This window comes from Onychomys torridus, chromosome X, assembly GCF_903995425.1.
Source record: "Onychomys torridus chromosome X, mOncTor1.1, whole genome shotgun sequence".
NCBI classification, from domain to species: Eukaryota; Metazoa; Chordata; class Mammalia; order Rodentia; family Cricetidae; genus Onychomys; species Onychomys torridus.
Window position 1 is genome coordinate 30,169,679 of NC_050466.1, and position 72,089 is coordinate 30,241,767.

A 72,089-nucleotide genomic window follows, 5' to 3' on the forward strand; every position below is an offset into this window, starting at 1 on the left:
TCCGTTTACCTGGAGGTGTGCAAGAATAGACTGTGTGTCTACACATCAGTATGGCTATAAAGGAAACATCCTGTATTGGACCATCTTCATACCTTCGGGAGGTTGGAGCCAAAGGTGTATAATCTCAGTGATCAGCAGGTATTTGTATTTATTTTCTCATACCTGGGAGAGGCATTTGGATTTTCTTTTTGAAGAGACAAATTCTCCTGTAAAGGTTCGTTCCCTAATTGAGATTCCACTTCCCAGAAATTACCTGATGCTGGGTGATGATTAGAGGCCAGCCAGGGGTAAAGGGACTGATTCCCATGGCAACCAGGTTGAAAAAACAGACCATGAGGAGACTTGTCAGAAACAAGCTACATTGGCATTATAAATAGATACTTAATTCATTGAGATCGTTTGTGACGACTTCTGCATTATAAATAGATACTTAATTCATTGACATAGCTTTGACAGGGAGTAGCAAAGTTAAATTCCTGAGCGACTCTTCGTCTTTAAGTATTTCACAGTTAACTGACAACTATTTTCTCTCCTAATTCTTGCAGAACTGGGTTCTCTCAGTGAAAGAACTGTGTGTGTGAGTGTTTTAAGAAAGCCAGCTGAGAGGCCAGTGTCACAATATTTCTCACTGTTTGTTTCTCAGGGCAAGGTTTCTGGGGCTTTTTTTTTCCTGATTGCACGTGAGTACCTCTCTTTGAACCTTGGTGACACAAGAGACCCCAGGTCCAATGTGGACATTTCATAAGAGTCTCTGGCATGTTTTTGTTTGTTTGTTTGTTTGTTTGTTTGTGGTTTTTTTTTTTTTTTGGTCCTGCAGTTCTAATTTGGAGGCTTCTCTAAATTTCAGCCTATGTCTCTCTGAGGTTTTCCTCTTTCTGTCTCTCCCCACCAAACTTCCCCATCTCTCCCCCCTCTCTCAACAGCTAGAACAATCAAATGATTCCTTGATAACTTGTACAGCTCTGTCACTGACCTTCACAACATACACTTTGAAAGATCTAAAGATCAGAAAACATAACCAGGCCCCATCAAAGGATTTTTTTATCCTAAAACCAAGGACTAAGGACAGGCCTCCTTCCAGTTTCAAAAGGCACAGCTTGACTGAGGGTTAAGGATGTAGAGTATGAGTGCAGAGAGTAATGTTCAGCACAAAGCAACAATTAGGTTTGGCTGGATTCAAATGTAAAAGCACTTTTCAAATGTAAATGCAATTTTTAGAAACAATATAAGAAATTAGTGTAAGCAACTAATAGAATCTCATCAAATGGAAATCAGAGTGGGACTGTGTACTTCTACATTCCACAGAGCTTAATACAAATTAGTCTATAATACTCAGCATGTTTCATTTTTAAGGATTAAGGGGAAAGGATGCATTCTTTTTCATTAACTTCTAGGATAAATAAGCTTCCTAATGCAAGGATATAGGAGTTACTTTCTAAACTATCATACCCAGGGTTAGATAACTCACTGTGTGCTCAACCCTTGTGTATTGTTCTATTGAACAGTGTTTACTTAGAATTGCACAGTCCTGGGGGCCAAGGAACTTTAGGGCCATGTGTGAAGGGGTTGTGACCTCCTCTAGGACCCACAAATCAATTTTCTGAGGTTTTAAACGAAGTTCAAGGAATTAGGTAACTCTCCCTCCCCAGTCAAACACACTAATGTGTACTAAATTTCCATCCATAAAGCAAAGTGTGTCTTGATGCAGGAAAAAAGATCATAGGTTAAATGTAAGCCAGTTGTAATTAGAGTCCCGGGAGTAGACACTAAGAGGTCCCCTGCATGCTCACTGCTTTCTCACTTCCAGAAATTCCACCACTAGAGACCCACACCTTTGGAGAAATGAACTTTCTTTATAGGGGGTGAAATATCAGGTTTTATTAATTATTCATAATTACTGTTGAATTAGTTAATACTCCATGGTTGTTATTAAGTGTCACAGGACATTCTTTGCCAATTTCAAAGTTCTATAGAGGGCCAGACCTGCTGTTTGAAAGCCTATGAATCGAAAAACAACATAGTGAAAAAAATTAGTGTAACTTCAGTGTTTGTTCTTCTCATGTTTGACTTGAACAGAACATTGTCATGCAGGGACAGGATGGAAGGGCAGAACACCATGTTCAGTGCACACATCTAAAACTAAGTTGCAAAGCGCTATTTGGGAGCCCTCCTGCCCTCCTCCACCACCAAATCCTTGAACTCCTTTCTCTGGTAATAGCAGCCTCATGTCCTCTTATCATTTCTGCTGAGTTGTAAGTGAGACACAGACCGAAAGAAGACCACTACCATGGTTTTTGCAGTTAAATAGTGAATATTCTCTTTATTCAGAAGAATATGTTTGAATAAAATTCCATGCACCAGTAAATCAGTACAGTGAGGAGTAATAGGGGTAAGGGAAACAGCTTGACCTAGTAGAGCTTGCCACTCCAAGAATCCTCTTGACCCAACTCAGGGGCTCGACTCAAAAAGCAGTAAATGCTGCTGAATTCCAGGGTAAGCAAATTGGATTTCCAGGTCTCTGCAGGTAAAGATAGGAGAGAAAAGCTCTTGTAAAGGAGAGGAGAGTTATATTGGGACTGTCAGTTCTGCTGAGATTCTCTGGGAGGCAGATGAAGGAGAACTGGTGGTGGTTCCTGGTTCTCCTTCTTGGTTACACTCTTCAAGGACTATGGTCTGGTCTCTTCCATCTGTCTCGGAGCCCCTGTATAAGGAAAAAAGATAGAAAACTAATGGAGAGCAGGTCCTGAAAACATATTGTAGGGTATAGCTCAGATGCCAGAAAAGTAACTGGCTCATGGATTTTCTAGCAGCACTCCATTTCTGGAATTGAGCTGAGCTGAGTATTTACCTAGTCCGAAGGCGAGGCCACTTCTTCCACTCTACGGCTAGCACTATCCCCAAGGCTACCACAACCACCACAATCAGGGTACTTCGGACAATGTTACCTACAGTGCACTCTTGAGCAACAGGCCCTGTGGTATATAAATAAATGGAATCAGAACTTAGCATAGCAATGTTCCTTTTAATATTATGTTGTCCCCTTACCTCCTCAGAGTCACTATGCAAGCCATGTACTGAGCTGTTGAAGGAATTCAGTTGAGGTGCATATGCAGAGATACTCAGACCTCCTTTCTGACAAGTAGGGAGGCCTTAGATGAATCTATTTAGTATCTCTGAGTGCACCTGAAGTCCTACCTTTGCTTCATCTTTACAAAAGGTATGATATACTTAAGGGTTCCAACTTCCTGTCTCCTAATTTCACCTATCTCTGTGTGGGCTGTCCTTGAAATCTCAGGAACATCATGACAGGAACTTTCATGAAGGGATTATCCACTCACCTGCTGCTCCAACTAGCTCCAGGGAATCACTGGGCTCTGACCAGATGTCAGGGTAGGCCTGCAGACGGTAGCTGCAGCTGTAGTTTCCAATGCCTTTCCCTTCCACATTGTTGATGACAAAGTCACCATCTTCTGAGAACTGTTGGGGTGCCTCTTCTCCATCATGTTCCAGCACAAACTCAACTCCTGGTAGGGGTCCTCGGCACTGAAGGGTTATGTCCTTCCCTACCTTGAAGACAGTGCTGGGCCAGGCTGACAGAGAAGGTTTAGGGGGCTTGTCTGCAACCAAAACAAGAGCACAGAGTTAAACAAAGTGGCCCTTACCCCAGCCATCTCTTGTATTATTCTTAGCCCTTAAAAGGCCTAAAACTACAAAATCTAAATGCTCCCTGGGTTTCAAAACCTTACCGGTCACCCAGATCTCTAGAGGGTTGCTGTGATTCGAAGCCGCAAGGGGAGCAGAATCCAGATAATAAACACAGCTGTAGACACCAGAATCCTGATCCCTCACCACTGGCATCCAGAAGTCAGCTCTGTACCCACTTGGCCTCTGTTGCTCTAAAGGCTGTTGAGTCCCCTCCTTCAAAAGGACAAATGTTGAATCTGGCAGTTCCCCTTGACATTGAAGAGTCATATTTTCTCCAGGGGCCACCATGGGACCAGGTTGAACTAACAGGCTGGGCTTAGGAAGTAAACCTGCAAGAAACGAACTACTCATCAAAGAGAAGCCATTTTAGAGTCTATTCCTCCTTGACCTACCCTAGTCTCTCATGAGCCAGTCAATCATATCCTTTCTACACTATAATGCCCACTTCACAGTTTCATCCCCTTACCTGTGACTATGAGTTCCAGAGTGTTGCTAGGCTGTATCTTGATAGGGCTGATCCAGTCAGGGTGGTAACAGCAGCTATAACGACCTATGCTAGCACCAGATATATTGGTAATAGGGAATGCTCCTTCATTGCTGGTGGACCCCCAAAGCTGCATTGAAGTGGCTTCTCCTTCTTTGTGCAAAATGTACCCAACTCCATGAACTGGTCCTTGGCACCAGAGAGTAACATTCTGTCCCATAGTGACCACAGAACTGGGCTCAGCAGACAACCATGGTCTGGGGAATGTGTCTAGAAAGAAAATAAGATGTAAGTATGATGAATAAGGTGAAAGTATACAACCTTGCTACTCCCACACCATGATAATTGATTTTCCTTGAATCCCCTCCATAGTTTGGCCTGCCCTCCTAGAAGAAATCAACCCCCTTAGTCCATACTCCAACTGATCACATGCTAACCCCTTGTTTTGTCTGTCCTTACCAGTCACCCAGATCATAAGGGGCACACTACGGTATGAGCCTCTGTTCGACATGGTTGTCTCATAGTAGATACAGCTGTAGTTTCCAGAGTCCTCTGCTCCAACAGTGTGGAGGAGGAAGTCAACTGAGGTCCCTGAAGTACTCTGGAACTGTAAGGGAGCATGAGTACCCTCCTGTAAGAGGGCAAACCTCATGCCCTGAAAAGTTCCTTGGCAGCGTAGTGTCACATTCTTCCCAGGAAGCACCACTGGGCCTGGCTGTGCCAGGAGAGTGGGTTCCGGGTAGTATTCTAAAAGGAAAAAGATTGTAATATAAGAAAAGACTGCTCCCCACATTTTGCAAGTAGCCTTTATAATGTTGTTATAGGAGATGATATATGTTTATTGTAGAAAATTAGAAAATGTAATAAAAAACTAATGAAGAAAACATAATTTTACCAGCTCAAATATAACTATTTTCCCACTTATATTTTAGCACATGACTATGTCCTTGGAGCTGAGACTATTTATGTAATTGAGACCCACTGTACTCAGAGGTGGAGAATCTGATATGTTTATATTGTAAACACTTTCCTATGACGTTAAACACCCTTTGAAACAATCATTTGTAATTGCTGTCTAACATGCATCTGACATTTCAAGGTTTTCTCCGATTCTCTGAGGCTCATCCAGCCCACCAATCTCTGACAGCTCAGTTCAGGCAAAAGTGGACCTTGAACTCAAAGCGCAAGGCCAAGCCTAAAAGGGTTATTTTAGAAAGCAGGCAACTTAAGTTTGGTTCTTAGATTGGCCACGCCTATCTTCCTCACTACTTTTTTTCAGTGGTGAATTTCTGGCCTCCCCTACTTCTTTGTCTTCTCTTCTTGTGATGATAACATAAACAGCTGTCTTCCTTGGACAGTTCATCACGTGCTGAGCACTACCCTAAGAATGTTCCTGTGTCCTTTACAGAACACATGTCTTCCCCTCCCACTGGCAGCCCCGCCAATCACTCTCCTAGGGTCAATACTATCTCCACCAAGACTTTCCCTCTCCCTAACCTGTCACAATGAGCTCCACAGGGTCACTGGGCTCCGACCAGATGGAAAAGTCATAATAACGACAGCTATAGTTTCCCCCATCACCACCGGCCACTGAAATGACCAGAAAGTGAGCTGCACTAGACCCTGGAGTTCCCCAGGCGGGGTCACTTGATGCAATTTCATTGTCATCCTTGTAAAGAATGAAGCTCATGTGCTCATGGGAGGTGGAGCAAGTGAAAGTCACTCGGGCACCAGGAGTGACCACAGGACTGGCCCACGTCTTAAAGAAAGGCTTGGGGTACATTTCTGGAAGAGAAAAACAAAACATTACAAAACCAAATCAAGAAAACCGGAAGCAAATATAGGAAATGTTGGTTTGGGGAAGCTGTTCTCTATATGCATATTCATAAATAGTTGCATTAATGTTTTTATTTGGTTTTACAAGTATCCCTCATCAAGTCTCTCCTTGCCTTTAGAGGAATCCAAATCCTCACTGTCACTGCAACAGGCAAGGGAGGCTGTTAAAGGGAGTAAACTTGCCTTGGAACTCTATTAGTTAGTTCTCTGAACCTGAGTTTGCCCACGTGAATAAGAGAAGGAAATAGTACCCACTTCACCTCTCTTCAGGATTTCCTCTATAGTTAAATGAGGTAATCAATGGGAAAATAATCAGAAAAATTAAATCACCCTCCACAAACCCAAGCTATTAATAACAATTATGTCTATTAATATCATGCAGCCAGAGGCCCTGGCACTCCCAGCGCCTGCCTGGCTCTAAGATTGGACACAGGCTCCTAGTACCAGCAGCAAAATTTGTGGGGGTGATAGGAGTGTCCAACAGGCACTTTCTGCCCCTCCTCCCTCACATACTCTTTCGGCTCTACCTTTTATGACAAGCTCCAGGGGCTCACTGGGTTCAGACCACTTGAAGGGCTGCATTTCAGTGTGTGTACGGCAGCTGTAATTGCCCTCTTCTTTATCCCCCATTCTTTGAATTGTAAAGAAGGCTTCTCTACCAACGGCACCACGGAGTTGCTGGACAGGTTCCTGCTCTCCCTTCTTATACAGAGCAAAGCCCAAACCCTCCAGCCATCCTTTGCATCGGATCTGCAGTTCCTGGCCCCGGATTGGGAGGGAAGCCGAAATGACAGGTTTGGGAAGGATGTCTAGAAAACCAAATTGGAATGACAAGGGAGTCAAAAGTTTGCAAGTGCCCCCGAGATGGGACGCTCAGAGTTACTTTACAAACAAAAGAAATGCATCATGACGAGCTCTAAGTTTCCAAATCTGTCTCCTCTCACGCTTTTCCTCACCCCTCCCCCACCCTCTCCTCCTAGAAGCACAGAGGTCCCAGGGGTACTGGGAATCACTCCGGGGAAGACCCTCTGTCTTTGCTTACCTGTTCCTACTAGTTCAAGTGCTTCACTAGGCTCCGACACAGCCATCTCCTCCCATGAATGGCAATGGTAACTCCCAGTGTGGCTGTGGGTCAGGACGCCAAGGGGGAAGGCAGCCCGGACCTGCTCTGAGGCCGGGCGAGTTGCAATCCACCCGGTCCCGTCCTTCAGTAACACAAACTCCTTGGTTGAGCTAGAAGGGCTTCTGCACCAGAGGGTTAAGTTCTTCCATGGGGCCAGAGGGAAGTTCGTCTCTGCCCACAGTTCAGGCTTAGGAGTTGGCATTATTATTTCTAGAAACAGCAGAGTTAATGAAGCCTTCCTCCTGGCATTCTCCTTCCCTCCTTTCCTTTCTGTTGAAGCCCTTACCCAGATCCTCACAGCCCTCCACCCCCTTTCAATCAAAATCTTTTCTTTGCTATCTTGTGTCTTTCTTCAGGTGCTGGGGAAAGGGGAAGCTGATGTCTCAGCTGAGCCTCACAAAAATGCAGGAGCCAGAAGGAAATTTTTACAGGCAGGATAGAGTTGGAGGCTTAATTTTGCCAGTAGCTTTAACAAGTGCCCCTTCCTGGCTGTCCTTCTCTCCCAACCAGTCACTCCCTGGCCACTGACACTGACACTCTGTAGTTATTTCGGATCTCCAGAGAGGAATGTCCCAGTCTGGAGCAGGAAAAAACTCACCAATCTCTTCTACCAGTGCCCCACTGCACAGTCCTGCAAAAGAAAGCTTTGTCAGCCTCTGCCCCCTCCTCACCAAGACCACCCTCAAGCCTGTTGCCAGGCTCCTGGCCCGACACTTTGTACTCACCACAGCAAAGAAGGGCCATGAGTATGAAGAGCATGGCGACCCCTTGAGCTGTTCCCAACAACCAGGCTTCTCTAGGGAGACCAGAAAAGAGATGAGAGGAGTTGCTGGGATTAGGGGGAGGGCGGAGAGAAGGGGGCGGCAATTTATGTCATTGGCTTATTCACTACCCAATAGGGACTAGGTAAGCCAGGATAATGGGATCTGATCTTTTCTGACACGGATGACTTTTCTTTTTGAGGCACTAGCCACTTACAAACCCCTTGCGCTTTCAAGGACCTGCATGCTCCTCATCCCTGCCCCTCCCACAGTATATATAGTTTTTATCAGTTTCCCATGGCCCCTGATTAGGTTGCAAATGAGATGTCAGATGGGGAAATGCTTTTGTATCTCCAGTTCTCAGAACCCCTGGAGCTCAGCAGCTCTGGGTGGTTGGGTGTGGGGGTGGAAGGATCAACCTTGAGTGTTTCTCAGTCATCAAGTTTAAGTTTGGAAGCAGTTGTTCCTATGGCAGGACTGGTCTTCAGACTGACCTGCCTCACCTGCCTTTGTTATGGAAGGGTTGCCTAGGCAGCCTTGATGAATTACCAGAAGACTGCCTGTCAGTGCAGAGCTAAGCCTGTCAGAGAGTGGTATCTCTCTCCCACTACCTAGATTGTGACCACAAATATGGAGCACTGTTGTTGGGCTCTGGTTGCTGTACAATTAGGAGGTATAAAGCCAAAGTTCAATTGGCAGTTTATTCTTAGGAAACAGTGGCCAATCTCAGCCTTTCCTGGTCAGGAAAACAACTTTTCAAGCTGCTAGGAAATCTGGATTCCAATCTTTTCCTTTGCTGCAATGGTCTTGGAGTAGGGTGAGACACATGAAGTTATATCTTTTTAAATCCTACTAAGAGGTTAGTCTAAAGCATATGGAATTTAGGGAAGAATCTATAGAACAGTAAAATTAGATCTCACTGAAACTGTTTGAAAACTCCAAGGGTGGTTTTTTTTTTTTTTGGTCTTGTTTTTTGTTTTTGTTTTGTTTTGTTTTCCAGAAACCATAAGTGGCTCTCCACTTGTTGCCCTGGCACTCTATCCCTCAGATCTCAGCAGAAACACAGACACACATAGTCATAGTGATCATCCATTGTGTACTAAATTTCTCAGAAACACAAAGGTGGCCAAAAGGGACACCCAGAAGTAGAGGGTGGAAAGGCCTCACCGGTTAAGATCTGTCATTTCTGTTTACATTGCCAACTGGAATAGCCTTAGAAAACCATGGGGACTGAGAGAAATCAATGGTCCAAAGGACACTGGAGAGTCGAATAGCAGGAGGGTCTTTTGGGCAGTTTTCAGGCCAGAGGAAAGAGTCTGATTCTCAGGCTCTATATCTTGTCTTATCAAATGCCTATCCATGTTAAAACTATATTCTAAGTATGCTCTCCACAGACAATAGGAGTCTAAAGTAACAGAAAAAACTGGTTTCTAAGGAACCTTGAATGGGCCAAAATATTTGCTCTAGCCCTTGAAAGTGTGTGGGGAAAGGGGGTAAAGTGGAAAAAATGAGATGGGAATTAGATAACCTGAAATACAGAAGAGCATAGATCCTTACAAGAGAGCATGTACACACCATATCTATTGGGGAAGACATCTATAATGTCTTGTGGACAGAGTTGTTTAAGGGGAGATTTGGGGCATTGTAGGAGGTATAGAGGTCAGGGAACATGGTTCTGATTATTTCTGTAGCCTCTGAAAACTATACTTGACTCCACTTTCCAGCTTGGAAAATGACCCCTTTGCGAGGTGAAAGAGAAACAAATGGAATGAGAATGCCTTGACCTGTAAAGCCTTGAGGCTGGAGAGAAACCTAAGAGTGCATCCCTGTGGCCTACTGCCCGGGGGGAGTGGGGGAGGGGGGCATTCTGGAGACTAGGTGAGCACACAATCAGCTCCTTCTGAAACAACAGGCAGAGAGAAGACAGTTACCTGAATCTCAATCTCCGACATTTCCACCGTATCCACAGCACTAGCAGCAGCAAAGAAACAATCTGGACAGATAAGGACATCCTGAAAGCTTCATTCGGAATGGAATTCCAGGTGAGGAAGCCTGTGACCAGAGAAGACCAGAAGCGAAAGTGTTGATGGGAATAGGTCAGACAGATAAATTCATGGAGGGGGGGAGAGGAGCTGGTTACTTGAAAATCTTCTCTTTAAAAGCTTGGGATAGATGTGCTCTTTCTTTTCACGGAGTCTTCAGAATATCTTGATCACTGCTTTGAATTATTGTAGAACACCCAATGTAGTGGATAGCCATCCCAGCATTGGCTTGGAATTTCCACCCCCATTGAGGCTTTGGTAATGGTCACGCCCACAAGGCAGGGCGGAGGAGGAAGCGGAAGACCAAGGATCAGGAAGAGGTCTCTCTCTTGGTTCCGGACCCTGGACGCTGGAGGTAGACTGAGCAGAGTTCTCCAGAGAACACCGCCAGACTGTGTTATACCTTTGCCAGACCCTGCAACCTACCCCTTCATTTGTAAGTTAGTCCACAAAATAAACCTCCCTTTTAACTACGTGGAGTGGCCTTATTAATTTCACCAATAACCCAAGGGAAGTATGCCTAGACACATGGGTCCTGACTTCCAAGCTCTCACTCCCCTTCCTGTATATTTCTGGGCACTACTTTAGGATCCTAAGATATGGAAGGATATTCCTACGAGAAGTTACCCTCTCACCTGCTGGCCCCAGCAACTTCAGAGGCTCACTGCGATGTGACCACATGTTAGTATGTGCCTCAATATAATAGCTGCAACTGTAGGTCCCTGTGCCTTGTCCTTCAATGTCAGTGATGATGAAGTCTCCATCTACTGAGAATTTTTGGAATGTTGTTCTTTCTTCCCATTCCAAAGAAAATTCAAGTACTGGATGAGACACTCGGCACTGAAAGGTGATGGTCTTTCCTACTTTGAACACGGAACTGGGCCAAGCTGAAAGGGAGGGTTTGGGGGGCTTATCTGAAACCAATCCAGAGACCACAGTTAGAGTGACATTGAGCTAAGCACCCTCTCCCCTGCCAAATGTTTTTGAGCTTCCCACTTGGGCTTCTCTGTCTTTTCACTTACATTTGATAAATGACTTCAAGCCTGTGTGGTTAGAGTTCTTCCCCCCCTCTCCTTGGTTCTCTAAACACTACTGGTTCCTACTTTCAATCAGGAAGACCTCATACCTGTAAGATCTCCCTGGCTTGAAGGAAAATATTTTTTTCATGAGTCACAGTGAGTCTGAGTCATGCAGAGAGGTAAGGCTTAAGGTGAATCCTGAGAGAAGGTCCCTGAAGGATGTAAAAAGTCCTAAACCACCCTCCTAGTGTTTTCTTTTTAGCTCATAGCTTTAAGAAAGTGCAAGAGCCACTAGGACCCCCTTAAAGCACAGCAATAATGACAAAAGCAAACAGGTGACAATAACATTAAAGCCAGTTTGGATAACTTGCCTACAACCATCAGCTCCACAGTGTTGTATGTTTCCATCTTAATGGACGTCTTCCAGGTAAGAAAATACTGACAGCTATAAATGCCAGCATCCTTGTAGGTCACATTCTTGAGGAAGAATGATTTGTTGCCAGTGTTGCTGGTGACATCCAGAAACTGAAGGGGTCTCTCTTCTCCCTTCTTATAGAGTGCAAGCCCCACTCCATCCATCAGTCCTTGACATCTCAGGCTTACGTTTTGGCCCATTTGAACGACAGGACTGGGCTGAACAAGTAGCCAGGTCTTGGGGAAAGTGTCTAGGATGAGACCCAAAACACAAATAGCCAATGGTAGAACTTTCCCCTCCTTCCAATACTTAGGGCTATTTTCCTTCTCTGTTTTCCCATTTGTGCTTTGCAAATTCCCCACTAAGCTGAACAAAGTCTGCTCCTTCCCCCTACTGTTAACCCTGGCCAAGTGACTAGGTGCAAAGAGGGAGAGGGAATCAGATGAGGATTTATGACCTGTTCTATAGCATACCCCTGTCTTACCAGTCACCCAGACTTTCAGGATATCACTAAACAGTGAGCCTCTGTATGACCCATCATAGTAAAAACAGAGATAGTGCCCTGTATCCTGGATCTTCAGAGCCCGGAAGTAGAAATATGCCTCATTTTTTATTGGCTTCTTGTGGTAAAAAGATTTCTTCAAGTCTTCCAACCTCATTAAAGCAAACGTCATTCCATATATTGGCCCTTGGCACCTGAGACTCAGGCTTTCTCCGGGTGCCAGGATGGGCCCAGGATGGGCTGTCAGAGTTGGTTTGGGGTAGAGACCTAGAAGGGAAGAGACCCTTAAGTTACAGTTTGGCCAATTCTTCCCTAGTCTATTTTTAGTCTCCTAGTTTCTTCACACAAAAGTGGTAACTGGAATGTAGCCTTCCTTAGATTTATGCCTCCTTGCGTATGTAATCAAGGGTAAGTTCACTTATAGTCTTTACCTCTCATCTGACTTTATTAGCTCCACTGTGAGCTCAGCCAGGTATAGGTGCTTGCCTCAGGGGACTGTCTACACTCATAATGCCCTGTATCTTTGGGTCTCTGAAATGACAAGTATAGTTTTTCCCACAGCCAGAAAATCTATACATCTAAAAATTACTGATTCCATCTTATTGAGCAAAACTTTCACTGAAATATTAATGAGAACATCTGAACACATTAACCTCACCTTAAAACCCCACTTCCAACCTCAAAACATGAGGCTGGGGGAGGCCAATAGGGAGGTAGATTTGGGGCAATAACTCAGTAAGCCAATGAGATCTGGTAATGGGGCCCACCCTCATTTCCATGGGTTGTTTTACTAAGGTAGTTGTACTAATAAACTTCAGCTCTACAAGACTCCATCTTCTCCCCCACTCAAATCCCAGGCACACCAATTCATCCACTATGGTAAGATCAGCCCCATCACATACTCATGGAAGCTTTTTGGATGTGTCAAGATTCATGCCGGTCTAAGGGTACTGATTGTAAAGAATATTAAATCCCTGCCAGCATAACACTAATAGACAAGTTGGAAATACTGGTGAACACTAATTACAAAAATATGTGTTAGTGGGATCTACATTGGAAGGGTATGTGTACAACAAGTATCCATATACACCAGTTAAACAGTCCTTTGTAATTTGATCCTCAATAAAAAGCTATATTAATAAAATTATTGTCTATCATTTATTGAGAACTTATATGCCAGGCACTGTACATGTTATGTAGGTAAATCCTCACAACAACCCTGTGAGGTAGGCATTACTCTTATACCAATTTTGCAGATGACGAAGCTGAAGCGCAGGGTGGCATTACACAATAGATGGGACAGATATTGTTATCCTGGGTTAGAATAGAGAAAACAGAAGCACAGAGAAGTGACATGACGTGCTCAACATCACACGGGGAAGCAGCGTCACAGGTTGAACTAGGAAATCCGGGTACTTTCTGTATCATCACAATTCCCTGGATCTATGTTGCTTGCTGTGGAAATTACATAAATGTAGACAATTCCATCTGGAATCATCCAGGACATGGGATAGAGGAGTTGAAGCTAGAGTGTGTGACTAGTATTTGGACCTTTGGAGGAGTTTCCTTCTGTGTTTGGAGCTTGGTGCTGCCTTTACTGGCTCTATTGATATGGGACAACGTAATCTTTCAAGCCATTTCTAAAATATAAACTATCACTTTCTTTGTCATTTGTTTATTTTTCATCAGTGAGAATGATTCATTCTACTTCACAAACTTAAATATAATCATCACAAATACACTAAACTTTTAAGGAATCAATTTTAAGACTACACTGGCAATGCCTGGCACATATTAGGTGCTCAATAAATACTGAATGAATGAGTGAATGAATAATAACCTAAAAGTAAAAGACAATAACCTGTGATAAGATGAAGTTACTGAATGGATGGCTAGGCTCACAATCAGGCCAAAGGGTTATCTGCTTTAAAGCATGTGTGATTCTAATTTGGAGCTCAGGAACATGTCAAATGACTGCCTCACCATTCTTGCAAGGCCTAGAAACTGGCTGAGGCAAGTAATACCAAAAACTTTTGCTCAACCAGCCATGATCCCTGGGATAACAATTGTCAGATGCCAGCAGCCATATCCACACCCACCTGCCACCACCAGCTTCAGGGGATTGCTGGGCTCTGACCACAGAGTGGGGAGCATCTGGATATGAGTGCGGCAGATGTAAACCCCTTCATTCTCAGGTGCCAAGTTGTCAATGGAGAATATGGCCATTGTCCCAGTTGGGACTTGGTAATCTACGGGCTCTGTGTATCCTTCTTTAAACAGCATAAATACCAAATCCTGAAGCCATCCATGGCAGAGGATGTTAACGTTGCATCCAGGAAGAGGGGGGGTCTCTGCCTGGATCCAGAAGATGGGTTTAGGAAGTTGGCCTGTAAAGAAAGAATGAACTGATTTGAGTTAGAACTTTTACTTCAGGACAGGAGACTTTGGCTTTATAAGAACCTTCCCAGAACCACTCTTCTTTGCCCCAGCCTTCCAGAGCTGCATCCTCTACATGCATTGTCTTATAGAAAGTAGGCAATCAGGTGCCACATGTGGAGGACATACATGCATGCATTTGAAGTAATTCAAAAAACCCTCCTCTGGGGTGGTGATTTTGAGTCCCAAGCCTGGGAAAGGATTCTTAAGTATCTAGCTTTGTCATCTCACCTGGTGCTTCTAACTCTAGAATTCTACTGGGTTTCGACCAGCCTTTATCCTTCCAGTAGCAGCACCGATAAAGACCTGTATTGGACTCAGTAAGGGCACCTATGAAGAATGAAACTTGGAAGGTCTTGTAAGGAGGACGGATCCAGATCATCTGTGTGTTATCCTTCAGCAGCAGGAACTTGCTGGATACCCGAGAGGGGCTTCTGCACCAAAGTGTGATGTTCTCCCAAGGGGCCTCGGGGTAGTTGGATTCTATCCAAAGCTCTGGTTGAGACTCCACTGCTGTTTTTCCCCAAAATCACAAACATACCAGCAGTCAGTCCTCTCCCTCCCATGAAGTGCCTCACAGCATGCTTAAAAATTGTCTCTAACCCACCCAAATTCTGACTTTTGCCTTGCTGTGGGGGTGGAAGTGTCTGTTCATATAAGGGTTTGGGACAGAGATGTTAGGGCATTTGTTCAAGGAAACCAAATGAACAGGGGGATAAGCTGCCTTCTAATGAGAGATAAAGCAATGCTTCATAGTTCTTGGGAAAGCAAGTCATGATGGAAGAGGCTCTGATTTCCAAGCAGCCCAATCTTGCTTGGGTATCTCAAGGCCATGCAGACAGGCTAGTTCCTTATTATCTCAGGAAGGAAGGCACTTACCCATTGAGGTCATACCCAGACTGAGCCCTGGAAAGAGACAATGGTAAAGGAGAGACTCAGTAATCTCTTCCACCTCCCCCAGGAGCCTGCTCACAAGAACTTCTCTTAACAGGGTCACTTGCTTCTCACTCCTTCCTTGTACTTACAAATGCAACCAAGCAAGAGAGTGAAGGTCCGAAGCATCATGGCCCCCTGCTCTGGCCTGTCCAGGGCTGTGGGGCCTCTGGTGCAGGATGTGTACTCGAGTCTTGAAGGCTTGATTCTTAAAAGATAGAATCTGAAAGAAGAAATTTTCTTGCTCAGGGACTAGTAGTTCTGCTCTTTCATGTTGAGAGATCACTCTTGACAACCTTACATTCCACTGGTTCACAGGAACCTAGCTCGTTAAGAAGGCCACTTGTTGCTTTCCTCACCTTGATACTTTTCTTCACTTCCCCATCTCTCCACTCAAGATCTTTTCCTGGGATTCAAGACATTATTTTTGTTGAAAAGTTTATTTGTCCCTGAGATTCCAAAGGCACAGAAAATGACCTTAATCAAGCCAGAAGAACCCCTACTGAGTGGGGAAACTGGAACATGCTAAGACTCACCTTTTAAGATCCTTTAATCAGATATCAGCACACAAGCAAGCACACACGTGTACACACACACACACACACACACACACACACACACACACACACACACCTGAGTCATCCAACGACTTAGTCAAGAAAGAATTATTGCTGTCCCCATTTTGTTGCTGAGGCAAATGGAGTTTAGGAAGGATATATAATTTGCTGAAAGTCAAAATATTAAATAAAAATTAAAGTTCATGTTTAACTCCAAGGCTGACACTCATATATCCAGAGGCAGCACCTTCTCTCATCCCATCTTCATCTTCCTCCATCCTCCCCATTTCCTTAGAAGGACTGTTTCTTCTCAGGAATGCTTCTGATGCACTCTTGTAGCTTAACCCCAAAACCTATTAATACCCTATTTTGAGCAGGTGTTGGTTAATCCAGCTGCCTCCAGATAGTAAATAAAAGTGTAATTATTATTATTCTTTAGAACTTGCCCTTAGCATCTAAGCAGCTTTGTTCACTACCTCTGAAGAAAATGGGATTGTTTAAATTTTAAGGAACATAACAACAAAGATACTTGAGTTCTGAGAGGTCTTCTCATTTTCCCAGAAGTCATTACCAACCATACATATTCCATATGAGTGAAGTGGATCTTCTCCCCTCTCGCTGCAAAGTAAGCTTTTGCTAAGGGAAGGTGTATCCTCACAGCACAAACTCCGGTGAGTTCTCCTTCATGAAATCTCTACTCATAGTACGAAACCTTGCCTGATCTGAGCTGTTTGACCTTAGCTCAGTGGAATGAGGGACAGGCAGCTTCCACAAGCGAGAAAGAGAATGACTTTGTTTCTCTAAACTTATGTAGACTGACAGCCTCTAATATGGTGTAGCACTAAGAGTGAACAAAATGGAGGAGTGGAAAGATACATTTTCAAAACACCTTGGCGGTAGACAACAAGTGGACACAGAGAGATTCAAGAAGAGCCAGGCCCTGTTTTTCATTTATTTGTATTGAAGGATGCTTAATTTAATTTCTATACTTTTCTTATGTTAAGTGGGGAAATAATATGTGCTAGCCTTGTTGTTTGGATTACTAAAACCTGTGTACAGTGCCAGGCATGCTGTGTACATTTCATGTAAACAGGTGTATTTTATCCCATTTTTCAAAGAGTGGTATACGTATGAAATAGCACCCTAATGTGACTATTCCCATCTCAATTTCTAGAACCCCTTGTCCCCAATTTTCTCAGCGCCAGGCCAAAGCTTGGATACTACCCTGTTGCACTGTTTCCCCTTGGGCCACTGGGCCAGGATCTAGTAGGGGAATCTAGGTTCTTTGTACTAGGGGAGTTCAACCTGGGATTGTACCCAGGAAATGCCATCTGAGGATTCAGCCTTACCACATAGACATCAGGGTCTTGCCTATTGGCAACTGGAGTGAGTCAGAAAAGCTGAATTTCTCAGCATGGCTGACCACTCCTCAATCATTTGGAGATTTTTTTTTTTAAAGGTCCCTTATCACTTCAGCCAAGATGATGAATCTTTATGCCCAGGGAACTTGGAAACAACCCTGAGGTTCAAAATTGACCACGCCCATTTTGCCCTTTCACCTTACCCCCAACTTAGGCAGTTGAGGCCGTTTTCTTTATAAGGGTCCCCTTGTACTCTACCTCTGGCACTTTCCCCACCATTAGGCAGCGTCGCAGTGTTTTCGAGGGTGATATATCCGAAATATCTAATAGCTAGCCCCCTTCATAGCTTTAAGGGCTCCAGAAATCAAAGAGGTTGGGCTCCGCAGGGTGCCGGTTACAAACAAGCTTTGCTTAGGGTTTGGAGGGAAGACTGAGAAAGGAAAGAAGATACATTTCCCAGAGATTCTCATCGAGGCGGGGCTGCGATCGGGGTAGAGAAGGAGAAAGGCAGGGAGGAAGGGGGGGGGGGGAAAGACTGGGGAGCAGTTTGATTCACGGCAATTAATCACAGCAGGGGGACTCTTTCGGGGTTTTGTTTAGGATTCTGTGGCCAGTAATTAATCTTCAGCCTCTGGACTATGCGCTCATTTGCAGGTACTTACGGTAGTTGAAGGCCCGCTCCGAGGTTGGAGATTCTCCAGAGAGCTCCTCCAGATGCAGCAAACTGCCGGGCATAGGAAGAGCTGTCTAAGGACTGCCTCTCCGGCCCTGAGCCCCGCCTCCCTCTCTCCCCCACCCACCTACCATCCCGCCCTAGCCTCCTCCCCCTCCCTCGCTTGGCTCCCAAACCCACCTACACCAACTCTGCCTAGCACCTGCAGTCCTCTGACGACCAGGATTGGAACGCCCCTCCCAGCTCCCCGCCTCTCTCCCTACTCCCTGCAGAGGTTGCCTGTGCCAGTCAGGCCCCTGCCCCCCTGCCTGTCGCTCAGAGCTTCATTTGGTCACTGTATCCTGGAGGGGAGAGGGCCAGCTCCCAAGACAGCTGAAGCTGTAGATCCACCTCACCAGCTCTCCAGTGTTTTTAAAGCGAACTCGGGTCTTCATCTGCTACTTAATTGCCCTCATGCATTCATAAATGTCTCCACAATAGTTGAAACGCCTATTGTGTGCACTTTTGACCCAGGCCCTGGGCATTTCTAACCTTCACAGCAATCACTAATATCTTCTGATGAGGAAACTGGCACTTTCAGAGGGTTAGTAACTTGGACAGTCTTCAAAGTCCAGTTTGGGATAAAAGCCCAGGCTTTAAAGACATGTCCTTTCAGATTTCATTTCAGGGTCCACATTTACTAGCTGTGTGAGTGACCCCAAGCAAGTGAGTTAAATTCTCTGAGGCTCACTTCCCCTGTATTTTAAATAAAATAGAAGAGCCTGCTTTCCAGGGCTTTAATGGGTAACTCAAGTAAATCTCTAAGTACCCACAGGCCTGGCACACAATAGGTTCTCAGCATGTGCTCTCCGTGGCCACTGCCACTTCGACCTACCTTTGGTAATCTGTAAATTCCTCCTTAACTGCCTTAGAGTAGTATGGTTTTGAGGATATAGAGCAGTGTTTTGAAAATTTTGTTGATTATAAAAGATTTTTCAAATTTTATTTTATGCGTGAATGTGTGAGGGGCAGAGATGGAGAGCTACCAGGCCATGGCACTTGTCACAGAACATGTGTGGAGGGTGGAGGACTTCAGGGCTCTGTTCATAACTTTTGAATTGCTGAATTGGGATCTCTCTTATTGTGTCCATCATTACACAGCTTATTCCAGCCCAGCTGGTCTTCAAGCTTCTGGATAATTCTCCTATCTCCACCTCCCATCTCACTGTGGGAACACTGGGATTACAAAGTTCCACCATCCATATAGTTTTTAACGTGGATTCTGAGGACTGAAGTCAAGTCATTAGACTCAAGCAGAAAGAACTTTTACCCACTGAGCCATCCATGTGGCCTCACGAGGGGATTAAAAAATGATAATGTATGGGTGAGACACTGACTCTAGCTGTTGACATATAATTGTAATGAGATTAAAGTATGACAACCAATGGGCCAGTGAAAAATTGGTAAGAAATAGCCAAAATTTCCTTCACCTGCCTTTTACCTTCATAAGATATTTCAAATAATCTAATGGAAACCAGTTTATTTCAAAAAGAAAGTATGTGAAAACCAGACACTGCTTTTAATGAAGCCATTCGAATAGCATCGCTTCATGAAACAGGAGATGACAGTTTCAGGTTCCTGGCATTCGTAGATCCTACATGGCATTTCAAATTGCAGATTGTTGTGGAATGATTAACCATACAAATATAAATACGGATTTCTAGAACAATCATTTAACTTCTCTGAACATCATTTTTCTTACCTGAAAAGTGGAGATAATAATCGAACCCACTACCATACAAACTTTTGTGTAGGATTAAATAAAATCTCCCCTGTCAACCATTACCTAGGTACAGGGACATAGCAACCAGCCTTTATTTAACTGAGCGCACACTTGTTAAGTAGCTCTTTGTGGCAGGCATTGTTCTGGTCTCTGAAGATCCAGAGACGTGTTCCTCTTACAGAGCCTGTAGTGGAAGCATGACTCGTGGTAGAGAATGAGTAGGAAGCAACAGAGGAGTGTTGAGAATCTGAGTGCATCACAACTGAGAAGAGCAGCAAGTTGGGCATGCTAGCCGTGCTCTGAGAAGTGCAAGCAGGTCACTGGTACTTTGTGCCTCAACTAGGGCACTTGTTTCAGGGAAGACAAAGAGCAAGGGTTTTGAACACTTGAAGAGACAAACCTAGACAAATATGGTGTTGTTTGGAGCATGAAAATAACCATTACTATCTGTGAGACTGGAAACATCATATCAATAGTTTTTAGAGACAATTATCCTTGGCTGGTTTGGAACTCACTGTATAGACTATTTTGGCTTGGAACTCTCAGTGATCTGAGCCCTTCTGCCTCCCAAGTGCTGAAATTAAAAATCTGGGCCAACCACATTCAGTCCTACCACATACATTTTTCAAATACCATGATAGTACCAGGCACTGAGTCTATCAGTTTCACCTCATTTAATTCCCACAGCTACCCAAGGAAGTAACTATCATTAAGAAGCCCATTTTACAGACTAAGAAACTAAAAACAGATACTAAGCAAACTGTCTAATGTTCTGTAACAGAGCTAGAATTCAAATCAAGGCAAACTGTACACAGAGTTCCACATTCTCAACCATTACCTTATGGCACTTCTGCATCAAACAACTAGAATGACAAAAACACACAGGTGGGGAAGTGCAGTGTACCTTATAAAATCACCAATCAAATGCACTGTTAATAATGTGAGAAGAAGGTAACGTGCTGTTCCCCAGCTCTCTGCAAGGCCCTGGGCAGAATCTTGTACTCTTGGACCAGCATCCTGAATCTAGAGCCCAGAATCAACCCATCTGGCTGTGGAAGCCTGAGAAGGTCCTGGAGCTGCATGCATGCGAATAGCACTCACTCTAGCCTTTTACTCTGGGACACGATGGAGTCTTGAAAACACTTGTTATTCAGGTTTCATAGAAGCCCCTCATTCAGACCATGGCTGGCAATTGAGATGCCAGAAACTTGTCTCTAGGCTACCTCATAGGTTTTGAATCCTGCAGCCTGCAGAAAGAGAAGCATTCTCTGACCTACATCCCTGAAGAAGCTCAAGTGGCTCAGCATTATAAAGCTAGCAGGAGAAGCCAACAGGGTCTGAGGGTGGGAGGGTAGGGCTCCATCGAGAGAGATGAAGTTACCTTAACATTGACTCTGCTGGGCCTTTTCTATCAGGAATCATCTAATCTATGGTTTGGTGCTGGTGAATCTCTCTCTCTCTCTCTCTCTCTCTCTCTCTCTCTCTCTCTCTCTCTCCCTCCCTCTCCCTCCCTCCCTCCCTCCCTCTCTCTCTCTCCCTCCCTCCCTCCCTCCCTCCCTCCCTCTCTCTCTCTCCCTCTCTCTCTCCTTCTGTTTCCCTTTCCCTAAGAATCTCAGTACTTTTTTCTCCTGGTTTATTACTCTGGAATTAGCAGGGTTTATTTTGAGAATGACTAACCTGGTGGCTAATGTCTAGGCACCATCTTGCTCTCTGCACTACTTAGATCTGGTAGTCTGGATGGGAGCTCTCACCCAGTTTTTCTTCTCAGAAGTGGTGAAACTAGAAAGTATTTTTGACCCATACTCCTTCTCATTTCCAGACCTTAGGCACTGGCACTAGAAGAGAGATCTGTCTACAAAAACTTCCAAGTCCTTTCTCAGGAGTTCCTAGGGATTCCAAGGTACCCGAGAAACACCAGACTGTATTGAGCCCATCTTAAGCATGTTAAAGTAGGGAGTATAATGTGCAGAAGCAGGTTTGAGAGACACTGTTTCTGAGCTACAGAGGCTGAGGGGTTAGAACAAAGAAAACAGACTATTTCACACAGAGGTGCTGAGGGGTGGACAAGAAGCTCTATATGAGCTTTAAGGAGAAAAAGTCATAATAAAGGGTCATAGAATGGCTTTGCAGGGATTCTGCATAATCAAGTTTTGGATAAAGTGATGATGTCTTTTTGTTGCTTTTTCTTCTTGAACAAATTGCTGTTTGATTTACTGTCCCAAATAGAAGAGACTCATAGGGCAAAATACCTCTTCACAGGGATACACTTAAGCTTGCCAACACACACGAACAAAAAGTGTGCCCATTTCATCTCAGCCCTGCCCTCAGTGGCCTGGTACAATAGCTTTAAATGTGTCACAGTCAGAGGATTTTAAACACAGAAGATGGAAGTGCAGAGGAGAGACCCCATCCTATTCCACCCCACTCCACCTCACTTTACCCCACCCCACCTCACCTCACCCCACCCCATCCCACCACACCCCACTCCACCCCATCCCAACCTACTCCGCCCCACCCCACCCAACTCCACCCCATCCCACCCTACTCCACCCCACCCCATCTCACCCAGTGAACTCTTCTTAAATATTTACTACAAAAAATCAGCTTCTTCCAGGTTTATGGTTTAGGACAGTGAATTCCACTTTCAAACAAGAACTTTTCCACCCCCCCACCCCCTCCACACACTGATAGTTTTTACACATTTCCAGGAGAGTGAAAAGCATTTTGCTTCTCTCTCCCTGTTCCACTTCATTGTGGTGGTAAGCCACCTGAAGAATGTATAAGATCAATGGGATTTCCCTCATATTCAAAGGTTGAAAATACATTTTAGCCACCACCCTCCTGACTTCTCAGACAATCAGAGCTGCCATCCTTTTCTGCAGTGGAGAGGAAGTGCAGTGTAGATGAGGCCATCAGGGGGGAATTTCAGAACAGAAAGGGCACCCAATCAGAAAGGGTAGTCTCCAGCAGTAAGGCCAGATGGGGGGCTAGGCTTTGAAGTTGAGGAGAGTGAGTTGCAGAGGGGTGTTGGGGTAAACTAACAGAGCACAGGTTTCAACATATCCTTTGTCAAATATTTTCATTATTAAGGGTAAAGTTTAGGGCACAGAGTCAACAGAGGAAGCTGTAACTAAGGGTGTTTCCAGGACTGTGCAAGAAACCTTATAGGATAAATAAAATGCAAGCAATAACTCCAAACTGAAACTTGTCTAATCCAAGATCTCATTGCAAGCCATGTGGCTTTAGATAGAAGCTTGCATGATCAGACCATTGGGTAGTGCATACCAGGCTCCATGTTAGTATGATTGCCTGGGTGAACTTAGCTGAAGGTTTAACGGTAAGGTAAATAAAAGGACAATATATAAAAGATCAATTCGCTCAAAGGTTGCAAAGAACAAATGACATTTGGTTGTGTTCCAATATCACTGGCCACAAGGTTCTGCTTGATCCACTTACCATTCCCCACAATATAGCCTCTTGGCATCATCCAATGCCTTTTTGTATATTTGAGGAACAGTATACATCTGCATCTGAGTACATCAGGGTTGGGAGAGCATTGATGCAAACACAGACATAAAATACAGGAGTGTTTTAAGGCTGGGCTGGAAGTGTTTTCATAGCTGCCTTTTTCTGGATTGAATGAAGTTAATGGTCCAGAAGACAAAGAGCCCCCCACCCCTCTGTGGGCAGACAGACACAAAGGGTTCTAGAAGATGTTTATGTCTGACCCAGGCAGGATTCTTGGTAATGCTGTTGCCAGGGAAGCAGCTTTTCTGCTCCAGAGTAAGCCTTGCCTTCAGTGTGTCAAAATGATTGGTATTTTCATGAGGGTGGCTAGGGAATGAGAAGGGGATGCCACTTAGGAATTCGCGACTGGGTTTTTCTATTTCCTTCTAATCACTTGTCCAGAGGAAAGTGTAGAAGCTAATAATTAGGTTCTTTTATCCCATTTATTGTATGATTAACCAATTATACAACTGAAGCTAAATAGAGATGTCTAAATTGCAAGAGCAATGCAAATTAACAATTTAAAAACATCACTGCAACATAACCCACTGTTTATATTTTGTTTCTGAAAATGCCATTTTATAGGCAATATTTCAATGTCCATTTTTCCCCCAGAAAATCATCAATTTTCCTCTTTCTTCCTCTAATTCGCCTCCTTCCCTCTCCTCTTCTTCTGCCCTCTGAGGTCTTACTATATTGTACAGCCTGATCTTGAACTCAAGATCTTCCACCTTGGTATCACAAGTGCTACTATTACATGTATCTGTCACTGTTCCAGGCTCAAATGTGAGCAAATTTTCTAAAATATTCATGTTACCTTGACAGAACATAAGAAAAGACTTTCTGTAAAATAAATAAATAAATCTATGAATTTCATATAGTAGATGGCATTTAAATTGACAACAAAATAATTCATTTTTATCTAATCTATAACATTTTTACTGTCTCATGTCACCCACCCTGAATTATCTTACTATATCTTTCTATATTCACTCATCCATCCCTATCCCTTCCTATGTTCTTTTAATTTGTTCTGTTCCTATGCAGTATATACATATACATGTCTACACATTTATGCACACATGTGTACATTGATATAGGTACATACACAAAACAATAACCACTCACTGTAATTGAGAGAAATGTAAAATTTGTAAATGTCAATATTGTATATTTTTACGTTCTTTCTCCCAATCACCATAAGTAAAATGTTATTAATCATAATAACAATATTCAAAATTCTATTAAAACATGTGCTTTTATAGGCAAATTTAGTCACTTAGCTCCTGACGCATCTTCTCCTTAGGCATGAACTACTTTCAGAAAAGCCAGTGGTTTGAGAAATTTTACTGAAAAAAAAATGCCTTCAAGTAACCTTGACTGTCTCAGACACTTCTTGCATCTTCAAATTGGAAAGTTGGCTGGGTTGGATGGATCACTTGGGCTGGAGAATTTTCTCCAACTCAGTATGTCTCCCACCATTCCCCCAGTACAGTCAGCTGTGGACCTCACTGTTTTCTTGATTTCTGAACAAGCTGCTGAGGATCTCCTTTCATTTTCAGTTCAAACTTGGACAGTTACGTGCCTTATCTTGGTTTGAGATGTTTAAGTTAAGATTGTATTTAATTTGGGAAAGTTTTAAGAATAATCCTTTTAGCATTCTCTTTTAAAACTGATCCTCAATTTTGTCCTCATCTGTAAAATTTGTCTCTTTTGTGCTGTTTTGGGTAAGTCATTCATTCATTCATCAGAATCTTGTGGTACTCTTTGACAGGCTTTCCTGTTTGCTTTTGTAAGTTCCTAAATGCTGAATCTTCATCTGAATTCTGTCTGTTGCTTCTCTGGGGAAGCCATGGTTCTAGGACCCTGTGAGGTATAGTATTCCTTATTGGGATCACAATGCTCACTTGTATACTTGTTTACAACATCCCCTTTTGAACTTAGATCGTTTGAATTTTCGTTTTTTCCTGTTGTAGCTTAGGCTTCTATGGCTTGGAGTTTAGTAACCTGCTTTTTCACATAGCTGTGCCTTCAGTCTTCGTACTAGAAGCTCAAGAGCTCAGGGCTTTCAATAGAAATGCAAGACCCATTTTAACCTGCAACCCAAGGGTATCTTGTAGAAAATCAAGATTTAATCAACTTCTATGTTCCTTCAAATAGCATCAGGGTCAGTCAGAACTCCACAACCCCATAAGGAAAATTAAAAAAAAATAGATATGTATGAAAGTAAAATAATTACTACACACACAAAAAATATAAGTACACTAAATAGCTGAATGAACAAATACAGTAAGAAAAATATTATAGTCATGGAATAATAAATAAAATAAAAATAAATAGACATGGAAACAAATATGTACATAAACTCAACCTTATATATTCATAATACTCAGCTTTTGCCTGACCGAAATACACAGAATAATTCAATGAAGCAACTAGGAGCATTGGAATTATAGAGAGTGAGCAGAGCTCACCCAAATGTCCCAGCATTTGTTGAAAGGGATTTTGACTTTGTGTCAGAGGGTTTGAATTTCAGCCCTGGCAGAACTGCTTACTAACTGTGTAATCGTGTGACATTTGGCAAGCAACAGAAAGTTATTTGAGTCTCCATCTCCTCATCAGTGAAATGAGTATTCAATAACTATGAGCTAAGTCTGAATATAGAACGCTGTTTGCTACAACTCAATCATGCTCTATCTTTCTCTTTACAGTGGTGTTTGGTGTTTCTTTTGGTGAAGGGTGGAGGCAGGACAATGATAGAGACAGTAGAATCTAAATGGATCTCAATGAACATCTACACAAGTACAAGTCTCACAGCATGATCTTTTTGAAAAAAAAAACCCTATTCAGTTTGATCACGCCCATGTATTGTAGAAGGATAGAGAAATAAAGGCAGTGTTCAAAATTATGAACTAGGACTGGGAATGTGGCTCAGTGGAACAATGTTAGTCGGCAGGTATGAGGCCCTGATACAATTACCCAGGACAACAGAAGAAAAGTCACAAAGCTTATGCTCCAGTGAGAGATTTGTCCACATTCACTTCTAAGGATAATAGAATACAAAGCATGGAAAGATTTGACAGAGTTTCAGACAAGACACAATGGAAGCATAAAGGAGAAAGCATTTATCTGATTGACAGCACTGAAGACAAAATTTCATTCAAATCCCCCAGACTCAAGCATCCCTAACACTGGGTGTGAGGAAGGCATCTACAAGTTCCCTGCTCCAAAACATCTTCCTCACCCACTTGATGTCTCCTGGACATTCTACCATATAATTTACATCTTTAGAAAGTATGGTGGCATGTGGTATATGAAGAGAGTGCCTGGAAATGAGACTGGGGATATGGGCTAAAGCCGGGCTATTAAAGAATATGTGTACCATATAGCATTTTTTAAAGTAAAATTTTATACTTCTGCCAAACTGAACAGCCAGATCAAAATCTAGACCCACGAGCCGAGTTTCTAACCAAGCAGAAAATGTCCTACTCCAGCTTCTAATACTTGTCCTGACGTTAGTTATGCTATCCTGGTCACAGATCCTTAGGGACAGGGCTTAGAGGCCACTTTCTAAGCTGACAGTCCACCTGTCCCTCTAATTCAAGCTTCTCATACTTCAGGTTTCTGTTTCAAAGGAAAACAAAAACTGGAGATGTAGCAGTTTACACTTTGGCTTTCACATAATTAAACACTCATGTATGAAAATTTTGGAACTTTGCAGAGCTCTGGTAATTCAAAAGTCTGGGTCCTATATTCCAATGTATCTAAGAAGATAACTTTTAATGGGATTTGCAGTAGTATATTTTAGAGAGGAAATATAGTGTGTAGGGAGAAGAAAAACAAAATTAGTTCTTGTAAATACAAATGCAAAAGGTGATTTCATCAGATTCTCATATGAATTCTCAGAAATACTCAGAATTGTTATGGAAAATTGGTCTAAGCACCTGATGGGATTTGCCTAATAAAAATTAGAACAGGTGCTGGGTACCTCTACATTCAAAACAATTAAAAATAGTCCTCAGTGCTTACAGTATTTTGGTGCTTGGAGATCTTAAGTAAACAGAACTTATTCTCCTGTGCATCGATAAAATAATATTTATTGTACAGATACTTTGCTTTCTTGTTTTGGGGATACATCAGTAAAGAAAATGAAAAACTCTCACTTATTAGTCAATGCATATTTTTCATATCAGTATAGATATATCATCTAATGTTTTAATATAAGAAGGTACCGAGTTACATTACTAAAAAAATAGAACTAACTTTTGCTGCAAACCATGGCAATTTGATATGTTTATATGATTTAATAATAATCAAGATTGCTTTGGTATGCATGACTCTAAACAGACTTTTGGGTGGCTCTATCATTCCTTTCCTTGAATCCCTTTATTACAAGTCCAGTAGACAAGAAAAAGAAATGTGTAGGGGAGAAATACATGGAATTCTAACTACAAACTTTAAAAATAGTAGAAGAAAAGTTTTACTCAAGGCATTAAACTGCCTTTTGATTAGCTATGTGACCTTTATTACAGAAATTTTTCTTGTAATTTTAAGATAGGATCCCACAAAACTCACGGAGATGCAATCAAGTGGGGAAATTGTAGTGCCAAGGAAATCTACAATGTACTTTTCATTAGGCACTACAATGTTAAAAATACATATTAACTAATGGAAATAGTGCTGGACACTAATTAAAGTACATAAATGACTTGTCATTATTAATAACCCTGGATTTCAACAAGGAGCACTTGCTGTGGAAGTTCTGTAACTATCCTGGGTGCAGCATGACAATATTTTAAAAATATGTGCACCATGAAAGTATCCCACTTGAAATAGCTGTAAGATGGTGCCAAAAAGTAGAACTTAGTACAGGCTCCAAATGAAGTGGACATTTCATTTATTCTTATGACTTAATAATATATACTTTCCTGGATTTAAAATGCTTGACTGCTGCTCATTCATTTAATCAAACCACCACAAATAAGGAACTCTCAAATGTTTAATGGAATTTAATCAAGAAAGAATATAAGGAAGGGAACACAGATATAAATCCCACCCATGAACATATTGGCAAATAAAAGATTAATAAATGGCACTGCCCTTCTGGAAATGAGTAAAGGCACTTAAACACATAAAAATACAAAATATGCTATACTAACATTTTAAAAATAAAATAAAATAAACTGGTCATGGGAATTTAGTAAAAGGCAATAAAAGTCTTTCCAGCTGAGGGGATCACTGAAAGTCTTATATTACTTATGAATTATTATGGCAGCTGTCAACAGTACATGCTTAGTTCTTAATGGTAAGCATTTTACATACATTTTCAGTTACCTTCGCAGTGATTATGTGTGGTGTAGCATTGACAGGACCTGTTTGATTTTTTAAATTTTATAATTTAATTTTACATATCAGCCACAGATTCCCCTGTCCTCCCTCCTCTCCCCTTCCACTGTTTGAAAACTGAAATGATTTGAATTAAAATGGTCTCTGTAGGCCCCTATGTTTGAATACTTGGTCCCCAGTTGGTGGAACTATTTGGAATTGTGGCCTTGTTGGAGGAGGTATGCCACTGGGGATGGGACTTGAGCTTTCAAAAGCCCATTCATCCTTAGCTCTGTCTCTGCCTCAAGATGTGAGGTCTTAGCTATTGCTCTAGCCAGCCTGCTGCCATGATAATCATGGAAGCTAATCTTCCGGAACTGTAAACACCAACAAACAGTTTTCTTCACAGCAGTAGAAAAGTAATGAGGCAAAAAACTTTTTGATCACTGTTAGCACTCCATTTTGTTCTTGTTTTTCCCTACAAAGGAGAAAATAGAGGTTCAGAGAAGTTAAGCAAATTGCCCAAGATCACACTAGGTAGCCAAAGGGTGAGCTGCACTCTACCCTGGACCACCTGATTCCTAAACCTGTGCTGTGATTCAATAGCTGTTATTTCAAGTAAGTGAATGAATACATTTGAAATGACAAAGAGATGCTAAAGCCAGATACCACTAAATCTGAAATGTTAGAAGGTAAAAAGAGCAAGACAAGGTAGGAGAGAGGAGGAAGATGGACAAAACTCACTGTATTTTAAGTCAAAGCTAAGAAATATATTTTTCTTTTGTAAAAATTCAACTATTATATGCTGAGTTTTAAGAATCATTTTATGACCCAGTTGAGAAATGTTGCAGTATCTTTAAAAGATGGTATTATTCCTTAACGTTGTCCTAGAAATTAACATCAAAGAAAAACTACAGAATGGTTATATGCTGCTTATTTGTTATGGGATAGATAATTATTATTGATGTTCTTTTTTCTTCTCACATTCCTGTACTCTGGAAAAAAAGTTTTTAATTTAGCAAATCACTGTTGAAAAGATGGGTCATATTTTAAACATATGGACATTATGAAGAATAAAGAAAAATTATGTGAGGTAGGTCATATTTTAGGGAATATTTTAAAAATCAGAATTCTTTGTTGTTATGAAATACATATTATATTTTCAATTTAATTTTAAATGGCTCAAAAATATATTATAAAATGTTACTCACTCCTAGCTAAGATGTTGGCAATTGATGGCTGCTGGAGGAGAGAAAGTCAGTTTTCTTCTTCAGACATGGCTCCTGCTAGCCCCCTCCCAACCATGTTCCAGTGGGTGTTCTTACACCCATCCACATACTGCACCACTAAGCAGATTCAGTGGACTCAAAAAGAAATACACGTTGGGCGGTGGAGGCGCACGACTTTAATCCCAGCACTCAGGAGGCAAAGACAGGTGGATCTCTGTGAGTTCAAGGCCAGCCTGGGCTACCAAGTGAGTTCCAGGAAAGGTGCAAAACTACACAGAAAAACCCTGTCTCGAAAAAGAAAAAAAAAAGAAGAAGAAGAAAAGAAAAGAAAAAGAAATACACAAAGTTTGGAGAGAAAAGTGGTGATGTGATGTGGAGATAGTTGGAGGAAGGGAGTAAAGTTTGGGTTCATCTGAGCACATTATAATTATGTATGAAACTCTCAAACTATGAAAAAGAGTATATGTTATCTCTCATGTGTACACACACACACACACACACACACACAGAGAGACAGAGAGAAAAAGGGACAGCATTTAAATGTTAAGATAAAGCTATTTTGGATATGTTATAATAATCCAAATATTTTCTTTATAAAATTACTTAAAATTAAAACAAAACTAGCTTATTAATTAGTATGCATGTAAGTGTGGGTATATGTCAATATATTATAGCATGTCTCAATAGTTCAATCACTGCAGTAAAAATTTCTACTCTTCATACATGTTTATTTCTATTGATATTTTCATCTTTCATATGGTTGCCAGTTGTATCAAAAGAAATAATTTCCAGTTTGCACAAGTGACTGTGTTAACTCAAAGTCATGTTAAGGGCTAGTTTCTTTCTAGGTTCATAATACCATCTTGCAATGGTCAAGTCTTAATGTAATTTGTCCATTTTTTCTGAGCTAACTAACTGGTTAGTTAAATTGACATGGATGTTTGGGTAAACATGCCATTGTTACAGGGATTTTGGAGAATTAGGTGGAGAGAATAGTTGGACTATTGGAGGACAATTAATTCAAATGGTGAGCCTTTTATGAAAAGAAAAACTGCCATGGGAACCAAAAGAATTGGAAGATAGTTATGAAGGTTTTCTAAAAATTGCTTTTAGTTCTACTGTTCAATTTCCATTAGGTCAGATCTGACAATTGCTATTATTTTTATTATAATTCCTCATCTATGTATGTTACCATTTTTTTTCTCCTTTTGTTCATTTGCCTTTTCCACAATGCTGTTAAGTAGAACCTGAGTTCATAGAGCCGATGATCTATCTATCTTTTTTTCCCCTCATCCCGCTTATTACACAGCATTTAATTGCAAAAAACCAGTCTGTTCTGAGGAAATGGTAGCTTGGGACTGGATATTCATAAGCCATATAGAATATAGCTTTGATGATGTATAATGGACTTAATTGCTTAAGATATGTCAGAAAGATGCTATTAAATAGTATTCTTAGTAGTTATAAAGGACTAGAAACAGATTAAAAGAATTAGAAATAAACTACTATGTATCCTACCATGGGAAAGTTTGGTGGGAATTTGTATTCACTCAGAGTTTGGGAAGAGAAACAAAAGCTAACAATATATACTTTATTTTTCTTAAAAGAAGAAGAGCATTATCTTAAAAGAAGAAGAGCATGAAATCTGTGATTTCATAAATACACCATGTTGTAACTTGATGTCATCAGTTAGCAATCATTCAAATGGAAAACAACAGAGATATTTTTTCAAAAACTTGTATTCATTAGAAGGTAATAAGGTTAAATTGGGTTCATTTAATATAATTTTAATTTTGGCTCAAAATAATTTTTAACTTTTCCAAGGATAAAATCACAGAAAGTACATATAAACACTTAAAAAATGTGAAAATTGTCTAAAGTACATTATTACATTTCATTTGCATAGCATATATCATGTTTGTTTGGGACTGTTTACACATTAAGCTAGATATGTAGATGCAAAATGAAAGATGTCTGGTTTGTGATGTTGTCCAATGCCCAGTATTGAGGGCTTGTTTTTTTTTGTTTGTTTGTTTGTTTTTGTTTTTTGATTTTTTTTTTGCAGCATTGCACCATTTTAAGAGGCTGAGGACATTTAAGCATATCCTACTGTTTTCCAATGACAAGTAAAAACAGAAAGCAAAACAAATAATGTAAATTCAAAACAAATAATTTGTCAACAGGTTGGGTTTGAGAACATTTACATTTTAAAGATTGGTTATGAACATAGAAATGCCCTTGAATTCTTAATTATCTACACCTTCACCCCAAGAAAAAAAACTCACATAATTTCCAGTATGAAAACAAAACAAACTGGGACATTTACTTGACAACAAAATTAAGATAATTTTAATAACATCAGAAATAAGTCTAATAATGCATCAAAAATTGTTTTCAATGTTCATAAATATGTGAAAATTCTGTATTTGGGTCAGAAACACCAGATGTCCAAGAAGAGAATGAAATGTGGCTAAGTAGCAACTTGAATAAAAAAGGTTTAGTGCTTTTCGGGGACTGGAAGCACCTTATTATTCAGTTGTGTGTTGTGCTGCAACTATCCATCTCCATCTGCATCAGTAATAAGATAGAGCCAGAAACAAGGAGTGAGAGCAGAGTTCATCTCTGTGCTTGGCATTTGTACTTGAAGCATTCCATGAAATAGCATCCTGTGATGGGGACCATCTTGGTAGCAGCCACAAGCTACCGTGCATTTAGAAGGAAAACAGCAGGTTGCTGATGCATCTGAAAACCATGCTGAGAGACCTGGGCTGACTTAGCCTGGAAATATAAATACTCAAGGAGGAAAGGAAAACAAAAATTGTCTTTGAATTCAACTTTGCCATCATATCTGCCAGCCCACCTCCTCCAACACACACACACAATCTTCTCTCCCTGTGGTGACTCCTACTTCTTTCTTCTCTAAAGTAATTTACCAAAAAACAGTGATGTTCAAGTTGGGCTCTTTGATGCTGCCATTATTTCCTTGCATACCCTGAACGCCATGATTACCCCCCAAAACCCCTTTCATTTCACTCTTGTTCTTGCACCTCCTCCCATGTGGCCAGCAAGCCTGAACCACAGAAAACGCCTATCCCGCCCCCTCTCCCTGCTGACCACACTTCACATTGCCTTTCAGGAAGGGCTTCGTGTCCCTGGGAAAGGAAACAGAATATGAATTAAGCAGCACAGACCCTTAAGCTTTAAGCCTTGTGAAAAATGGAGTAGGTACAAAAGAAGCAATTCTAATAAAGCTATAAAATGAACTTTCTTCGTCTCCTTAATGCTTGCTGGCTTTAGACACAGGAATTTGCACACAGCTCCTCATGGGTGGGCTGAAACTGTACCTGTAACACTAATCTAGGATGCTTAAATAACAGGTTCCTACTTAACAAGGAAAAGAAAAGGGGAATTTGTTAATACAAAAATTTGAACACAGAGCACCAGCATCTGAATGATTAAACCTATTCCAGGGGGCTGAAATACTAATGTCTCCAATTTGTCCAAACATAGGAGTTGTAATGGGGGCAGGAAGGATTGGCAGAGCTATGCAGCCTGGGAATCAACAACTGCACACTTTAAAGCAAAACCTAAAAGCTCTATCCAGCTGAAATTCTCAGAATCACTATAGGAAATTAGGTGTAATTGACCGTTGTGAGCTCATGGAATAGAAAGGTAGCTGAATGCTTAGTATCCCCTCTGTTAAAACAAGCAAATTGAATACGTTGTTGGGATGTAAAAAGCTTAAGGTAACAGTTCATGCAAATTGGGCACATCTTTGATTTAAACATTTTGTAAATGTCACTTTTTGTGCTAGAACATAGCAAATTAAAGGAAAGAGGAATGTGGAGAGAAAATTGAAAGGATGAGGTGAAAGGAAAAGAAAGATGGAAGAATAAAGGAAATAAAACAGGAGCAAAAGGAACACAGAAATATATCAAAATAAATTTAAGCAGGAAAATAGAGAACATAGGAGGGGCAGAGAGTCGATGCTAACAACTGAATGACTACAACAAATTTGCACTTAGAAAAATCTTCAGAACAGTGAAAAATCGAATGTTTTTATTTCAACTTGTGACCGCTAATAACATCAGCAGTGCTGATGAACCAGACTTTACAGAGGGGGAGGGGAGAGGGAGTCTTGATACGTTCTTAGTCCAATAGTCTCTCCCAGGACCCATTGATCTCTTGCCAGGTACCTTTCCTCTGGGTTGAAGGGCCAAGCAAGCACACACTACCACTGCTACTTAAATGTTCACAGTAACTTATTCATAATAGATCCAAACTGGAAATAACCCAAATGCTAGTCAGCTGGTGAATGGACAACTTGTGTTGCATCCAAACTACAGAACACTTTTCAGCACAAAAAAAGTAAAAGGGAGGTGGGGGGGGGCACAGGGGACCTTAGAAATATTATGTGAAGTGTGAAAGTTGAGGGGGAACTATTTGGAAAGAGGACAGGGACTGAAAGGAGGAGAAATAAGAGGGTTCATGTAGGGAGAAGAAAAATAACACTTATTTTCATCTATATGTGTAATCTATGTTTAACTATATATGCACAGATATGACATGAAAACAGAACTGTTCTTTATGACTAGAAAAACTGAACAGTAGTGGGACATGAGAAGATAATATAGGGTAAACATGATCAAAATACATTAATGTACATGTCTTAAAATGCTGTGGTGAAACCCATTTTTTTGTAAAATAAAATTTAATGTCAATATTTTCTGTGAGGCACATAAAGCTTTTTCCAGCATTGTTAATTGTATCATCAGGCCAATTTTGTAAGGTGCATTTTGCTTCTCTCTTCCTTATATAGAAAGTGAATGTAACATAGGAAGAAAATTAACAGAGACCCACATCATGTTAAAATAAAACAAAACAATAACAACAACAAAAACCCATTGTGCTGGCTGAGTGAAGCTGGATACTTACGTGATGTTCTCCTAGGTGAATTATACATGTGGAGGACAGGTTGGTGAGAGCTAGGGAATGAGATTGGGAATACAGTGTATCAACACAGGGTAATTAGGTAACATTTGAAAGTAAGTATAATGTTCTTTATCTTCACTGTGAAGACGACTGCATGTCTCATAGATGCACACTTACAGAACTGCATGCTTACAATTGGTGAATTCTTTTTTTGGCGTTTTCTTTTTTGTTTGTTTTTAGAGACAGGGTTTTCTGTGTTCCCTGGCTGTCTGGAACTCACTCTGTAGACCAGGCTGGCCCCGAACTCACAGAAATCCACCTGCTTCTGCCTCCTGAGTGCTAGGATTAAAGGTATGTGCTGCCATGCCTGGCTGGCAAATTCTAAATTATACCTCAATTGTGTTGACAAAAACCGACAACCAAAAACATTATTCAAACTCAACCTACTAACAGCAATGCTGCCCTTGCTCCTTTCTCTTTGTACTCTAAAATGAGCACTATGTGAAAATAAGGTATTGGGGATCCGAAGTACTGACTTAAAAAGGTGTGCGTGTTTGCAGAATTCCTAATTGCCTTGTTTGTCACATTAAAATTAATCACACTGTCATTCAAGAGCCCAGTTCTGCATCTCCAACTTTAACTGCCAACATTCTTAGAAACACCCTGTACATTCATTCAGCATGCCCTTCTCTTCTACCCACTCCTTTAACATGCATATAACTATTTTATTTCTATTTGCTCATGCTGACACTAATTTCCTTCCATCTTATAGCACTCCTTTTCTTCAGTCATCTAACAAGTATTCATTGTATGTCTACTATGTGCCAAGTGAAGCACCAATAACTGAACACATACAAACAAGTTTGTCAAAATTTTCTGTCTTCATACATCAAACAGAGAGTTAGGCAGACAATTAATATGAGAGAAAGGGCTTTAAGAAGACCATACATTGGGGGAAATTACAAGCTACTGGTGTAACAGGAAACGAATCAGGCTTCAACTTGGAGAATGGATTGCTGGTAATAATAGTTTCTCCAAAGAAATAACATGAAGGTGGAAACTTGTAAGGTATGTTATAACTCTTCAGAAAATAATAGCTCTCATGCAATGAACAATGACAGAGAAGGCTCTGCAGGTGAATACAACTATAGGAAGGAAATGTAAGATTTAAAATGATTTAAGAATGTCAGACACATAAACCCATAACGAAAGCACACGATGGATGATATGGGCTGGAAAGGCTTATGCCAGATCACCAAGTGCTTTCAGCACTCTATTAAGGAACATGAAATTCATTTTAGGGCAAGAAAACACCAATGAATAGAAGATTGGAATAGAAGATTGGAATAGAAGAATGTCACCTCGCATTTTGAAGGAAATTCCTCCCATGGAAGGAATATGGTATTATCAAAGATGATTTCCAAGTTTCTTCTTGAGGAACCTAAGCCATAATTCATTGAAACAGAAACATAACTGAGGGCCTTGCTGCTGCTGGGGCCATACTGATCTGGGTGGCCTGTTGCCACCAGGGCCAGGGCCATGGTGAGGTCTGGACCCAAGCTGCTGCCAAGGGCCAAATCTGGGCCCATGTTCTTACTACAGCTGAGGTTTGTGATGATGTCCATGGCCCATGTTACTACAGGGGGCCATAGAAGCCATGTCATGCATGTTGAAACCTGAGGGTCATGCTGAACCAGCCTGCTCCTCATTGGCCCTGGGATAGTTGGCCCTCCCCCTTGCTGGACACTGTAGCAGGAGAGCTGGCCCTGCCCACCATGGGAGAGCTCCCACACACACACACTTGGGAGAGATGAACCCACCCTCACCATAGGGGTGAGAGAGCAAACCCCAGTAGCATGGGCCTAGGAGAGCTGGCTCTGCCCCTCACTTGTAGAGTACAGTCACAGAGGCCAGGACTGAACAGCTCAGCTGCCACCTAGACCTACATCCTGGGTCTTGGGTTGGCCCACCCTAACATCTACCCCATCTATCACTTGTTCAAGTTCTTGAAGGGACTAGTCCTGAGGGAAGATAACTGCAGGATCCCCATGACTCAGGGAAACATCAGGATTTCGAGAGGAATTTTGGTGAATTCCGTGATGATGGTGTGCGAGAGGCCTTTAATCATACCAATGACTTCATTGCAATGAACATTTTTTGGGTGTGGCTGACTGGACAGAGAGGTGTGTTGTATGACACACCATAGCTTCCCGTACCACTAGAATGAATGAAGAGGTAGTGCAAAGAGGGAGGATCAAGGTGGGGTTTTTGTTACTGTTGTTTTGTTTTGTTTTAAATTAATTTTTAGGGGTTTCCTTAGGGGGATGCTACAAGGATGAGGGGTGGATGTGGAGCAACCGGGAGGTGAGTGGAATTGGAGTGCATGATGTGAAATTCCTCCCAAAAATCAATAAAGAATTATGTTTTTTTTTTTTAAAAAGAAATAGAGATACAAGAAAGAGAATTTGATGAATAAAGGTTCATTATTAGACATAACAGCTTAGACTTTGGGCACTTGACTTCACTTGTCCAACTAACTTCCCTTATGTGAAATCCTAGATAGAGCCTCGTCAAGTTCTCTAATCTTTAGTTTTCTTATTGACTCCCTAAAGGGAATGGAAATCCTTGAGGGCAGGATTCTTTCTTTTTTAATACTCCCTAAATTTACCCTCTATTCCCTCTCCAATGCCTCAAAGGATTCAACACTCAATTCTGTAGATAGCTGCTCAGACATAGTTAATACTACTCTATTCACAATAGGTAAGAAATGGAAACAACCCAAATGTACTTTAACTGATGAATGGATAATGAAAATGTGATACACATACACAATGGAGTACTACTCAGCTGTAAAGAAAAATTAAATCATGAAACTTGCAAGAAAACAAATGGAACTAGAAAAATCTATTAGAGAGGTAACTCAGACCTAGAAAGACAAACACCACATATTTGATTTTAAGAATTTCATACATGAGTATTGTATTTACATAATTTACACCCTGTCCTCTACCCTCTCCATCTCCTCCATGTCTTCTGCTCCCTCTCTACCTCTTAAATTCATGACCTTCTCATCTTTAATTATATGTGCATGTGTGTGTGTGTGTGTGTGTGTGTGTACATGCACATATGTATGTATACATACAATCTGCTGAGTCCATTTACTGTTGCTTATTTGTGTGTTTAGGGATGACCACTTGGGACTGGATCACCTGTTGGGGGCTCATCCTTGTAGAACACTCATTTTCCCTCTCTCAGCATCCATTAATTGCCTGTGGCTCTTCAACTAGGACTAGGCTTTGTGAGATTTTTCCCCCATCCACGTTAGAATGTCAGCTTATGTCACTGCACCGATCTTACTTAGGTGAGCATATTTCTAAAATTTTATTGGTGGTCAAAATGCACAGAACTGACCATGAGGTGCTCAGACACTATTGATACATCTATAGTGCAATTCCTGCAACTCTGACATCTAAGGCTCACAGAACATTGCAGCAGAGGGGCTAGAAAGATTGGAAGAACCAGAGGACCAGGAGGTCGTCTGTGAGATAGTGTATTTTATATATGGCAGGGAAGCTGAGGGAAGGATTCCATTTTGGGACTTTTTAGCAATTTAGAGGCTTTATCTAGTGCAAAGCATAGGCTAGACTATGGATTATACTCACTTTTGAAGCTGATAAGTGATAACGAATAGTTCCAATTCAAAGAATATACAAGTCATAGAGGGGTTAAGTCATGCCTCATTTTACCCAATTAGAAGAAAATTTCACATGAAACTCCATAGGTACATTTAATATCTACATGACAACTGTTGATAATTCACTCATGGATGAGATAAGAATCAAACCTTTGAAAATTCTTTAAGCTGGAAGGTGCAAAGTTTTCTAGTTTGGTCTCCAACCAAAACCAAAATTCTTTTTCCAATCTCTCTCCAGGTTATTTAGTTCATGTGCTCTTAATGACAGGAATCTGATTACAACTTAACTCAACCAATCCCATCTTCAGACAGCTCTGACCTAAAGTTATCCTTTATAATTAACCTGATTATACTTCCAAAACCAAAATGCTTTATTTGTGTATTCATTATTCAGATCAGAGATTATAAGACTTTTAATTTTTTTATTTTCTAGGTCAACGCTCAGCAGTTTCTTCAACCATTCAATATTTGGCATAATTTTGCTTTCTATACCCATTCTCTACCCATTCTGAATATTTATAAACTTCATATATTTGGTAACCACAAATTGAGAAAAGTGTTCCAGGTGTGATCTAAAAAGAACAAAGAAAAACAAGATTATCACTTCCTTCATTTTGACATTCTATTCATGTAAATTCAAGTTAGTATAAATAAATTTTTCTCAATTACTAATTTCAGATTTGTATTGAAGAGTGAGTACTGACTTCAAGCTCTGTAGTGTATGTATAAACTATGACCTGTAGGAACCAAATACAAATTTCAAAGGCAGCTCCAGCTCTCTCTCTTCTCAACTGTGTGATAAAATTTTAAAGTAAAAATTAATACAGTGCATCACTCTCTAAGAGAGTCAACTTATGCCAGGGGGTGGTGGTGCACGTCTTTAATCCCAGCACTCAGGAGGCAGAGTCACGTGGATCTTTGTGAGTTCGAGGCCAGCATGGTCTACAGAGCAAGATACAGGACAGGCAACAAAACTGCACAGAGAAACCCTGTCTCAAAAAAAAAAAAAAAAGAAAAGAAAAGAAAAGAAAAAAAGAAAGAAAGAAAGGGAGGGAGGGAGGGAGGGAGGGAGAGAGAGAGAGAGAGAGAGAGAGAGAGAGAGAGAGAGAAAGAAAGAAAGAAAGAAAGAAAGAAAGAAAGAAAGAAAGAAAGAAAGAAAGTCAACTTGTACTTTTCTGTCTGGTATATAAAATTTGAACATTTAACATTTATTCTTTTGCCATATTTACCTTGAAATTTGCTATGGACTAAAAGACTGTGTCCCTCTAAATTTAATATGGTTGAATCTCTAATGCTCCCTGCAACTGTATTTGAAGATAGGGACTTCCTGGCAGCAATTAAGATTGAAAGAGCTAATACGGACAGGCCATGATCTAATAGGGCTAGTGTCCTTATAAGAAGAGATGCAAGAGATCTCTTTCCCTTACTACCATTGAAGGACAGTCACACAGAAGACAGTTTCTGTAAACTAGGGAAAGAGCTCCACCACATATGGTAGCATCTTGATCTTGACATGTCCTGCCTGAGAGCTGTGTTATTGTTGTTAGGGTGGCTTAAGCAAGCTAATACAAAACCTCAGCTTAACAGTTCTTGACAGATTATCAGAATTTAACAGAATGATGCCCTTTTGAATAAAAATTGAACACACAGATGAAATAAGGGGAAGAAAGGAAATAATTTTATGATGAGGAAGATCAAACTCAGGGCCTCAAACAGTGATTCAGGAAACAGAAAATTTTTGTATTCATGGCTCACCTGGAATTTTAGCATCACCAGTAATAGACGGTTCTGTCGTTGTTGATATGGAAGCCCATCTGGAATCGAAATTCCAATTACAGTCATTCCTGACTACCATCCTTTACATCTATGGAATAGTTTTCCACTGGATGTCTAATTCTCTGTTGGTACAATTTCTGTGAAGGTTTAAACATTTGCACTTCACTCTTTTGTTTTCGAACAAATACACCTTAACTCTTAACACCTTATGGCTTTTCATTCCTCCTCCATGTCCTCACTCAAGATTTCCTCTTTGTGTTTCATTTTGCAAACTCAATATTCTTGGGGTTGTGTGGTGTTCACTCAGCATTTAACTTGCTTGCTGTTCTCTGAGTGTTCGTGGATCTGTAGTTTAAGCTATATGTCACTAATTGTAAAAGACTCTTGACCATTAAGACTTCAACAATATTTTCTTCTTGTTCCAATTTTTATTGAAAATTCAAGTCATATGCACATTATCTTTTCTTATATTGTCGCATAATTTTGCTTATTTTTTATTCTCCCCTTAAGAATCACTGAAAAATTTTCTTGATTCTTGTTATGAGAATATGACAGTTCATATATTCTGAATAGAATGAAAATTCCCAATCAGAGGATAAAAATTGAAGCAAAAGAGAAATAACAATAAATTCTGGTAAAAAAAAAATGTAGAGAAAAAGCCAGGTGTAGTGGTGCACACCTTTAATCCCAGTACTTGGGAGGCAGAGGCAGGCAGATCTCTGTGAGTTCAATGCCAGCCTGGTTGACATAGTGAGTTCCAGGACAGCTAGAGCTACACAGAGAAACTCTGTCTCAAAAAACCACCACCACAACAACAAAATGTAAAGAAAAGGCAACCGTTATATTCTGCAGGTGGGGATTTAATCTGACACAGTCACTATGGGAATCAGTATATGGGTCCTTCAAAGAAAGAAAGAAAGAGAGAGAAAGAAAGAATGAAAGAAGAGAAAGAAATGAAAGAAAGAAAGGAAGGAAGGAAGGAAGGAAGGGAGGGAGGGAGGGAGGAAGGAAGGAAGGAAAGAAGAAAGAAAGAAAGAAAGAAAGAAAGAAAGAAAGAAAGAAAGAAAGAAAGAAAGAAAGAACAAACTAAAAATAGCCATAATGTATTACTTAGCCCCACCACTCCTGTGTATTTACCACATGACTCCAAATCAGCAATGTATCATAGTGGCAATTGTGAATCAAGTTTTGTTGCCCATCTGCCAGTACAAGAGGAATAGATACATGAAGTGCAGTATATAAACACAGTGAAAGGTTATTCAATCATAAAGAATTAAGTTAAATTGGATGCAACCAGGGATAACGATATTAAGCAAATTAAGATAAATACCACACAATTTCTCTCATCTGTGAATCCTAGATTTTTATAGATATATAAATCATGTGTGTATGTATGAAAAGAAAGTAAGAGGTAAAACTTTTCAGAGAAACAAAGGTCAGCAACAAGAGCTGGAGGGAAGGAAAAGAGGGAGAGGTAGAGGTATGGGGAAGAACACTGTCAAAGTATATACTAGTATGAAAATGTCCCTATAAAATCCAGTATCATGCACAATGAATACATACTAATTTTTTGAGATATTAGGAACATTGGTTTTAATGCAATTTTTATGAAAGACAGTTGGAGAGACAACTAATTGTTTAACAAAGTATTCTGCTCTTTCAGAGGACCCAAGTTCCATTCCTAGTACCCAATGTCAGGCAAGTCACAATCAACTGGAACTACATTTCCAGGGGATAGAATTTGAGAGTAAGCAAGGAAGGAGGGGCATGGGGAGAGCTGGAAGGAGGAAATGGCAGGGAGGGAATTATGGAATAATATTTTAATTTAAACAACAATAATTAAATATGTCTCAATGTTCTATCCTCCCTTTCTGTTGGTACCTGCACTCACAATGTACATCTCTCCCCCCACATATGCACATAGTTAAAAAATAATTTTCTTCACTTTATTCTATGTGCATGAAGGTATCGGATCCTGTGGAACTGGAGCCACAGACAGCTGTGAGCTGCCATTTGGGTGCTGGTAACTGAACTTGTGTGCTGTGGAAGAACAGCCAGTGCTCCTAACCACTAAGCCATCTCTCCAGCCCCCTCAAAATAATTTTTATCAAATTTTCAAAGGGCTTTTTGGTAGATATTGTCCAATTGAGAGTAAAAGTTTATAAGACAATAAAAGAACTAGAATATGCAATGGGATTTTGTGAAAGAATAAAGTTGGAAGAACTACATAACGTAATATCAAAGTACACTATTTATTCACAGTCAGTAAATGTATGTTAATTGGCATAAGGAATGGCATGCAAGTCAGTGCAATCAAGTTGAATATTCAGAAAACAATTCACATTTGTTGTTTCAACAAAGATTCCAAGAAAATTTGATGAGGAAAATGATAAACTTTTCAAAACCTGAGTTTGAGGAAAATTATATACTCAAATGCAAATAAGAAAAACATCTAAACAATATTTCTTTAAACAACCACTTCTTTACACTTATTTTATATCATACACAGTTTTGGAGACAGGGTCCTCTTCCCCAGCTAGACTGGAATTTACTATGTAGGCAACTCTGGACTTGAACTCACAGTAATTCTCTTGCCTCAGCTCCTTGAGTGTTGTAATTATAGGTTTGACCAACCACACCTAGATTTATATATACATCAATATTAACTCTAAAGTACACTAAACCTAAATTTAATAGGTAAAATCACAAAATTATCCATTATAAAGTATAAAAGAAAATCTTTATGTTATTTGGTCCAGAAAACAATTTCTTAACTAAGTTATATTTCATCAAAATGAACAACAACATTTGAATATCATTAATAAAATTAAAAATCAAATATGGCAGGGAGGACAGTATTTGTAAATCATATATCTAGTAAAACATTTAAATCTATACTATATGAACTATTATAATAATATTAAGAATACAAATAATAAAAATTTGGACACAAAAATTTAAACAGATTTTTACTAAAGAAAATAACTGGCTAATATACATAAAAAGATACTCAATATGGTTAATCATTATGGAAATGCAAATTAGCATCATGATACAATACCAATACATACTTTTTGAAATGCATTAAAAAGGCAGACTGTACAAATCATGCATAAAGATGTGGAAAATTAAGTCTCTCATGAATTGCTGATGAAGACACAAATGATGCAGCTGCTTTGCAAATGGTCTGGCAGTTTCTGCTAAGTTAAGCTCATGTGACTAAACTACTTTATTAATAAGAATGTCCTGAAGAGAAATAAAAGCATATGTCTAAAGATTTATAAAGCATTTCTGACAGTAAATATAATATCTAAATGGCAACATCCCAAGTGTCTGTCTACACGTGAATGAACTAAGTGAATGTAGCTTATCTGTACATTGAAATGCTTTCTGCAGTTTAAACTGTAACCTATTGATACGTCATGCAATGTGAATATCTTTAACAACATTATGTTAAAACAATGTTCATATGTATGATTCCATTCACATGAAATGCCTAGTCAAAAAGGAAATCTTTATAGATAGTAGCTGAGCAGTGGTTAACATAAAACCAACAAAGCAAAACTGAACCCTTCCTCTAGATAAAAAGGTACAGCAAACAAGGAATGCCCAAAATAGGAGGAATAACCAAGAAAAAGAGACTGTTGGAGAGATGGCTCTGTGGTTCAGAGCGTTTATTGCTCTTGCAGAGGACCCAAGTTTGATTCCCAGCACCCTGATCGTGGCTCACAATCATTCATAACTCCTGTAACAGAGGATACAAACCTGCCTTCTGACTTTTTCTGATACCAGGGAAACATGTGATGCATATACATACATATAGGTAAAACATTTAGACATATGAAAATTAAAGAAAAAACAGAAAAAGAGATCATGAATTTGAGAGGAAGAAAGGAAGGAGGTGCCTTAATGTATTATAGAGTTTTTATTGAGAAATGTTAATTATACATAGTAACGGGTTTGGCTTGGCATTTACACATATATAATTTATTGTGATCATATTTATTTCCTACTCCTCTCTTGTCTGGCTCACTGGTTCTTTCCTTCTTTCCAACTACTCCTCCTTCTACTTTTGTGTCTTTTATTGCAAACAATTGAATTATCAAAAATCTTTCTTTAGAGAAATTCCATGCCCTGGTAAACCATATGAAAACCATTAAAAAATGGTCTTTATTCACTTCCCTATAATAGAAGTCATATATTTAACTAGCTTTATGAGGATGGCACATCACTAATGCCAAGACTAATTATAAAGAGGGGGGAACTCTTTTCATTTAATAAGACATATTCCTAATGAATTCATTGCTAGCATCTTGTTCATTGGTAAAATAATACTGGGAATAAGGCAAAGATGTGCACTCATTCAGAAATACTTTGCAACATTCTCATGGAGGAGCTAGAGCTTGGAGTGAAGCATGATAAAATATGTAAGGCATAAAAATTGAAAGAAACTCAAAGAAAAAAACACATGATCACCTCACTAGATGCAGAAAAGGCATTTGACAAAATCCAATACCCCTTCATGATAAAGGTCTTGGAACCATCAGGAATATAGGGAACATACCTAAACATAATAAAGGAAATCTACAGCAAGCCAAAAGCCAACATCAAATTAAATGGAGAGAAACTCAAAGCAATACCACTAAAATCAGGAACGAGGCAAGGCTGTCCCCTCTCCCCATACTTATTCAATATAGTACTTGAAGTTCTAGCCAGAGCTATAAGACAACATAAGGAGATTAAGGGGAGACAAATTGGAAAGGAAGAATTCAAGCTTTCCCTATTTGCAGACGACATGATAGTATACATGAGTGACCCCAAAAATTCAACCAAGGAACTGATACAGCTTATAAACACCTTCAGCAACATTGCAGGATACAAGATCAACTCAAAAAAATCAGTAGCCTCCTATATACAATAGACAAACAGGCTGAGAAGGAAATCAGACATACATCACCCTTTACAATAGCCACAAATGATATAAAATACCTTGGGGTTACTCTAACTAAGCATGTGAAGGACCTATATGACAAGAACTTTAAGTCCTTGAAAAAAGAAACTGAAGAAGATGTCAGAAAATGGAAAGATCTCCCATGCTCATGGATAGGCAGGATTAACATAGTAAAAATGGCGATCTTACCAAAAGCAATCTACAGATTCAACACAATCCCCATCAAATTACCAACACAATTCTTCTGCTGGCATAATTGGATGTCAACGTGTAGAAGGCTGCAAATAGATCCATATCTGTCACTGTGCACAAAACTTAAGTCCAAGTGGATCAAAGACCTCAACAAAAATCGAGTTACTCTGAACCTGGTAGAAGAGAAATTAGGAAGTAGTCTTGAACGCATTGGCAAGTAATAGCAGGAAGCAGAAAGGTATATAAGGCATGAGGACCAGGAACTAGAGCCTACTTAAGCTTTTAGGCTTTTGAGCAGCAGTTCAGCTGAGATACATTCGGATGAGGACACAGAGGTTTCCAGTTTGAGGAAATGAGATCATCTGAGGAATTGGTGAGGTGAGGTTAGCTGTGGCAGGTTCTGTTTCTCTGATCTTTCAGCGTTCACCCCAATACCTGGCTCTGGGTTTGTTTTTATTAATAAGACCCTTTAAGATTTGCATTACAAACACTGTTTTATTAAAATTCTGAGATGATAGCATATTGGTACAAAAGTGCATACTTATAAGAAAAACACACTTTTGGAAACTTTACTAAGTACTCACAGCTTTTTAAACCACAAAACAGTCCCCAAAGCAAGATACTAACACTGACTCCAAACAGTTCCATTTCTGTGTGACTCTTTTCTGGCAATTATATTTACTTATATCCTCATACCTAATATTCTTAAGCTTAAATTTGACTTATTTATTTGGGTAGGCAGAGATACATGGAGAGGTCCCTCCCCATTCCACTCTACCCTTGATCTTCCCATTCCAGAATTATTTTATTCCCATTTCCTTGTGCCATGATGTGCACATAGAGTTTAGAGGACAACTTGCAAGAGTCAGCTCCCTCCTCTCCCATTGTGGGTCTCAGGGATCAAAATCAGGACATCAGGCTTGGTGCAAACATGTTTACCCATTGCGTCATTTCATTAGCCTCTTTCTCATTCTTTCTATTTTTTCCTTTTATTGAGAACAGCTTTTTTTCTAAGATAATATATCCTAAGTATGGTACCCCTCCCTCTACTCCTTGCAGTTCCTCACCAACTCCCCTTCAATCCAGAGCCACCATTTCTATCTCTTCTTAGAAAACAAACAGGTTTTTAAGGGATAATAGTAAAAAAAAAATACAATAAGATAAAACAGTACATTGGAATTTGACAAAACAAACAAATGTAAAAAAGACCAAGAAAATTCATGGAAACAGATATAAATGTAAAAATAAACTTTTTCACACACTTAGGAATCCTATAAAAGCAAAACACTAACCTAGAAGACATAAAGATCTGTAGGGTTAAAGGAGAGAGAGAGAGAGAGAGAGAGAGAGAGAGAGAGAGAGAGAGAGAGAGAGAGAGAGAGTTTTAAAGAAAAATAAAAATAAAATTTAAAAAGAAGATAAAACTATAAAAAAAAAGCCCTGATACGACATGAAACAAGGAACCTCCAGTGACATCACTGAGTTTGTTTTCTGTTGACTGTATACTGTTGGGAATGCAGCCCACACTTAAGAGTAGTTGTTTCCCCAGTGAGACTCCTTTGAGGAAACTAAATTTTCATTTGAAGTAGCTATCAATTGGAGATAGCTTCTGGGTTACGGATGGGGCATGTGTCCACTTCTCATTTCAACTCTAGGATCCCATCTGGTGAAAACTGCCTCAGTCCCTTTGAGTTCATATGACCTTTGATCATGTTGATTTACAGAGCCTAACAAGATTTTTTTGGTGTCCTCCATCCCTTCTGGCTCTTACCCTCTTTCTACCTCTTATTCCTCAGGGTTCACTGAGCCCTGATGGGAGGGATTTGATGGAGACATCCAATTTATGGCAGAGTGTTATAAGGTCTCACTCTGCATAAGGCCTGGCTGTGGGTCTCTACATTTGTTCCTATCTGCTGCAAGAGGAAGTCTCTCCAATGATGGCTGAATAAAAGGTATGGACCTATGAGTATAGAAGAATAGTATTAGGAGTCATTTTATTGCTACTTAAAAACAGTATATTTGGTGTTGCTCTAGGTCCCTAGGCTATGTAGTCTCAGGCTTTTGATCACCCAAGCAAGCTTGGGTATGAGTTCCAACATAAGGAGTGGGGCTCAAGTCAAATCAGATATTGTTTGGTTATGCCCAAAAGTTTTGTGCCACCATTGCGACATCAGTATAGATCATAGGGTTTGTGGCTGGGTTGGTGTTTATGTTTCCCCTTTGGTAGTTTGCAGAGTACCTTCATGTGCCAAAGACACAGGACATAGGGGTGAAAGCTCTGTGTAGACACCAGCTCAACATCTCCATGTTCAATGAGTTGTGTAGGTGTTGTTTTCAGCAATGAGGCCTTGCCATCAGTTCATGGAGAACAACCCATAGTCTTGGCAACATCCTGGGTTATTTAGGCTTTTCCATGGAACTCTTTTGGCCAACAACTCAATTAGACGTAACCCAGTCTCAATACTGGAAGTTACATTTGGTGACAAGAGATGTCCATTTCTGTCTCCCCCATTATGTGGCAATTTCATTTAGGTCACCTTCATATATGCATACCTTTTACAAAGATTCCACTGTATTAGGTTTATATACCTTTGTTATAGCTGTCTCTCTTGTATTCTACCCCCACATCTCCCCTCCCCATTCCACTCTACCCTTGATCTTCCCATTCCAGAATTATTTGTTTCTATTTCCCATGGAGATCTACCTGCCCCCACATAGTCCTTTACCCTATGCCAAACCTCTGTGGTCCTGCAGATTGTAGTAGCTTGGTTATCATTGATTTATAACAGCTACTATCCACATATAAGTGAATACCATATTTGTTTTTCTGAATCTGGGATACCTCATGAAGGATGATTTTTTTCTAGTTTACATGCAAATTTCATTTTTAAATAGTTGAGTAATATTACATTGTATAAATGTACCACCTTTTTTTTATCCACTCGTCTTTTGAGAGACATGTAGGTTGTATCCAATTTCTGACTATTACAAATAACAATAACAATGAATATGGTTGAACAAGTATTTGTGTGGTAGGATGATGCATCCTTTGGGTATACACACTGTGGTGGTATTATGTCCTCCAAAATATTATGCACCCTGATAAACTTATCTGGGGTCAGAGAACAGAACAGCCACTAGATATAGAAGCTAGAAAATGGTGGCACACATACCTTTAATCCTATCACTTGGGAGGCAGAGATCCATCTGGATCTCTGTGAGTTTTAAAAACACACTGGTAATAGCCAGGCATGGTGACTCACACCTTTAATCCCAGGAAGTGATGACAGAATGCAGAAAAGTATATAAGGCTTGAAAACTAGGAACTAGGCTCCATTAAGCTTTTAGGCTTTTGAGCAACAGTTCAACAGAGATGCATTTGGATGAGGACTCAGAGGCTTCCAGTCTGAGGAAACAGGATCAGCTGAGGAACTGGCAAGGCTGAGGAATCTGTGGCTTGTTCTGCTTCTCTGATCTTCTAGCATTCACCCCAATACCCAGCTCCAGGTTTGTTTTTATTAATAAGACACTTTAGGATTCATGCAACAACACCCAAGAGTGGTATAGTGGGACCTTGAGGTAGATTGGCTCCCAGTTATCAGAGGAACCACCATATTGGTTTCCATAATGGCTGTACAAGTTTGCACTCCTACCAGCAATGGAAGAATGTTCACCCCTTGCTCCATAACCTCATCAGCAAGAGCTGTCACTTGTGTTATTGATCTTAGCCATTCTGACAGATGTAAGATGAAATTACATAGTTTTGATTTGCATTTCCCTGATGACTAGGGATATTGGACCATTATGTGTTTCTCAGCCATTTGAGTTTCGTCTTTTGAAAATTCTCTGTTTAGATTGATACCTCATTTTTCAATTGAGTTATCTCTTTTCTTTGCATCTAGTTTTTATGAATTCTTATATATTTTGGATATTAGACCTCTATCAGATATGGAGTTGGCAAAAATGTTTTCCTATTATGTATCATTCTTCTTTTTTATGAATGAAGGTGTCCTTTGCCACACAGAAACTTCTCAGTTTTGTGAGGTCCCGTTTGATTTATTCTAACCTTTTTGTTAAATTTTATAATTTAATTTAATTTTAAATATAAGCCATGGATTCCCCTGTCCTCCCTCCTCCCGCCCACCTGCCCTTCCCCCATCCTCCCCATTCTCATCTCCTCCAGGGCAAGGACTTCCCTGGGGATTCAGCTCAGCCAGGTAGATACAGTTGAGGCAGGTCCAGTCCCCTCCTCCCTTTACCCAGGCTGAGCAAAGTGTCCCTGCATAGGTCCCAGGTTCCAAACAGCCAGCTCATGCACGAAGGACAGGTCCTGGTCCCACTGTCTGGGGGCCTCCAAAACAGTTCAACCTAGTCAACAGTCTCACTTATCCAGAGGGCCTGATCCAGCTGGGGGCTCCTCAGCTTTTGGTTCATAGTTCATGTGTTTCCATTAGTTTGGCTATTTGTCCCTGTGCTTTTTCCAATAATGGTCTCAACAATTCTCGCTCATACAATCCCTCCTCTTTCTCACAGACTGGACTCCCGGATCTCCACCTGGGGCCTGGCCATGGGTCTCTGCACCCTCTTCCATCAGTCATTGGATGAGAGTTCTAACACAACAGTTAGGGTGTTTGACCATCCAATCACAGGAGTAGGTCAGTTCAGGCTTTCTCTCGACCATTGCCAGTAGTCTATATTGGAGGTATCTTTGTGGATTTCTGGGGACTTCTCTAGCACTTTGCTTCTTCCTATTCCCATGGGGTATTCATTTATCATGGTCTCTTTTTCCTTGTTCTCCCTCTCTGTTCTTGATCCAGCTGGGATCTCCCGTTACCCTAAGCTCTCTTTCCCTTGATACTTACCCTTCATTACCCCCTACTCATGTCCAGTTTGCTCATGTAGGTCTCATCCATGTCTCTCTCATTGGGAAATTCCTGTGTCTTTCTTAGGGTCCTCTTTTCTAGGTATCCTCTCTGGAGTTGTGAGTAGCAGTCTTGTCATCCTTTATTTTACATCTAGTATCCACCTATGAGTGAGTACATTCCATGTTTGTCTTTCTGAGTCTGGGTTACCTCACTCAGGATGATTTTTTCTAGATCCATCCATGTGCCTGCAACCTCATGTTGTCATTGTTTTTTTCTGTTGAGTAGTACTCCATTGTGTATATGTACCACATTTTATTTACCCATTCTTCAGTTGAAGAGCATCTAGGTTGTTTCCAGATTCTGGCTATTACAAATAATGGTGCATGTGCCCTTGTGGTATGATTGAGCATTCCTTGGGAATATGCCCAAGAGTGGTATAGCTGGGACTTGGGAGAGATTGATTCTCAGTGTTCTAAGAAAGCGCCATGTTGATTTCCAAAGTGGCTGTACAAGCTTGCATTCCCACCAACGGTGGAGGAGAGTTCCCCTTGTTCCACATCCTCTCCAGCATAAGCTGTGTTCAGTGTTTTTGATCTTAGCCATTCTGACAGGTGTAAGGTGATATCTCAGAGTCATTTTGATTTGCATTTCCCTGATGGTTAGGGATGTTTAATAACTTCTTAAACATCTTTCAGCCATTTGAGCTTCTTCTGTTGAGAATTCTCTGTTTAGCTCTATAGCCCATTTTTTAGTTGGACTGTTGGGCATTTTGATGTCTAATTTCTTGAGTTCTTTATATATTCTGGATATCAGCCCTCTGTCAGATGTGGGGTTGATGAAGACCTTTTCCCATTCTGTAGGCTGTCGCTTTGTCTTGTTGACCATGTCCTTTGCTCTACAAAAGCTTCTCAGTTTCAACGGGTCCCATTGACTGATTGTTTCTCTCAGTGTCTGTGCTACCGGTGTTATATTTAGAAAGTGATCTCCGGTGCCAATGAGTTCAAGACTACTTCCTGCTTTCTCTTCTATCAGGTTCAGAGCAACTGGATTTATATTGAGGTTTTTGATCCACTTGGACTTGAGTTTTGAATATGGCAACAGATGTGGATCTATTTGCAATCTTCTGCATGTTGACATCCAGTTATGCCAGCACCATTTGTTGAAGATGCTTTCTTTTTTCCATTGTACAGTTTTGGCTTCTTTGTCAAAAATTATATGTTCGTAGGTGTGTGGATTAATGTCAGGGTCTTCAATGGGACTTCATTGGTCCATATGTCGGTTTTTATGCCAGTACCAAGCTGTTTTTATTACTGTAGCTCTATAGTAGAGATTGAGGTCAGAGATTGTGATGCCTCCAGAGGTTTTTTTATTGTATGGGATTCTTCTGGCTATCCTGGGCTTTTTGTTTGTCCATATGAAGTTGAGTATTGTTCTTTCCATGTCTGTGAAGAATTGTTTTGGTATTTTAATGGGGATTGTGTTGAATCTGTAGATTGCTTTTGGTAAAATCCCATTTTTACTATGTTAATCCTGCCTATCCATGAGCTGACATCTTCTTCAATTTCTTTTTTCAGGGACTTAAAGTTCTTGTCATATAGGTCCTTCACTTGCTTAGAGTTACCCCACAGTATTTTGAATCATTTGTGGTTATTGTAAAGAGTGATGTATCTCTGATTTCTTTCTCATCCTATTTGTTTATTGTATATAGGAGGGCTACTGATTTTTTTGAATTGGTCTTGTAACCTGCTCCATTGCTGAAGGTGGTTATAAGCTGTATGAGTTCCTTGGCCAAAATTTTGGGGTCACTCATGTATACTATCATGTCATCTGCAAATAGCAAAAACTTGATTTCAACGGGATACAAATTGGAGAGGTCCTGTTTTTAGTCATCTATCTTAGTGCCTGTGGCAACAGTATTCTGTTCAGAAAGTTGTCTACTCTGCCAATAAGTTCAAGGATATTTCCTGTTTTCACTTCTATCAGATTCAGAATATATGTTTTTTGTTGAGGCCTTTGATACATTTTTATTTGTTTTGTGTGTGGGGTCAGGGGAGGTAAATATATATTTGGATTCTTCTATATGCATCATCCACTTTGACTAGCATCATTTGTTGAAGATGCTGTCTTTCTTTTTCCAGAGTGAATTTATGGCTTCTTTATCAAAAATCAGGTCTCTATGTATGTGTAGATTTATGTATGGGCTTTCAGTTCAATTCCATTTATCAATGTACCTGTTTTTATGCTTAAGCCAATACCATGTGGTGTTTTTATTACTGTAGTGCTGTAGTATGACTTGAAATTGGGAATGGTGAGACCCCCAGAAGTTATTTTATTGTTCAGGATTATTTTAGCAATCCTGGGTTTTTCGTTTAGCATATGAAGCTGTGAATTGTCTTTTCAAGATCTATGAAGAATTGTGTTGGAATTTTGATGGGATTTGCATTAAATCTGTACATTGCTTTTGGTAGTTTGGCCATACCAATCCTTGAGCATGGGGAATTTTTTTTTATCTTCTGATATCTTCAATTTCTTTCTTCAAAGACTTGAAATTTTTATCATAGAAGTTTTTCACTTGCTTGGTAAGAGTTACCCCAACGTATTTTTTATTATTTGAGGCTATTGTAAAAGGTGTTATTTCCCTGATATCTGTCCCAGCCCATTTGTCATTTGTATATAGGAGGGCTACCTATTTGGTGAGTTAATTTTTTATCAAGCTACTTTACTGAAAGTGTTTATAGCTGTAGGCATTTTCTGGTTGAACTTTTAGAGTCACTTACATATACTATCATAAAATCTTAAAATAAGAATATCTTGACTTCTTTCTTTCCAATTTTTATCCCTTTGATCACCATTAATTGTCTTTTTTTCTCTAGATAAGACTTCAAGTACTATACTGAATAGTTATGTAGAGAGTCAATATCCTTGTCTTGTTCCTGAGTTTAGTGAAATTTCTTTGAGTTTCTCTGCATTTAAGTTGATGTTGGCTATAAGCTTGCTATAAACTACCTTTAGTATGAAGAGGAATGTTCCTTTTACCCCTAATTTCTCCAGGAATTTTATCATGAAGGTATGTTGGATTTTGTCAAAGACCTTTTCTTTTTGTAATGAGATGATGTGGTTTTTGTCTTACAGTCTGTTTGCATGATGGATTACATTTATCAGTTTATGTATGTTGACCCATCCCTGCATCTCTGGGATAAAGCCAACTTGATCATGAAAGATGATCATTTTGATGTATTCTTGGATTTGGTTTGCAAATATTTTCGTGAGTATCTTTGCATCTACATTAATAAAGGAAATTGGTGTGTAATTTTCTTTCTTTGTTGGGCCCTTGTGCAGTTTGGGTATCAGGGTAACTGTGGCCTCATGCAATGAATTGGGCAGTGTTCCTTCTGTTTCTTTTTGAAGAGTATTGGAATTAGCTCTTCTTTGGAAGTCTGGTAGAATTCTGACCTAAAGCCATATGGCACTGGACTTAATTTGCTTGGGAAAGTTTTAATGACTGCTTCTATTTCACTAGGAGTTACAGGTCATTTTACATTACTTCTCTGACCTCAATTTAACTTTCATAAGTAGAACATATAGAGGAAATGATCTGTTTCTTTTAGATATTCAAATTGGTATAGTACAGATTTATAATGTATGTCCTTATGTTTCTCTGGATTTCCTCAGTATCTGTGGTTATGTACGCCCTTTATCCTCTAATTTTGTTAATTTGAATCTTCTCTCTGCCTTTTCATTAATTTGGATACAGCTTTTCTTTTTTGATGTTTCATACTATGTAGTATGAATCTTAGAAGGTCTTATTAATAAAAACAAACCCAGTGCCAGTTTTTGGGGTGAATGCTGGAAGATCAGAGAAGCAGAACAAGCCACAGCTTCCTTGCCTCACCAATTACTCAGCTGATTCTGTTTCCCGAGACTGGAAACTTCTGAGTCCTCATCCAGAATGAATCTCAGCTGTGCTGCTCAAAAGCCTAAAAGCTTAACTAGCTCTAGTTCCTGGTCCTCACGCCTTATATACCTTTCTGCTCTCTGCCATCACTTCCTGGGAATAAAGGTGTGAGTCACCATGCCTGGCTATTTCCAATGTGACTTTGAACTCACAGAGATCCTGATGGATCTCTGCCTCCCAAGTGATAGGATTAAAAGTGTGTGTGCCATCATCTTCTGGCCTCTATATCTAGTGGCTCTTCTGTTCTCTGACCCCAGATAAGTTTATTAGGGTGAACAATATTTTGAGGAACACAATATCACCACAATACTATTTATTGTTTTAGTCTTATTTGTGAAAACAGAATAATATATATTAGCACTAAAAAAGACCTAATTGTACCACAATTTCTTTATCCATTCTTCTGTTGAGGGACATCTAGGTTGTTTCCAGTATCTGGGTATTACAAATAAAGCTGCTATGAATATAGGTGAGCAAGAGTCCTTGTGGTATCATTGAGCATCCTTTGAGTATGTGCCCAAAAGTGGCATAGCTGGATTTTGAGGTAGATTGATTCCCAATTTTCTGATTTCCAAATTGGCTGTACCAGTTTACACTCTCGTCAGCAATAGAGGAGTGTTTCCCTAACTCCACATCCTCTCTAGCCTCAGTTATCACTTGTGTTTTTGATCTTAGCCATTCTGACAGTTGTAAGATGAAATCTTAGAGTTTTTTTATTTGCATTTTCCTGATGGCTAAGGATGTAGAACATTCCTTTAAGTGTTTGTTGGCCATATGAGATTCCTCTGCTGAGAATTCTCTGTTTAGATCTGTGTCTAATTTTCTAATTTGATTATTTGCTGTGTTGATGCCTAGTTTCTTGAGTTCTTTATATATTTTGGAAATTAGCCTTCTGTCAGATGTGAGGATGCTGAAGATCTTTTCCCATTCTGCAGGCTGCTGGATACAGGTTTTTCAAGCTTAATGATTTTCTTGAAGAACAAACTATTTGTTACATTGAGTATTTGTAATTTTTGTTTATATTTTATTGATTTCAGTCCTGAGTTTGGTTATTTCTTGCCATCTGCTCCTTTTGTATATAATGTCTTCTTTTTTGCTAGAGCTTTCAGCTATGCTGTCAAATTACTAGTATGGAATCCTTCCATGTTTATTATGTAGGCACTTAATGCTATGAACTTTCCTCTTAGAACTGTCTTCATTGTGTACCATAAGCCTGAGTATATTGTATATTCATTTTTATTCAATTCTAGAACATCTTAAATTTCTTTCTTTTTTTTTTTTTTCTATCTTGACCCAGTGGTAATTCAGTAAAGAACTGTTCAGTTTCCATGATTATTTCAGGCTTTCTGCTGTTGTTGATATCCGTCTTTAATCCATGGTGTTCTGATAGGATGCAGGGGTTATTTAAGTTTTCTTATATCTGTTGTGACTTGCTTTGTGACAGAGAATGTGGTTAGTTTTGGGGAAAGTTCCATGAGGTGCTGAGAAGAAGGTATATTTTTGTGTTTGGGTGAAATGTTCTGTAAATATGTTAGGTCCATCGGGTTTACAACATTAGTGAGGTCCAGGATTTCTCTGTTTAGTTTTTGTCTAGATGATCTGTCTATTGGTGAGAGTGGGGTATTGAAGTCTCCCACTATCAGTGTGTGAGGTCAATATATGATTTAAGCTATAGGAGTGTTTGTTTTATGAACATGGGTGCCTTTGTGTTTTGATTATTATGTGTCAAGGGGAATTTGTTTTCTTATCCAATGTATTTGGTTCTCTGTATACTTCTTATACATTTATAGGCATATCCTTTAGGTTAGGAAAGTTTTCTCCTATGATTTTCTTGAAAATGTTTTCTGGGCCTTTGAGCTAGAAATTATTTTCTCATACCTTCTACCAAGGTATCCATTTCTTTTATTGGGTCTTTGATGCCTGAGATTCTCTCTCCCATCTTTTGTATTCCATTTGTAAAGCTTATCTCTGAGGTTCCTATTTGAGTTCCTAAATTTCTCATTTCATCCATTTGGGGTTTTCTTTTATTCTGTTTCTACTTTTGGGCCTTGAACTGTTTTATTCATTTCCTTCCACTGTGTGTGTTTCAAAGATTCATGTCCTCTTTAAGGACCTATATCATATTTATAAAGGCTATTTTAATATCTTTGTCTTGTGCTTCAGTTTTGTTGCAATATTCAAAGCCTACTGGGCAATACTGGAGAAATATTGTCCTGACTGTTATTGATTATATTTTTATGCAAGCATATATTCATCTAGGTTTTTGAAGATTGTAATTCTAGGTGCTGATAGCTGTTTTTGTCTATGTTAGGTGAGTGCTTTGTTCCTTAGTTCTGTTGCCCTTTCTGGTTTATCAGAGTGTGTGATAGCTGTTTTGCTTGGCAGGGAGTTCTTCTGGAATTCTGCTAGGTGTGGCCATTAGGGGTTCCAGCCAAAATGTCTAGATATAGGTGTCTGTAACTTAGGAGTGGGGATGGACTGGGAAGGGGGTGCTGAGGAATTCACAAGAGGTAGGAAAGCAGGATATGCAATCAGAATCTGCTTAATCCCCTGACAATGGGGCAGAGAGTAAGGAGAGGCCTCAATGATGATCTGCTACAGAACTGGTTGTGAGTCTGGGGATGTGGAGGAGAGGAGGAGAGTGGGGATCTGAAGCTCACCCTCCAGATTTGCTATCCCACTTGGTTCTATGGCATGCTTGGCTGTTGGGTTCCCATGGAATGCTGCGGGTGTTGGTAGCTGCAATTGCAGGATGAGTTGGGAGGAAGTTTGGAGCAGAAGATCTGCATCCACTGGAGGAGGGGTCAGAGAGTAAGGGAAGCACAGCAGGTGATCTGCTATAGAGCTGGGTAGGAGACAGGGGATTGAATTTGGAGGAAGGAAGGGAGAGATGAAAATCTGCAGTTAGGCTAATTGTTTCTCTGGCTGGAGTGGCCTGAAGGTGCCCAGGGACACTTCTCTTGTTCTTAACACCTGCCAAACACAGGCTATTCTTTATTATTATAATTTTGTCACTTTTATTTTTTTAATATTTTTATTTTATAATTAATTTAATTTTACATATCAGCCAGAGATTCCCCTGTCCTCCCTCCTCCCAATCCTAGCCCTTCCCCTCCAATCAACCCCCTGATTCCCACCTTCTCCAGGGCAAGTTCTCCCCTGGGGTGTCAGCCCAGCCTGGTATATTCAGTTGAGGCAGGTCTAATCCACTCCTCCCTGCACCAAAGCTGAGCAAAGCGTCTCAGCATAGACCCCAGGTTCCAAAAAGCCAGCTCATGCACCAAGGATAGGTCCCAGTTCCACTGTCTGGGAGCCTCCTAAACAGTTCAAGCTAATCAACTGTCTCACTTATCCAGAGGACCTGGTCCAGTTCCATGGGGCCTCCACAGCTGTTGGTTCACAGTTCATGTGTTTCCACTAGTTTGGCTATTTATCCCTGTGCTTTTTTCCAATCATGGTCTCAATATCTCTTGCTCATATAATACCTCATCTCTTGGACTCCTGGAGCTTCACCTGGGGTTTGGCCATGGATCTCTGCATCTGCTTCCATCAGTCACTTTGTGAGAGTTCCAGCACAACAGTTAGGATGTTCAGCCAACTGATCACCAGAATAGGTCAGCTCAGGCACTCTCTCAACCATTGCCAGTAGTCTAAAGTGGAGGTATCTTTGTGGATTTCTGCATCAGAAACAAAGTAGGAGAACAAGGAAAGAGATACCATGATAAATGAAGTCCCCATGGGAATAGGAATTCTGTCACTTTTAATAGTGTTATATAGATGGAAGCAAAAGACATACTACTTTCATGACTGAATTATTTCACTATGGTTAAACTTATGGATATTTATCCAAGTCATTATATACATCTAGAATTTCTTTGTCTTTTTATCATTGGGTAGTATTCCATATGTTGCCCATTAAAGAACATCTGGACTGCTTCTATTCTTTGCTTTGTTATAAATAGAGCTGTTATATTGATGTTTAGCTTTTTGCATGAGCATAAATTCTTTCTCTGAGATAAATTCCCCTGAATACTGTGACTAGTTATATGGTAGTTGCACATTTAGTTCTGTAAGAAATTGCTTGTTTGACAGAGTTGTTAAGCCCATTTGCATTCTCTTTTCCATTTTATGAGGGTCAAGATTTTTTTTTTTTTTTTTTGCATTCTCAAAAGCAGCTGGAGTTATCACTACTTTCTATTCCAACTACTCTGGTAGATGTATATCTCCAGTGGTTTTAACATATCTCTACTGGCTAATGATATTTAAAACACTCTCAACTATTTATGAAATATCAATCCATGGCCTTTGCACATTTTAGAATTATATGGATTCATTTTACTAGTTGAAAATATTGTAGATACCAATACTTCCTTGAAATGATATGTACTTTGAAAATGGCTTTTTTAAAATCTGTAGCTTGTTTTCCTTCCCTTTAACAATGAGGTTTAGAGTTCAATTTCTTAAAATTTGGTGATAGGCGGTTTATCAGTATGTAACTTATGCACATTGTTTTGCTGTCAATTCTTAGAGCAATTTGCTTAGCTCTTTATCCTAAATATTTTTCCTATTTCATGTTTATGTCCATGATCTGCTCTGAGTTAATTTCAGAACAATGTGTAATATTTTGGTTAAGTTTCATTTTCATGGGTACAGATGCTTACTTGCACCAACATAATTTGCTTTAATATCTGTCTTTCATCCATTGATTTACCTTTGGCAAGGGGAAAAGGGTATATTTTGGCTTACACTTCCAGAAGGATGTAGAGTGTCATATTGAGAATGACAGAGTAACCATCATGGAAGGCATAGTGGTAAGAGTAAGTGGCTGGATGCTCACATTGTATTCACACCAAGAAAGCACACAGTGAGAAATTCTTGTGCTCAGCTTACTTTGTCCTTTTTACATAGTTCAGAATCTTAGCCCAGGGAATTGTGGGCTAAAACAGTAGATGGTTTTTCTTACTCCATAAAGCCATGCCCAGAGGAGATATTTGTCTAGTCAACATTGTTGAAACTATTATCTCACCATTTAGTTAAAAACACATTCTCAAATACAGTACTCATGTATAAAATGTTCAAATTAATTGAAAACCTAAGTTTAAAAGTAAATACAGCCTGGCAGTGGTGGCGCATGCCTTTAATCCCAGCACTTGGGAGGCAGAGCCTGGTGGATCTCTGTGAGTTCAAGGCCATCCTGGTCTACAGAGTGAGATCCAGGAAAGGCGCAAAGCCACACAGAGAAACCCTGTCTCAGAAAAACAAAAAACAAAGAAACAAAAAAGTAAATACAATAAAACAAACTCTAAGACATCTATTCTAAAATTATAAGGTAGATAATGAGGAAGACATCCAAGGTTGTTTCTAGTATCCATATGCATACATATACACTCAAAAAAATTATAAAGAAAAAGCAAGAAATGAAAGTAGAAGTGAATTGGGAAGAAAAAGGGACCAAATGATGGTGAATGGGTACAAAACAGGGAGATAAGTTAATACAAACAAAGTACAATATATCCATATGCAAAACTGTCACAGTAACACCCATTATTTTTATTAATATATGCAAATTAAAAGGAAAGCGCTTCACCTATGTGCATGTGACTGATTCTGCTTTCTCTATTTTGTTTTATCAATGCTGTAGAACATTAAGATTATTCTATCACAATAGGCCACATTTTAATCTATCACATATATACTTTGGAAAATGAGTTTCAAAAGCAATGCTATTTATAACAGCCTGAAACAGTTAAACAGGAAAAATGAGAAATAAATGAGATGAATGCACTATATTGGTAGTTTAGGAGGGAGAAGAAGAAATTATTTTTCCAACTTTACTTATGGTTCCAAATTTATTTTGCAACCACAGTCAAAAATCAGCAGACTTTTTAATAAAAATTCACAAACTAATTCTAATATATATATATATATATGTATAAAACACTCAAAAAACCAGGAGAAATCAAAACAATATTTAAACATCACTGAAGGGAGTACTTCATTTTATGTAAAAAATTAATATTAAGGTCAAGACTGTGATAGTCCCCAAGTAATGACAGATATATTATTGGAAATAGAAATTCAGAAATAAACCTGAATTTAGACAGTTATTGAATTTTCGACAAGGTACTAAAGCAATTCTACAAGGAAAATATTTTGCTTTTTGATCTCCTTCTACAGACAGTTCTAGAATAATTGCATATCCACGAAGATAAATAAGAATCTTAACCTTTTTTTGACAGTAAATATGAAAAGTCCACGTATAAAAAATAATTCTCAAACCTTTTATCATAAGGTATACGAACTTAATTCATGATGGGTCATAGACATAAGCATAAAGGTTAAACCACGCAGTTTAAAGAAAAACATGGGTGAATATCTTTTGTAAACCTGTAGATGAGGGGTTTGTGTGCAAGACACTGAAAATAGTAGCAATATAAAACTGATAAGATGAATTCTATGAAATGTTAAATATCTTGCTCACTTTAGACATCACTCAAAAGGTCTTACAGTAAGAGAAAATATTTGTAAAATTAATATCTGACAAGATTACTACTCAGAATATCAAAGAAACTCATAAAAGTGTAATAATAAAACTGTAAAACAATTTAAATGCATGGAAGTTGTACAGCCAAATCAGAAAGCAGTTTTCTTGCTTCCTATAAAATTGAACACAGAATTGCCATAAGACTAAACTTTCTCACTCTTACATACATACTTAAGTGAGTTAATATATGCACAGAAAAAAACGCTACAATAAGGGTTAAAATAGTCTTATTATTTCTCCAATTTGGAAGCAAACCAGAGATTGTCCAATAGGTAAATTGATACAGAGAATATGTGGAGTATTATTTGGTTATCAAAAGGGACAGATGGCTTCTTTTGCAATAATGGAGATGAGTCTTAAATAAATTTTGCCTAAGTAAAAGCAGGAAAATCACAAGGCAATGTATTATATCAATTTCTATTTCTGATATTCTGGGAAAGCAAAGTCAACATATAAAAGACAGATTTGGGGTTTCTAGGAGTTTGAGGAGGGAAAGGAAATGATCACAAAGGAACTGTATATGGATATTTTCAGGTGATGGAAATGTTTGTGGCACCATGCTAGGAACACATGAATACGCATTTGTCAAAACCCATAGTATCATATATCATACAGAGTTTTTCACTGTATAAACAAAAACCTAGGCTATCTACAGAACCTGGAATGGAATAAAGAGTAAGGAAATTATATCTAACTTTTATAAATATGATATAGCTTTATTTCATGAACTGAAAAGGGTAGCAGCTGCCTTGATACTTGTGGTTATTTGATATGAAAAACAGAATTGCACACAGGCACTGTAGCATAGATAAATCTCTTTCTTCCATGGGTACAGTTTAACAATTCAGAAACATCATTACATGTTTGCTGGGGATGAAAACTAGGAGTGGATTAAAGTAGTAAGAGCAATAGTTCACAAATAAGACAGCAGAATGTATTAGTTTTCTATTGCTTCCATAGCAAATTACAACAAATGAAGTGCCTTAAAAATAACACAAATTTATTTTCATATAGCCCTGTAGATAAAATTTCAGTATAATCTTAAGGGGGGAAAAATGGAGGTGCCAGCATGCTGCTTCCTTTCTGCCTACTTCCTTGCTTCTAGAAGGAACTTGTGTTCTTTGAGCCAGTAATGTTTTACCTCTCTATGTCTTCCTTAAAGAGTCATGTCTAGCTTCTACTCAGTGTACCCTAGATCTTTATGGATGTTGTGAAACAATGAGACCACTCAGATAACCCAGAATAACCTCTGTGCCTTACAACTGTTATACTAAAAAATTTAATTCTCTTTTGAAATGTAATGGGACATCTTTGCCTGCTGGGAGGCTATTTTTTTTTTTTTTTTTTTTTTTGGCGTACTATAGGAAAAACAACAAAATAATCCTTTTTGTTCTGGATTTGCATTAGAGGTATCAAGGTAAATCCATTTGTTTGAATACATATACAGATCAATTCACTATAAAATATGCTTTTTTATATATTACTTTCCTGGCTCTACCTACCAAGAAGGTCTAGAAATAGTAACACCTTGTCAACAACAACCACACCCAGGTTCACACCTTGGTTTCTGTCTTAGTTACTGCTCTATTGTTGTGAAGAGATGCTGTGACCAAGACAACTTATAGAAGAAAAAAATTTAATTGGAGGTTTGTATACAGCTCCAGAGGGTGACTCCATGATCATCATGGTGGGGAGTGTAGCAGCAGGAAGGGATGATGCTGGAGAAGTAAAGAGCTACATCTTCATCTACAGAGGAATACTCACATCCATACTTACATAGGAAATTAAATAAATAGAGAGTGGAGAGAAAGTCTTTTTCATAAAATAATTCCAATTAGTAAAAGTAGAAAAAAATGAGAATAAAAGAAAACTACTAGGGCAGTATTTTTCTTTTTCTTTTTCTTTTGTTCTTTCTTTCTTTCTGTCTTTTTTTTGGGCGGGGGGGGGTGAGACAGGGTTTCTCTGTATAGCTTTGCGCCTTTCCTGGAACTCACATGGTAGACGAGGCTGGCCTCAAACTCACAGAGATCCGCCTGGCTCTGCCTCCCGAGTGCTGGGATCATGTGCCACCACCGCCCAGCCTAAAAGTTTTTTTTTTTTTTTGTGGTTGTTGTTGTTCCCCCCCCGCAAGCTAAGGATCAGGGCTCTACCACTGAGCTAAATCTCCAACCCAAGGGCAGTAGTTTTTATAGGCAAGATCCACTGATTAATGCTGAAAATAACAGATCAAACTTTAATGAAAATGAAAGATTTCTATGTAGATGAAATTCTAAACAGTCTTAGTAAATGAGAAACACAGAGTCAAATACAGAGGTAATAGCCAAAGAGATCAGAGAGCCACTACTACTTTATCTTACCACCTCGCTGCTGTCACTTCCCCAGAGAGAGCTTCTTCTGTCTGATTTGTGTTTTATTGCCTTTCTGTTCTGCTTTCTCATAGGCTCTAAGCCCAGCCCCATGACTTCCTCATCACTGCCTGTCTATACAGACCTCTAGGTCTCTATGGCTGGTACAGGGATTAAAGGCGTGTGTCACCACACTTGGCTGTGTCCTTGACCACACAGAGACTCTGCCTGCCATGTGGTCAGATTAAGGGGGTGTGCTATCACCATGGGACTTCTGCTTATGGCTATGTGACCTTGCTATGTGACCTTTGATCTCCAGGCAAACTTTATTTACTAACATACAAATATAATCACATTTCAGCACAATTAAAATAGCACCACATTACTAGTTACCTAAAATATTAATTCTGTGGTTATTTTATGATATGTTCATATTTTGTTTGTTACTCCTCCATATGCTACATGTGGTTTAAGTGTGAGACATATTTAGCTATTTGTTTCTAGAAAGAGTATAAAGTCTAAACAAGTGTGTATTGTGTACTGAGGACTTACACTACTGGGAAAGACTAATTTTATTATGAAAAATTTAAAAGGTGCCACCTTGGCCAAGTGGCTAAGGTTAATATCACCACTTATAAATCGCATGCCAAGTGCCCATACTGTCATATGCTGAAAAGGCACCTTAACACATGGACCCCAGTTTGATTTTGTCAAAACATTAGGCAAAGAGAAATTGAGTAGTCTACAGTACCCCCTCAAGAATGTCAATAGGATGAGTTAAAAGACTGAGGAACTATCACAGATTGAATGATAACTAAGATACAGAGAAAAAGAAATACAATGTAGCATCCTGGAATTGATATTGGTATAGAAAAAAGACATCAATTGTTAAGATTATGATAGAATTTTATCAGTTTATGGTCAGCAGCAACATGCCAATATGCTAACTTTTGATAAATGCATGTACCATAGTTGCACAATGTTCTAACACTATAGTAACTTTTTACAGTATTCATACAACACTTTCCTAAACCTAAAATTATTTTCAAAATATTTAAAGGGCAAAAGGCTTAAACAGACAGTACAAGGGTAAGTATAGGAAAGGGAAGCACACATTAAAAAAAACATAGAAAAGCAAATTAAAACTACAAGGTGATATCAACACACACACACACCTGGACAGTGGAAATTAAGAAAATTGTCAACATCAAATTTAGGCAAGGAAATGGAGCAATCAGATATTTCCTTTATTTGGGTGGGAGTGTAAAATGGTACTATGACTTTGGAAAACATCCCAGCAGCTTCTTCTAGAACTGAATTATTCTATGATCAAGCAATTAAACTCCTACACTTTTAGTAAAAATAAATTAAAATGCATATGTCCATATAAAAGACAGTCATGAATATTCATTGAAGTTTAAATCGCAACAGCAAGAACTTGAAGCCTCTTAGGTGTCTATCAATACAATAAAAACTTTGTATACTCATACAGCTGAATACCACAACAACGTGGAATCAACTTTTTTTGAATATGAAAGAGCATGGATAAATAGAAAAACATTTTTGGGTGAAAGAATCTCATATAAAGTACTTACTAATACCCAGAACAAAAAATATAAATTTGTTGTTGGAAAGCATAGAAAAAGATATGACAAGGATTGACTGGATTGCTAAAGGACAGAATTCTGGGTTGCTAGCAATTTTCTGTATTCTTAAAGTTGTTTAATATATATGTGTAAATTTGTCAAAAATTAATGAATGTGGATTTAAGCCTTTTTCATTTAGTTGTATGCATTTTTTTCATGAAAAGAAAATCTGTTAGCAATTATTCAACTCTAATTACTGAGTGGGAAGCAGAGGGGTTGAGGAGCCAAGAGTGCAGGGTGATGGTGGGGATGAGTGACCAAATGAGTGGGAGTATAAAAAAAACCCAAATAAAAATATACAAAAGAGGCATCAAAGACAGTTCCCCTGTATGACTGGATGACACTGGTCTTAGAAGCAGTTCCCAGTCCCAGGTTGGAAATCCTGTCACAGGAATTGGTCAGGGAGACCCCAAAGGTCTCCAAGATAGCACAATTCCATGTCAGTCCTCTTAGTTGTTCACCGCAATTAGAAGATATCCTCATAGTTCAAAAAGCACCACTCACTTTGGTTTTGAGATACAGAGAAAGTAGGCTAGACCTCAAAACTTCCTCTCTTCCCTCCATGGCTAGCATGCAAAACACTGGAGGATGCTAAGGGAGAACAGGTACCACTGGTCTTACTGAGCTGTGAACTCTAGGAATGAGGAGGTCAACCTGCTGGGGAAAATATGCCCACCTCTGTAACAGTGGCTTGAGTGCTGTGGAAGTCAACTGCCCATGACTGGATTTGAGGCCCACTCCATGGGTGGGAAGGGGTAGGGGAAAATCCACATCTGGTACTTTAAGCCCAGCTAACAGCGCAGGTCTGGAGAGGAATTAGACCCAAGTGGGGAACTCACTATTGATACTTTACTAAACTGACACAGCATCAAATTACTCTGAAAATATTTATGGTTCTTCCCATAGACAAAATCTGCTCTCAGGCTTAATCCAAGAAGCTGCTTCTTACAGTGAGTACAGAGTCTAATGGATGCCCAAGATGTTAAGAATAGATGACACATTTGGACTCAATCCTAAGCAAGACACACCACCACCTCTGAGGCTCAAGGAACACTTGAGGGTCAGAATGCATGTAAGAGTCAGAATACAGGGATAGGGCTCCAGAACGCCACCTTCCATACTCAGTATAACCACTGCAATCAACTCCTCACAATTTTGGTTACCTACACTGGGCCCACAAAAGACTTGCCCTATCAAAAATTGGTCATGGAAGACTGTTGTGCTCGTGGGAATTTATGCTTTACCACTAAACCATCTAAAACTGACAGAACTTGAGATAGAGGGAATGGTTGCTTTTAGTTGAATGCCCAGTCCTGAGCCTAATGAATAGCTCTAAACCCATGGCGACACAAAGGACTCTGGTTAAACTCTGTGGGTTGCAATACAAAATAAATAGATACGAATTGAACATGAGAGAGAAACTTGTAGAAAGGAGGGCATGGACAGGGAATGTAGGGAAGTCAGGAGTGAGAGTGGTCAATAAGTGTTGTGTACATGTATGAAATTGTTTAAGAACAATTTTAATTCATTAAAAAACCTGAAGGATTAGGGAGGAGTCTATTGACATTTGTAATTCACTATGAAATATATCAAAAAATATGATAGATTGATGGATGACAAGAAGGATGCTTGAACTGATATATATTTGGTAAGACAATTACAATAAAATGGTAATGATGAAATTGAGGCTTTGAAGATGCTCATAATATATTTATTTTTGTTTGTATCTTTTAAACAAAATTCTGACTATGTAGGCGACACTTGTCTTGAACTCTCTGTGTGGTCTAGGCTTGCCTTGGACTTTGGTACTCCTGCTACATCATCTGTGTACTGAGATTCAGGCATCATTTGTTTCTGTATTGACAAGGGCTTGTTTAAAATATTTCCAACTTGTTCAATGAGAATTACAAAAAGATACACCTAAAAGACTTGGAAATAACATAGCTGTAAAATGATTTAAATTCAATAATATCCATGAAACATCAAAGAAACAATAATGTTCCATACCATCACTTTTAACCTGTACATGTTGGGAAGTTCAGCATCAAAATAACTTCTAAAAAAATGGTTTAAAACACATAATCCTGGTGGATTCAGTATAGGCAGGTCCAGTCCCCTCCTTCCAGGCTGAGCAAAGTGTCCCTGTGTAAGACCAAGGTTCCAAACAGCCAGCTCATGCACTAAGGACAGGTCCAGTTCCCACTGCCTGGGTGCCTCCCAAAAGTTCAAGCTATTCAATTGTCTTACTTATCCAGAGGGCCTGCTCCAGCTGAGGGCTCCACAGCCTTTGGTTCATAATTCATATGTTTCCATTCATTTGGCTATTTGTCCCTGTGCTTTTCCAGTCTTGGTCTCAACAATTCATGCTCTTACAGTCCCTCCTCTTTCTCGACAATTGGACGCCTGTACTCCACCTGGGACCTGGCCAAGGATCTCTGCATCCACTTCCATCAATTATTGGATGAGAGTTCCAGCACGACCTTTAGGGTGTTTGACCATCTGATCACCAGACTAGGTCAGATCAGGCTTTCTCTCAACCATTGCCAGAAGTCTACAGAGGATGTATCATTGTGGATTTCAGGGGACCAGGTTGAATTGAATCCCCAGGCAAGTCTTGGCCCTGGAGGAGATGGGAATGGAGGGGAGGGCCTAGGGGGAAGGTGAGGGTGTGGGCGGGAGGGAGGAGGACAGGGGAACCCATGGCTCATGTATAAAATTAAAACACAAATATAATAAATTTAAAAAAAGGAGAAAAAAAGAAAAAAAAACCACATAATCCATGAAATGTTTTTCAGTTGGATGACATAGCTCAATGACCAAAAAGGAGGGAATTAGAAGGTGGCAGAAACTTAAGTGGTAGTCAATGATACATCACGAGACAACATTTGGTTGTTACCAAGATACTTCTACAGGTAGTCCAGTTGACCTATGTTGAAATAGAAACCACTCCATGACCCAACATGAGCAGAATCAACAAGATATTCTAGGGTATATTTTCTATGAACTGCATTGCAGAATTGTAAAGTGCAAGTCACAAAATACTTGTTATTAAGAGTATTAGGTCTCATAGGAAGGAAAACTATGCATGTAGAGTTAAGAATGAAAGATGAATCTAGATAATAACTAAATCTTGTGATGATTGAAATTCTGAACTGGTGACAGATATTCAGGAGAGAGAAGAAATAGAAAAGCATGCAAAGGAGGGAAGGTTGTCCTTGGTTACTGCCCCTGTCAGGATCTCAACATCATGTGTCATAGTCCCAAGAATACTGCCACCAGAAAAAACAGGAAACTCCACACAATAGAGAATACCAGATCCTAGAATGTTAAGCTCATGATATTGATCAAATTAGCCTTTTCATTTCTGAACATGAATTAGAAGGGCCAATCCTCAAAAATAGAAATGTTATCCAGTAGGTGACATTTGAAAAGTTATGGAAACATTCTGGTTATCACTATGCTTGGTTGGTGCTGGCATTCAGAGCATGGGGACTAGTGACCCTCCTTGCCCTAAAATAGACAGAACCATACTATGAAATGAATGTCTGTCCTATATACCACAAATCTTTATAATCTTTTAGTGAGCTTTAATGATAAAGATGAGAAAGCAAAACGTGTTGATGTTTACTTGAGCTTTGCCTTAATGTAACAGCAGCTTTTATACTACTATTTTTCTATATTTTTGACTTTTATGTTTTTCTTTCTTATGTGTAATGACTTCCAATCCTTTTATATAAACCTATTTATTTTAAGTTGGTGAAAACATGTATTTTATTATGCTATCTGATGTGGTCATGGCCTTGCATTTGTACATTGAAATATGTATCATTTTATTGTAAATTACTTTCCTTTCATTCCTCATTTATATTTCTGTTAGATCACCATACTGATTTTATTTAAATTATGTATATAAGTAGGGCATATCATCCATGAACTTTATTTGAAAATAGTGAAGGGTTGGTGAGTCACAAAGTATTTGTTATTAAGAGGCAGTATTAAGTCTTGTAAGAATGAAAACTACTGATAGAGACCTAGGAGTGAAAGATGCATCTAGAGAATAAATACAGCTTGAAGTAATTGAAATTATGCCTCGTTATTAGTATAGTAGGTAGAACAAATCTTCTGAGTGAATGAGCCACAGCAACTGAAAGATTCTGCCTGGAAGAATCATTACTACCATGTGCCAGACCCTCTCATCTGCATGATAATTCATCTTCATAGCAATCTTGTAAGACAGGCTTTATCATGTCTTCACTTTTCATATGAGGCCATTGGACCCAAGACAGAGGAAAACAATTGTCATAGTTCTCTTAGTCATTTGCAGACCTTGAAATGGAAGATCAACTTGGTTAACAGTAAAGTTACATGCCTTTTACTGTCTTGCTCTCTACTTTCTCAGGGTCTCCAAAATAATGCTGGAGAAGAAAATGACAGGCATTCTCATCCCTCTACAAGGGAATCATTTTGAGAGGATCTGTGATTGAGGATCTTCGAGTAATTATTGAGCATCTCAGTTTGGGGCACAAAACACTTTTTAAAACCATATAACCCCCTTTCATTAGGTGCATTAAATTAATTTTGAATACAATTGAATATGGTAGGTGTGTAGTAAGTACAAGGTGAACAGAGAAATAAGAGAAAAAGGTGGTACATGAAAGAATAGCAGAATATCTCTCTCTGTCTCTCTCTCTCTGTCTCGTGTGTGTGTGTGTGTGTGTGTGTGTGTGTGTGTGTGTGTGTGTGTAATTCCATTGTGTCCTGTGTGATAAAAAGAAACCTCTACAAGGATTTATGAGATGCCCACTATGTGCACAGCAAAAAAAAAAATTCTATTAAGAAATTTAAGGCACAGTGGACTACTGGGATAAGGAACCAGCCTCTGGGAAGGTGGGGGTGGAGAATGAAAAGGCACCCCTACTACTTATAGATATGAGACCTTCGAGGAAAAAGGAACTGGAACTTGAAAGAAAAGTAGAAACCATGCCGGCAAATTGTTAGCCAGATATGCTACCCAAAGGCTGGGATGAAGTCATCCTTAACTCACTGAGCTAAGACTCAGGAGAGAAGAGGTAAGTTGAGAAGCCAAGGAGACAAAAAAAAATTGTTTGGGACATGCTGTGGGCGTGAATACATCTAAAGAATCAACAGGAAATGAATAAAAGATTGTGGAGCTGCCTGCAGCGCTCCAGTGAAGCTAAGCTGCTGGGATTTGTGCATTTGTTGATTATCCACTTTGTGCACTACCCATAGTAAATATTCAAGCCAAGGCAGCCGCCTCTGCCTCTGTACCTTTCCCACTCTTGGCCCCCAAGCCAATGTTCTGTCTCATTTTTTCCTAAGTTGTGAGCAATCTGAGCAACAAATTATAAAGACAGTGCATACACACATAGGGTTTGCTGCTTTACTAAAAATTTACAACAAAATTAATCTGACACATATTTAATGATATACATAATTGCTATTGTGCTGGGTGGCAATTATGCATAAACTGTAAACAGTTCACATAAATGCCTGTAATTAGAATTACTTCCAAACAGTTAAACCAAATTCTTAGTTTCTTTCCTGAGTTTGTCAGCCTTAGTGTATTCCTCATCTGCATCCACGTCAGCAGTGCAGAGAATGAGTTGGCATGAATCACCACCTTCTTCCAGCATTTGTTTGGTAGAGCACAAAACCCTGGGGGGACTCTCTTTGTCCAGTATCTACTTCTAACTGCTACTCAAAAATACCACTCTTCAGTAGGGTTCTAATGCTGTCTTTTGTCAGCCTCTGGTGATACTCCTATTCTTTCAGGAAGGGTCAGGGGGAAGGTCCTCTATAGTTGTGGTAACATAAAGGAGTAAATTAACTCTGAGTCTCAATATTTGGAACTCCATGGGCAAGAAAAAAATGTCTGAATTCATTATGCACACTTCCTCCTCCTGCCCTTGATCTTATGAAATGACTAAGTCACTTCATAGATGTTCCCAAGGGGATAGAATACCATTAAAGAGACAATCCTGTTCCAACCCATCCCTCCCCATCAAGTCAGTAAAGACAAGGATTGAAATGCCTATGAATTTCAAGCCTGGGTTGCTTGATTTTGCCATTAAAGATAAACAGTATGAAAATTCCTGAGGAATCAACATACCTATGGGAATACCTGTCAGCAGATGAACTGTAGAGTCTCAAAGCTAGACCTGTACTTCACAATCTGCAGCCAATGATATCTTGCTATTTACCTTTTCTCATCTGTAAAATGTTAATAAAAAGTTGTGTCTAGTTTGCAGGACCATTACTGAGGATTTCATGGAATCATGTACATAAAATATTACCACATTGCCTGGAACAGAGCAAAGTTTCATTTACCATTAGATGCATTTGTATTATTGTGGCTGTTGTTGCTTTTAGCTGTAGCCTTGGCTTCCTCATTACTGTGCCTGTCCCCCCCAATGTGTTTACTTCTGTAGGAAGTAGAACTGCAGGAAATGAATGTATGAATTGCTGGTGGGGAGATCTGGATGGCAAAGCCACAGATGACCTTAAATCAAACAGAACAGCACAGATGGCTCAGACCCTCATCTATATTCCATATTTGTTAGAGGAGGTTGATGCAGACCTGGAATACACTGAAGCCTGCCATTTAGAGGAGACCAAAGCCAGACCAGATGAAAATGATCATTAGAAACATCCATTTTGTCTATGACCATGCCACCTTGTATGTGCCTGATACCGTCTTCGCTCAGAAGCCAAGTAGGCTCAGGCATAGTAAGTACTTAGTGTTTGAAAGGGAGGAGGTTCAAATCGTCAAAAATGTATTATTCACTGAAGCCTCAGCATAAGACCCTGAGGGTGCACATAGTGTAGGCAAGGTATTTTAGAAAGTGAAGGAGAATGGAAGTTAATATATGCACAAGGGAACCAATACAGAGTATCTTCCATATAATGGAAGCAACTAGGATGAAAGATGCACTCCTCTCTGTGTGAGAGGTTCAGGGAAGCTCTGCTTCACAGAGCAAGGTTTGAATTAAGTGAATGAAATACTAAATCATATATTTAAAAAAGCTGGTGACAGGTAAGAGGCATTTTTTTTCACTGCAACTTAAATTTCAGAACTTACTTTGTGACCATGAAATACTGTGGGTTTTATGGCTATTCTCTCTCTGTTTTTGTTTTGTTTTGTTTTTCGAGACAGGGTTTCTCTGTGGTGTTTTGGTTCCTGTCCTGGATCTCGCTCTGTAGACCAGGTTGGCCTTGAGCTCACAGAGATCTACCTGCCTCTGTCTCCCGAGTGCTGGGTTTAAGGTGTGCACCACCACCGCCTGGTGGCTATTCTCTTTTTATAATATTTAATTTATTTTTATTTTGTGTTTGTTAGTATGTATGCATATTTATGTGAGGGTGTCAGAAGCCCTGGAACTGGAGTTACAGACAGGTGTGAGCAGCCATGTCAGTGTTGGGAATTGAACCAAGGTCCTTTGGAAGAGCAGCTAGTGCTCTTAACTAGCTGATCCACTCTCCAGCCCTCATGGCTATTCTT

General features: G+C 39.6%; 1 protein-coding gene across 4 annotated transcripts; it reads right to left on the reverse strand.

The window, feature by feature from the left end:
- Positions 1–2,291: 2,291 nt before the first annotated feature.
- Positions 2,292–18,084, reverse strand: Igsf1 (immunoglobulin superfamily member 1). 4 transcript variants are annotated; one of them, XM_036174797.1, is made up of 21 exons: positions 18,028–18,084; positions 17,837–17,898; positions 15,349–15,479; positions 15,203–15,229; positions 14,555–14,836; positions 13,987–14,274; positions 11,870–12,154; positions 11,342–11,635; positions 10,587–10,838; positions 9,841–9,961; positions 7,874–7,944; positions 7,747–7,779; positions 7,068–7,358; positions 6,553–6,834; positions 5,687–5,974; positions 4,649–4,936; positions 4,172–4,459; positions 3,747–4,034; positions 3,339–3,617; positions 2,849–2,972; positions 2,292–2,701 (listed from the first exon to the last, which is right to left on the reverse strand). In XM_036174797.1, exons 3-21 carry the CDS (start codon positions 15,386–15,388, stop codon positions 2,566–2,568), a joined length of 3,957 nt encoding a protein of 1,318 aa, XP_036030690.1. In that variant the 5' UTR covers positions 15,389–15,479; positions 17,837–17,898; positions 18,028–18,084; the 3' UTR covers positions 2,292–2,565. The 4 variants fall into 4 exon arrangements, with proteins under 4 accessions (XP_036030690.1, XP_036030693.1, XP_036030692.1 ...); XM_036174800.1 differs by lacking the exon at positions 18,028–18,084 and having other exon boundaries at positions 10,587–10,865; positions 17,837–17,933; XM_036174799.1 differs by lacking the exons at positions 14,555–14,836; positions 17,837–17,898; positions 18,028–18,084 and having other exon boundaries at positions 10,587–10,865; positions 15,349–15,450.
- Positions 18,085–72,089: the final 54,005 nt, after the last annotated feature.

Excerpts from the sequence above, each read along its gene's own strand:
- Igsf1 (XM_036174800.1), bottom strand. The coding sequence starts at position 15,388 with ATGATGCTTCGGACCTTCACTCTCTTGCTTGGTTGCATTT. Across the intron at positions 6,835-7,067 it reads ACTTGAACTAGTAGGAACAG|ACATCCTTCCCAAACCTGTC; the intron begins GTAAGCAAAGAC and ends TTGGTTTTCTAG. Across the intron at positions 2,973-3,338 it reads GGAGCTAGTTGGAGCAGCAG|GGCCTGTTGCTCAAGAGTGC; the intron begins GTGAGTGGATAA and ends TATATACCACAG.